Below are 72,089 nucleotides of genomic sequence, written 5' to 3' on the forward strand. Positions count from 1 at the left end.
GTAATAAAAAGTCTGTTCTTAGCAAAGGTAAAAAAGTAAAAAAAGGTTTAACAAAAAAACCTGCTATAGGTTTAAAGTGATTTAAATCTCATCTCATGGCTTCTTCCTTTGTCTCCATCACTCCTGAATGGAAGGGAGACAGGCTGCCTTCTTCTGTGGTCCAGCTCATATGACACCCCCCCCTTGTCTTTTCTCTGAGGATTGTTCAGGCCACAGAACACGAGAGCTGTGAATTTTGGTATCAAACCAAATATGATGTTAATGAAAAACTGTACCAGGTAAGTTGCCAAACTGAAATGGTGATAAAGCAGCTGTATTCTGCATTTAAAGTGTTACTATTGATTAATTTTATGTTTGGTAGTAAACTGTGATGCTCTTCATTTTTTTCATTTCTGACTCAAGACTTTTTGATCTTTCTTTAATTTATGGTCATAGACCAATAAAACACAGGTACAGAATTTAAAATATAGGAAAGTCAAACCTGAAACCATAAATAATGAGAAGAAGGTACCAACCAACCTCTGCAAGCCATAGCTATTGCTAGAAATGTGGCAATACATGGTATTAGGTCTTGGAGAAGGAAAATTGTAACCTCTTGTTCAGAGACCACGGGTGGTGCAGTGGGCACCCTAATAGCATATGGGTTACTGCCTCAACCCAACCCCTGTATCTGAGCAGAAACACATGCACATTGTAGGGGAGTCCCATATATTTGTGTATAGCCTCCATAAAGGGGAGCTGAGGCAAGAAAACTTGCATGGAACACCTAAGATGTTATGGAGGTAATTAGAAATCATTCACGAAGAACCTGCAGTTACACCATAAGAAGGTGGGTGATTATGGTGCTGTATTAAATCACCCTATAATTTTGTAGGGCTAAATCCCAAATCTTTTTTAAGTTTGGCTTTATCTGGGCCGAGTGACTGTTTCCCAGGAGTGAGAAGTCCCCAGATGCCAGGTTGGAGTCAGTTTGCCTCCTCTGGGATGAAGAACTGCTTTTTGATCAATGCATGAAAAGGCTTCAGGATTGCAGCCCTCAGACTTGGTGCTTCTGACGATTTGAGGTTCTGCTATAAAGAATCCTTTGCAGAAAAATTGACATTTATTTCAGTAATCTTTGCTTGGATGTATGCTGAACATACTGGGTGTCCATATGCAAATGTACTTGATGTACACATGTATACTGACTGTATACATTTATTTTGTTTCGAGAGTTTTATTCCTTTGTTCACAAAATCAGAGACTCTCGCAGGGGGAATGACAAAATTAACATGAACATTATTGTTTCTCCAGTATCAGTACATATTTGCCCTTCATACAATTTATCTGTTGCAATTTGATTTCCTCAGTCTTTTAGTAACCAGCATTGACTTTCCATCATTTGCTTGGAAATTGAGGATGTGGTCAGTATGTTCTGTCCTGTCTTCACTTGACTGATAAATGGTAGTAAAAGGCCGCTTTTTACAGCCGTGCTAAAGGTGCAACAGATTTCACAACCATTAATGTATCTTGTTCAGTATAAAGTGACTGCAAATGAAATAGAGAAATTTCCAGGTCAGCATATGGAATACTTAACATTTTAAAACAATACCTTACTTCCTATCAATTTACATGGACATAATTCCAGTGGATTTAAGTGAATTCTTCTTCCAAGGTGTATTTGAATCATATTTTAAAACAAAAATGTAGACTGACTTACTGGGAAAATTAAGTTATAGCTTGGCATTTAGTGCCAGAAATGCAAAGAAAGACAAGTGCTTTTCCAAAAAGCGTAACTTTGAATTCTTTAAATACCAGTACAGCGACTAAATGAGGGGTGGGGGGAGGCAGCCCTTTGTCACTGACTTCAACTTGAGCAACGTAAAAGATTCTGCAAAGTGAAGAGTGAAAAGCTGAATCTGTTCAAACGCCTGATCCGATGCCGAACAGCTTCCTCGTCCATCCAGGGTCCCGCCAGTCCCGCTGCAAAGCCTGATCCAAACCTGAGACGCCGCTGCTAAGGAGCGGCTGGGCTTCGGCCCAGCGCCCGCCTCTCTCCGGAACCTCTCCGGGTCCAAAGCCCCGGCCCGATCTCGCCGCGCGGCCCTCCCCTTTTCCTTTCCAGGACAGGCGACCTCTTCCCGGGAAAGGGCGGCGACGGCAGTCCTTGCTGATCCCAGCCACGCGCCAAGCGGCCGGAAAGGTGTCGGGGTGTGCTGGCCGGCTGGCCGCTCGCCCCCCGTCCCTCCCCTTGCTGGGGAGGCAGAAGGCGCCGCCGCCTGGAGGAGCTTCGCTTCCCGCGCAGGGCCTCCCTTCCAAACCAAGCGGAGTCCGGCACGGCGCAGAGGAGCGCCTAATGAAGGCGGGGAAATCCGGTTTTGCAATGTTTCCAACGGCCAACATGGCTATCGTTGTGATGATTTAAAAAAGCTCGGACCGATCTAGTCTTGCAATTGAGCGATACAAAGCGGCTAACCCGCTCATTTTTTTTCTTCCTAGCGTTTTTCCCGCAGGCGCAGGTCCGCTTTTTTTCCGGATCAGAATTGACTGAGTGGCTCGTCACCCGAGCCTGATGTCGGGGCTGAGAGGGACTGGCCCAAAATTATCACCAAATCACATTTCTCCCTTCAGACCCAGCCCAGGCGCGCATCCCCATCGGCGGCGCCTAGTTCCACAGTCAAGGTGGCTGGCCTGCCTGTCCGCCTATCTGTCCGGCGGGGGGCGAGGGCGAGGTGCAGGGAATGAAGCAGAGGATTACGGGGGAGAATCCGGGGTGGTCGTTTTCCAGTTCGGTGGTCTTAACCTGTTGGGGTAAGAGACCTCTGAGAATCCAGTGAGAGCTGAACTGGATCACCTTCCTAGAAAAACACAAAACATTTTGTATACAGTTTATTTATTGCATTGGAAATTCATGTCTTTCACGCTGAGCATACACACAATCTGCAAATAATGATTTTGCTTCTGTTTTTTTCATGCAAAAATGAATGGCCACTTCCTTTTTTTAAATAGTTTTATTAAAAGTTTTTTAAAAGATTAAAAAGTAATACAAACTAAAAAGAAAGAAAAAAGAAAAAGAAAGAAATCAAAGAGAAAGCTACAAGGACAAGAAAGGAAAAAAAGTAAAAGAAAAATAGAAAAGAAAGAAAAAAGATACAAAGTGGCTTGTGATCTTCTTTACAGCAGTAGTAAGTACAATTATAAATTTACCTCTTTCTCTAAAGTTACATCATGACTCACATCTATCCTGTCTAATCAAAACCGTAAATCATGTTCATTTTTTTCTGTTTTACGCAAAAAGTCCATAAGGGGTTTCCAATCAGCAATAAACATAGATATTGTCTTTCCTCTGATCAAAGTCAGTTTGGCCATCTCAACAAGTTCCATCAACTTCACCAACCATTCCTCCATTGTGAGTAATGCCGAATCTTTCCATCTTTGTGCATACAATAATCTTGCTGCAATTATCATATACAAAAATAAAGTTCCATGACTTTTTTCCCAGCTGTTTGTCCATCAATCCTAAAATAAAAACCTCTGGTCTCAATTGTATATTGATCCTCTGAATCCGTCTGTGTTTGAATCCAGAATTTTCTAGCTTTTTTACACATCCACCAAACATGATAAAATGTCCCTTCTTGTTCACATTTCCAACATAAATTCGAAGTGCCTTTATATGTTTTAGACAAATTGTGGTGCCTCTGATGCCAACGGTACATCATTTTATAAAAATTCTCTTTAAGATTTTACATAAGAAATTTACATAATGTAAATTTCAGTCCTTTCAACCACATATTTCCCCATTGTTCCATCTGTATATTACAACCAAAAATTTTAGCCTACTTTATCATACATTCTTTCACTTGTTCTTCTGTTTCAAATTTCAATAGAAGTTTATACATTTTAGTACATGTTCATCATTTGTACACTATTTTATTTCAGTCTTACAATGTTCAAAACCATAAACTTTTGTCAACTTTAAATCTAATAATTGTAAATAAGAAAACCATTGGCAACTATGTCCCTCTGCCATAAGTTTTCTCTTGATTTTATTTTATATTCCCCTTGACAAAATTCTAGTATCTCATGATAGGTTACCCATTTGCATTTGCCTATTATTTCTCTATAAAATGCTTCTTGTGCTGAGAGCCACAAAGGTGTTTTTGGGCACAGCCTAAATCTGTATCTATTCCATATTCTCAATATGGCATGTCTAACATAATGATTTTTAAAATCCACATTAACCTTGACTTTATTGTACCACAAGTATCCATGCCACCCAAATCTCAGATCATGTCCTTCTAACTCTAACAAGTCCTTTTCCTCCAACAAGGAAAGAAAGCCACGTGGACCCCATGGAGAGACCGTGCCCAGAGAATACTCCTCAAGGGCCCCAGATCAGGTTGGAGAGAAGGTTGACAGGATGATCATCAAATGGGTAGATTACACAAAATGAAGAGAAATGTCTAACAATTTAAAAGAGAAAGACAAGATCTAGTCAGAAAGTACAATAAATGATTTTTAAAATCCACATTAACCTTGACTTTATTGATGATCATCCTGTCAACCTGTTCATCAAGGTCATGAATACAAATGTTGAACGGCCCAGGGTGCTCCACTCAGTGCTTCTCTCCAAAGAAAAGGAAAGCTGTAAGAGCAGACGGAAGAGCTTTCTTCCTGGGAAAGAAGGCCAAGAAACCTGGCTTTTAAAAATTGCAAGCATTGCAATTAAAAATTGCAAGGTGATTTCCCAGAACTGGAACACACATACAGAATAAATTCAAAATATGCACGCAAAGAAGAACTCCAAGGACCGGTCATAACCACCATTCGTTCAGTGACTGTTTGAAGTTATGATGGCACTGAACGAATGGTGGTTATGACCGGTCCTTGGAGTTCTGGCCATCCCAGCACCAGTCACATGATCACGATCTAGGATCTTGGCAACTGGTTCGCACTTACAACTGGTTGCAGCACCTCATGATCACACAATTGGCATTTGCAAGCCTCCCTGCCAGCTTCCCCAAAAATCAATGGGGAAGCTGGCAGGGAAGGTCACATGTTGCAGGATAAGTCACCCCCTCATGCACCCTCCCCCACATCCCCACACACACCCTCACTCACTCAGTAGCAGCCAGTAGCAGCCACTTACTTGCCTGCCAGCCTGGGACTTGCAACTTCCTGCCAGCTTCCCTGCTGAGTTTGGTTGTGGGAAGCTGGCAGGAAATTGCCTTGACTAATGACTGTGGGATTCAGTTAATGACAGTAACCGGGACTGCAGGGATTGTGGTTGCTAAGTGATGTGGTAGCAATATATGACCACATCACTTAGTGATGGAAATTCCAGTCTCAATTGCCATCATAAGTCGAGGACTACCTATATACAGTATGCTTCTTCCCATGCCTGTGGTATCACTGTTGCCTCTTTAACTTCTTTCATTGGGTTTGTTAATGGTTCCAACAATTTCTCCTCAAGTTCTTTGAGATGTCAGCCCATCTGGATCTGGTGCCTTCCCAGGTTTGATTTGTTTCATTGCCCTTTTGTTTCTCAGACAGTTATAACTTTATTTAATATTTGTCTATTAAAATATTATTACATTCTTTAAGGACAGACTTTTCAAAGTATTTGTTCATAGCCACTTTATCAGTGTTAGGCATGGAATATAATTCCTTGAAAAAAGCTGCCAATTCTTCTATCATTTTTTATCTTATATGTAACAGTTTAATCCCTTCCTTTATTACTGATAATATCTATGTGGGTTTTTTTTTCTTTTTTCTAATCTGATACACTGAAAATTTCCCTGGTTTGTTTGCATGTTGAAAATTATTTTCTTTAGCAAAATTTATCTTTTCAATTCTTCAATCTTCAATAAATTGTAATTGTTTAACTTCTTGCAATTCTTTCATCGGTTGTCTTTTTGGATTAGTTCTAATTCTCTTATTTTGGCATCTATAAGTAGTCCTTGCTTAATGACTGCCCTGTTTATCAACCATTTGAAATTACCACAGCACTGAAAAAGTAACTTTACCACTGGTCCTCACGCTTACTTTTGACTGTTGCAGCATTTCCAGTCACGTGATCAAGATTTGGGCATTTTGCAACCAGTGGGTGTTTATGACAGTTACAGCATCCCACAGTCACATGATCACCATTTGTGTGCTTCACAGTCAGCTTCTGACAAGTAGAGGCAATGGAGAAGCCGGCAGTAAAATCACAAGTTGTGGTCACATGATGTCTCGCTTAACAACTGCAGGTAATTAACGACTGTGGAGGAAGTGAGGTTGTAAGTCCATCATGGTCACATAATATCTTGCTTAATGACTATGTTGCTTAACGATGGAGTTGTTGGTCCCAATTGTGGTCATTAAGTGAGAACTACCTGTAGTTATTCTTTCTGTTTGTTATATTCTCTTTTTTGTTTTGCCACTAGTTTGATAAAAAGGCCCTTTAAATTATTATTATGGTTGGCCGCAACAGTCAGCCAGATGTTTAGACTGGATTTGGCATTTTTATCCACCTATCGAGTCCTTCCCAAGGACCTGGGATAGGCAGATGTTTGATGGTGTTAAAGGTATCCTCTCAGGACATAAGCTGTTCCAAGTAAAGCTGCCTTTTGCAATTGAATGAGAGTGATTTTGCCAATGCCGATGGTCTTCAAGTGGTGCTCCAGATGTTTTGGGATTGCACCCAAGGTGCCTATTACTATGGGTACTACTTTGCTTTCTTTTGCCACACTCGTTCTACTTCTGTTTGCAGGTCTTTCTATTTGGTGATTTTCTCCAGTTCTTTTTCTTCTATTCTGCTGTCTCCAGGTATTGCAATGACCACTATACAGACCTTTTTGTCTTTCTTATCAACAATTGTTAAGTCTGAGGTGTTATGTGGCAGGTGCTTGTCTGTTTGAATTCTAAAGTCCCAGAGCACTTTAGCTTCTTCATTTTCGATTACTTTGTCTGTTTTGTGGTCCTACCAGTTCTTGATTGGAGGCAAATGGTATTTCTTGCAGCTATTCCAATGCACCATTGTTGCTACTTTGTCACGCCATTGTTTGTAGTCAGTCTGTTCAATCTTCTTGCAGCAGCTAACTAGGTGGTCCCCTGTTTCTTCAGCTTCTTTGCAGAGGTGGCATTTGCTGTCTGTTGCTGTGGTGGTTGTTGTTATTATTTTATCCCTTTTCAAAACATATTTGGTCAACTCAAGGTGTTGAACGTACCTAATTCTCCTGCCTTCTGTTTTCCCCATAAAAACCACCCTGTGAGGTGGGTTGGGCCGAGAGTGACTGGTGCAAAGTCACCCAGCCAACTTTCCTGCCCCAGGCAGGACTAGAACTCAGGATCTCCTGCTTTCTAGGCCAGCTCCTTCCCCACCACAAACTGGCTCTCAGTATATGTTTTGCTTGTTTCCCAAACAGTGTTCTATTTATTCTCAAAAAAAAATTAAATTCTCTTTGCATTTCTGTAGAACATTGTCTTGGAATAGCAACCTGTCATTCATCTTCCATCTGAAGAATTATTTTTCTCCAGAATATCATGTTACGAGAATTGGACTGTGGTCTGAGTTTTTCATTGGGAGAATTTGTACTTCTTTAATAGATGGTGTCAGCCTTGGAGACCCAACACATATCAATTCTGGAGCATGACTGATGTCTTGCAGAGTAGAAAGTATAATCTCTCTGTTGGATTTTGCAGTCTCTGTGCATTTCTCAATGCCATATTATATCATCCCTTTTTGCAGAAGCTTTCCACCTTTTCTCCCTTGAGATGATTTATCTAAATTCAGATCTAACACTCCATTCACGTCTCTAAAGACAGATATTTTGCCTTCTTCCAGTCTATTAACATTTGGGGAAAAAACCCTTTATTTTTATTTAGAGTGTAGATGGAGGCCAGGTTGTTATTTTATCTTATTTCCATAATCTCAAAATTAAAATTTTGCTTTGTCTTTAAATTGATCTTATTGATCTAATACTTCCCAAGCTAGTGACTTGAAATAAATTGGCATTTCATTTTTCCAGTGGCTATATACAGTATTCTTGTCCTTAATTGTCCTTTGCTTTAACAAATGAGCATGTCCTACTTTTATATTGTACAGTATGTTTCTTTTAGACAGACAGTATTCATTTTATTTTTTCAATTTGTTATGCATTTGTTACATTTTTTTGGAGAATTTAATCATTTGTCATTCAGCGAAATTAATGTTGCCTCCATTTTGAAATCAATTCAATGCATCCAGTTTTCCTTCTTTCTTGTCAATAGTGTCCTGTCCCATGATGAGACATTCCGGGACTGAAGGGTCCCAAACTGGTAGCTCTTTTTGCAGCGGGACCTTCTGAAGTAGTTTTCATTAGTACTTTCCTTCTGTCCAAAAACTAAAAAAAAAAAATCCAACACAAATGGAATCTTCCATCTGTAAACTGAGTTGCCTCTTTTTAAAGTAGCTGTCACCAATGCAATATTTTTCTTTTTCTTTTTCAGCATTCTCGGGGAGAAGTCTTGACATATTTGGATTTGCGTCCCTTCTATAGTCAGTGGTGTCTCTAGTTGCTGTTTCATAATGGCATTTCTCATATTTTGGCATAAAAATCTTACTAATATGTTCCAAGGTAATTTTCTTCTTTGCGTGCATATTTTGAATTTATTCTGTATATGTGTTCCAGTTCTGGGAAATCACCTTGAATGTTTATAAATGCTTGTAATTTTTAAAAGCCAAGTTTCTCGGCCTTCTTTCCCAGGAAGAAAGGCTCTTCCCTCTGTTCTTACAGCTTTCCTTTTCTCTGATTTTAGGATTCTGCAACCCTTCTTTTGCTATAAGAGTGATTGGAGAGTTGTTAATTTACAAAGCATTTACTGCCTCTAGAAGAAGGATCTTTTTCACTTGGACGCAATTTATTTTTTATTTTTATTTTATTATTAAATTTATATGCTGTCCATCTCTCCCAGAGGATGATTCTGGGCGGCTTACAATTAAAATCCAAGACTGTTGGATAAAATCCAAACAATAAACATATACATATCCACAATTAAAATAACAAGTAACAATTCTATATAATTTTAATAAAGATTGTATAGAATTATAAAGTGTAATTCTATACAACAATCATTGTCAAAACCAGGGTTTGATTCTAATACGAGGGGACTATGACAGTCTGAGGTTAACTTGATAGAAAGGCCTTAAGAATAAGGATTGCTAGTATGTTAACACCTGCTTGGGAGAGTCTGCTAGGTGAATTTGATAGTGAAGCTGAATTCAAGAGATCTAGCAGATCTTTTGTCACTCTGGAGGACCATTTAGTCTTTCATGATGGAAAAGCAACCCTTCTGTTTAGTCTGGCTCTTCTGGATTCCATGGCCCTCTAAACAATGTGTCTTTTTTTCATCCCTCTTCATTTCTCTCCTGGACAAGGCAAAGCCTGACAGTCAACCTGGTATGCACAATGCTGCTGAAGGCAGCCAGCCTTTGGCCCTGTGCCAGAGGACCTGCTGTAAAAGCTCCATATCCTTAAGCAAACTCTAACAGCTATTGTTACTCTAGCCCTAGCCCAAGGATTCATTGAGCTTGTCTCTTTCGGTGCTTACCTGTCTCTGCCTTTCCTTAGGAGTCCATTGAGCCTTGCCTTCTGATCTGAGGATGAGCCTTCTGTCCTTCATGTTGATGCTGAAAAGTGGGTGTGTTACATGGGCTTCAAAAAAAAGCAGAGATTCTTTCTGAGTGCTTTTGGGCAAAAGCCTCTAAGTCACTTTTGCATAAGTCCAGGTTCTTATTAATGGAAGCCCCTGCTCAAACACTAAGATGACTGAGCTGTAAGATGTTACTTAGCCATAAATTCAGTTGAACTACCCTGGGAATAGCCTCTCCTAGTGATCATCTCAGAATTATCTTAAATTTCTGTAAATATGATAGGTGAATTAGAGAGGGGGCTGAGGAAACAGAAGGGAGGGTAGGGGGAATAAATCATCTTGAGAAGAGCTGAAGAGTCTAGCAATTGTTGTTTTTCTAGTTCTATTTGAAGGTCTCCATTCAAGTATCTAGTATTTTGAAGCAGAAATGGGAGCTGGGTTGCTCACAATTTCATGGCAAATTGAAAATTCCTTAGGTAGGTTTTGGTTGGTTAGCGGACTTGGAAGGAGGCTGAAGTCTGGAATTGGCTCCATGGTGGTTCTTCCTTTTGCTCCAGCAGATTTATTTCCTTCCTTCCTTCCTTCCTTCCTTCCTTCCTTCCTTCCTTCCTTCCTTCCTTCCTTCCTTCCTTCCTTCCTTCCTTCCTTCCTTCCTCCATCCATCCATCCATCCCTCCATCCCCAGAGACCCTGCAGTCATTTGGGTGTTTGATAGACCTTGCTATCTCTATCTCTACCTTTCTTGAGCAGAGAGCTCAAAATAATCGATGTTGACTTGAAGAGATCATTATACATTTACTGACAATAATGGATGTAAGATAGATACCCTTGAATCAAACTTGAGACTTCCATACAGGCTTTTGTTTTTTTGCAATAGTAGAAAAGCGGTTTGTTACTGCATTCTTCTGTGATGTTTTTTGACTTCCCAGTCTAGTGTTTACTCCTGGGATTCCCTTGAGTTTACCATTCACATAGTAACCATTCTGAGCCACCTAAGATCAAAGGAATGGGCAGGAGGTGGAAATGAGGGCAGACATTCCTGCTTAAAATATGGATACTGAAAATGTTTTGAAGATTAGCTTTTTCTTGGGGTGGTTTGCCAAGAGAATTTTAACCTTTTTTGTAAGGTCAGAACAAGGTTCCTTCTCTTTTTCTTCTCCCCATCTGCCTCTTTTTCCCCCCATTTTGTTGGAAGTTCCTGTGTCCATCCCCCAAAAATCCATTGCAATACTCAGCTTTTTCAACTTGCCAACACCAGCTGAAACCAACCCTGAAGATTTCTTTTTCCCCAATAAATATGTGTGTACATCACCCATGTATAAGTACATAAGAAGTCACATTTAAAAAAGGACAAAGAGACCAAATACCCCAGAATATACTGAGCTAAAGGCCAATATAGAAACCAGCTCACCAGTTTCCTCTGCAGAGCCTTCTATAGAACAATGGCTGCTGCAATGACACAGGCATAAGACAGAATAAATTGTACTGTATGTTGGAGAATATATTCTTCAAAAGGAGTTTAAACATGTTATGGCCAATATATGAAACATAATAAAATAATGGATGATTACACCATCTAGCAACAATGTGGGAGCATCTTTTCTATTAACTAACTTTATTATTTACTAAACAACCCTGTGACCCGTTGGGTCATCCTTTGAGAGAAAGGTAGTACAGTCTGATGTGACCAGAATGAACATTAAATTTTAGGCTGACCATATTTTTTTTTTACCTCAGTGCTGGATGATCCCATGGTCATTCAAGAACAGTATATATCATAAATAGAAAACTAATTGTAGCAGCAAACAAACTTCAATAATAAGTCAATATTTCCTTACCTAGAGAAACCAAATGACCATGGGTGGGCAAAAAAGCAACAGGAGTTGGAGCAACTTGCGACTTCCTGCCAGCTTCCCCATTGACTTTGCTTGTGGGAAGCTGGCAGGGAGCATTGGAAATCATGATCATGTGACCACGGGGATGCTGCAACAGCCAAAACATTGTGAATAAAACTGGTCTGAACTTTGTGAAAATTTCAGTTCTACAGGAGTAGCAGGTCCTGGATTTTTTACACATTAAGTTAGCAGATTTTAGGTACCTGTGATGGAATGGACTTATGAAGGCCAGACTCAGGGAGATAAGTGTGTTCTTAATCCACAGCAGGAGCATGGGAAGTTCAAAAGGATGAGGCTGGCACCTCCCTAAGGAATTCACGGTGTTGTGGCTGGCTGGCTGGCTTGGGAGCTAGGGTTCAGTCTGGGGAGATTCTGTCTAGAGGTTGTAGCTAATAAACACAGCAGAACTGAATTTGCATTGTCTCTTGGAGTTCTTTGGGCTGAACCTGACAGTACCTTGATTCAAAAATTGTCACAGTATACTGCACCGTTTGGGCTAACTTCAGGGTACAAACAGATAAACACAATGAGAATTTTAGTAGTATATAGATTATTAATTAACTTTTAAATAAACAAGTAATGCAACTGCAAGCAAAGCTCAAAAGGAGAACTTGCTACTCTAGCAACCTTTAGCAGAGCTAGGATGCATCTTGGTAACAAACTGAAAACAGGGAAGGCCATGGGCCTGACTTTTCATAATTTGCAAAGCTCTAGAAAGGAAATCATGAAAGAAAATCATGAGTGATGGTGAAAAGGTTGGGGTGGGAACAAGACTGACAGTTTTATTGTCAGCTGTACTACAAGTGGACTGAATAATATCTACCCACTTACAAGGAAGATAGCAAGTCCCTACAGTATAATTCTATATACCTGAACGTTTAATATTCTTTCTTCAATGCAATAAATTTTAGTTTCAAATTCATTATGTAAAAAATATAGGCTTGAGGAATACAATCTTATAAGCCTTGTATTATGAGGATTTTTTATTAAACTCATGAAATTGTAGATCATGGCATAGTTATTTTGCAAGTTGCCAAATCAGAGACTGATCAGTCTTGTGATAAATGTATCCCCCAACTCTGTTTCAGTGTGTTAATAATGCACTTTATCACAATTCAGGTGCTATTTCCAAGATAAAGCAAGTTATCACTGAGCTGATAATCTCACTGGTTTTGCCACTGGTCCTTCAATTTTTATGTAAAAATGAGAGTAGAATCATAAAAGCATGAAACTTTTGCTTGCAGTTATACATACACACATACACCTATCAGACTACTATTCTGGCACTTTGCTCAGTCTATTCGTAAGGTTGGACATCTGGCAATTGATCAAAATCCTTGCTCAGAGTTGAGAGACAGAGGGCTCATGTCCCCCAACAGCAACCAAAAACAGTCCTAGTTAGTTCTCTCAGCCAATGTCTTTGTGTAGGTGCCGTTGTCTCATTTCCAGCCCATAGCTGAGGCAGCTTAAATTCTCTTGGACCAGCTCCATTTTGAAGTAGGATTTTCACTCTCCTCTTGCCACAATGCTTGCTATGGATACAATCTGTTGCTATATCAGTAGCGTGGTTGTTGACGCTGTCGGGGGTGGGATCCAGCCAGCTCCAGCCAGCGCAGTCTCCTCCAGCTGCTGAGATCCTCCATCGCCATTTTGGCTTGGACTGCAGGAGAGCCCAAACACCTGGATTCCACAGAGGCACCTGCTTGTGTAATGTCTAACCAGCCCTTCCCAAAGCACGTCTCAAATCTTAAACCTCCTTTATACACAGGTTTGGAAGAAAGTTCCACATAAAATCTATTTAAAATGGGAAAGAGAGCTGAGTTCTGCCCATCTCTACAAAAACTAATGGGTGGAAGCTTTAGAGTGAGGGATCCAAGCTTGAACTAATTTCCTGACTGTGAGAGCTCTGAAGCAGATTGCCTCCTGAAGTCGTGAGTCACTGGAGGTTTTCAAGACAAGACTGGACAGAGCTTGGTCCGGTGTGAGGATTCCTGCAGCGGAAGACCTCCAAGTTCCCCTGGGATTCTGTGTTGCTGGCTCTGTCACGAATGAGCACATAATAGGCTTTCTGCTGCACTGGTTTTGTAAGCATGTGGTTTACCTGGACACCAGTCTTTCTTTCAGAGTTGCTTCTGGGCCATCCACACTGGAGCCCAAGGACGGAAGTTGGTTATTGTCAATTGGTCCCTCCCACTTCACACCGGTCCCCTGTGCCTGGCTCTTTTGGGACCAGGGGTCAACACTGTCTGAGAAATTTGTCAGAGACTCTCCCAACCCACCACCTCCCACACTGGAGAGAGTGGCTGATGGTTTTCCTGCCAGCAGGTCATGCTTAATGGGAGCAGAAAGCCAGAGAATCCACCAGTTGTTTCTGTTAGCTTGTCCTGCACTGAAGCTGTAAGAAATGCATCAGCCACAGTTGTTGTTGCTTTGCTGTACTGTATCAAAGGCAGTAAACTGTAGGCCAGCATGCTTTTTTGCTGACACCAGGACTGGTAGAGAGCATTTTCACACTGCCGTTTGCCTATGCTTGGAAGGATCTCCAAGAGTGAAAGAAATCTAAAAACTTAAGATACAGTAATAAACCCAAATCTATTAACGAACTACTGGAGTTCCCTGATGCCCTTGATACCCCCACATCTGGGAGATTCCAAGGTGTTCTGTATTAGCACAGTTGGGTTCCTGGGTACCAAGGTGCTAGATTTAGGCTGAATGTCATACCTAGAAATCTATGCATAATCTTTGTCACTACGGAATATTTTCAACCCACACTGTTAACAGCTGACTTAGGAGTAGCCCTGAAGTGCAAATTGCCATTTAACCCTGCGAATCAGAAGCGGGATGGTGCTTCTAACCTCCCATCTCTCCTCGAAACGCCAGGCAGGGTCCATGCGGCTTCCCGCATCTACCTTGCTCCCAGCGGCTTCCAACCCATCCGGATTCAGCAGCCCGCAGAGCCATTACTGTCCTAGGCTTTTTAAGGCCGATTGAAACGGAAAGACGGAGGGGCAGATCCGGGCGACCGCCAGAGGGCAACGAGGGGCGGCCGGATTTTTGGCAGCCCGAATCCGAGGAGACTCGCCGCGCGGAAGCGCAGGAGTCCGGCCGACCGCGGCGCACGCGGGGAAGACCCGCCGCTCCCCTCGCCCGGCTCCTCCCTTTATGTGATTCCGGGCAGCCGCCGCGTTTAGCCAGGGAGGGCGAGCAGCCGAGGCCCGGAGCCCCCCGGCGGACCCTCCCCCGCTCCGTCGGCCCGGCAAGGCGGAGGCGGAGGCGGAGGCGGAGGCACGCCGGGCTCGCAGCGGCTTCTCCCTCCCGGCGGCACTTCCGGGCCGGGCCCTCCAGCCACGCCGCCCGCCCGCCGCGCGAGCAGAGTTGACTATATATGGTCAAAGCCGGGCGAGGAGGAGAGCCGGGCGAGCGGCGCTTCCTGGTTTGCGCAGCCGGGAGTTGACGTCGCTCCCCTCGCCGCCGCCGCTGCAGCAGCAGGAGCAGTAGGAGGAGGAGAGGGGTCTGGCCGAGCCCGCGAACGCTGCCCTGCCCTGCCTGCCTGCCTGCCTGCCTGCCTTGCCCCCGCCGCGGACCTGCGTGGGATCTTTCAAGCCGCCGCAACAGCGAGAGGCAGCGACGATGCCTTACCAGCTGAGTGAGTGGCGGCGCTGCGGCCGTGCGCGGGGAGCCTGGGCCAGGGGAGGCTGGGTGGCCGGCCGGCCGGGCGACCGGCCGGGCGGCCGCGGGGACTTGGCTCTGCGGCTCTTTCCAGGACCAGAAGAGGCGGCGGCGGCGGCGCGGCGCCGCGCCCCGGGTCGCCCCGTTGCTGTCCGTCCGAGGCGCCCTGCGCTTCCCCCCGATAGACCGAGGCGGCGGGCAGCTCTTGGGGAGGGGCCCCGGAAGGCTGGATGGGCGAGGAGAGGCCGGGGGGGGGCTGATTGCACCTCTGCCCCGGAAAAATGCAGCTCCTGCCCTTTCGGAGGCCGCCGCTCTGGCCGAGGGACCTTTCCCGGCCGCTTGCGCGTCGCCGCGCCGAGGCGGGACCCTTGATCTGGAAGGGGAAGAGAGCCGAGTGGGGGGCGGGCTGGAGCTGCCTGGCGCTTCCCGGCTGGGTCGGAGCAACAGGTTAAACTCAGCGCCCGCCCGCCCGCCTTCCTCTTCATCTTCCTCCAAAAACCGCCGCCAAGGCTAACGCTGTCTCCTTTTCTTTCGTAGAAAAAGTGTTCGCCAGTCTTCCGCAGGTCGAAAGGGGGGTCTCAAAAGTCATTGGCGGAGATCCGAAGGGCAATAATTTCTTATATACCAATGGAAAATCTGTCATCATCCGAAACATTGATGTAATGTATCCTAGTTTTTATCTTTGCTCATTTTAAAGGTTTAATCGTAAAAGCCACCTATCAATTACTTTGTAATTTCTGTATTATTGGGAGAAGAAATATCTGCGCCGATCTAGGAAGGCAGGAGGCGGCAGCAGTGGCAGATGAGTCAGGAGAGCTAAGAATATCCAGCAGCCAGGGTGCCTTTAGGAACTCATGCCGTGAAATCCGCAGGAGGAATGGTGGCAGGCAGATGTTTTAAATAACATGAAAACCCGAAAGACAAAGAGTGGTTCAACAGCTATAATTATTGTGGGGTGTAGTTAAGGTGGGGCTGTGTGCAGTTAAAAAAGGATCCAGAAGTGCTTTGGACTTTATGCAAGTGCAAGCCCAGCCCATTGGGATTCATTGAAGGCAGCACCTCTTTTTTTTAACACCTCCAAAGCTGAACTCACTTTAAGGGGGAGTATCTTTTTACTGTTCAAAGGGAGGCCAGAGAAGAGAGCAATAATGACTAGCAGAGAGAAGCTGTGTTTGCCCTTGCATAGTCCAAAGCAATTCTTCTGAATAATTTTAAAACTATGCACACTCTTAATTTATTAATGTAAAAATGGGACATTGGGCTTAAGGGACATTGAACAAAGGCCCAATTAAGCAATTGAATGTTATCAATCATGCTGTATTTCCCTTAATATTGTAACCAATGTGGCAGAACTCCTGTATTTGTTTTATGGTTTATGAGATGGCATGTCCAGATTCTATAACACTGTCATCCTACCAGAAGCCTGGGTGACAGAGAGCCTGTGTGGGAGCATCGTTCAAGGGCCAGATCCTCTGGCAGGCAGGCAGGAGCCCTGGCTAGGCTGCCTTGAACTCCGGGAGGGGAGGGGAGAGGATCAGCCCAGCCAATAAATAAGCGTAACCGTAAGAGACGTCCTTTGTGCCGTCCTGAGCTTAGCGTCAGGATGCTTCACACACAAGGTTCTCCCAGTATGAGAAAAAGAAGAAATAGTTGGTAAATAGAAGAAGGTTGCAGATGATATCATAAAATAGTTTCTGAATAAGGGTCTGGTAAGCATGAGAGTTGGGGATTGGACTGGCTGAAATTACATTTTTAAAAAAAGATTACAGTTCAATTGTCGTATTAACATCCATATACAGATTAGTCATTACACTTTAGCAGAAACTTAAGAGAAGCAGTTTTCTACAAATTTGTTTGCCATGGCAGCTTTCTGTATTATCCCAGTGGAGCCCATCTTCTCTCCTGATTTTAGTATTAATGAATGTGACAAATAAAGTGGAAACCAGAATTGTGCTTCTATTAGAAATGTTCTGAGACCTCTAGGGAACATTCACTGAATTCCTATACTATCACGTCTTGCAATTCGTGGTGGTTTGGACATTTGGGCCATCAGAGGAGGGGGCCAGAATTTGACCATACATGATGGCTACCATCCAAGGCCATTAAAATTATGGATATAATTTTATAAAGCTGTCAGAGATCCGTAGGTAGATGGGCAGCTATATAAATAGTGAATTAACTAAATATTGTGGCAGTCTCCATAATATATGGAAAGTTTTCCTATTAACTTGAGGAAGAGAGTTTGGTGTAGGCCTGTGCAAGGGAAGGATAGCTGGGAATATTCAGCAGCTAAAATGCTCCCTCCCTCTTCAGTTCTGCATGGTGGTTAGGGGATTAGAGGTAGAACCATTCCAGGGGTTGGAGCATTATGGCTTTGCTACAGTGCAAATATACCATGGATTTTTGTACCTTAGTGAAAGAGAGTGCAGTCACATTATTTATTAATTATGTTAAAGCCATCTAAGAAAGAAGGAATACTCAACTTTAACAGCTAGTACTTTCTTCCATGGATATAAATGCCCCCAACTTGACCCCCTCTGGATGTACAGATTACAAGTAGTCCTCAGTTAATGACACCAGTTGGGACTGGAATTGCTGTTACTAAATGACACAGTCATAAAGTGCAGCATCACATGACTGTGCTGCTTAGCAATGGCAATTCCGTTAAGCGAATCACTGCAGGTCGTTAAGCAAGGATGTCACATGGTTGCCCTTTGCAATCTTCTGCTGGCTTCCCCATTGATTTTGCTTGTTGAAAGCCAGCAAAGAAGGTTGCAAATGGTGACTGCAAGACGCTGCAACATCTTAATCACGGTCACAATCATGTGATCGCAGGGATGTTGCAATGGCCAGAACTCCAAGGACCAGTCATAAATGGGGACCTGATTTAAAATGTTAGGCTAAGATTAGTTTGTTAATTTATTGATTAATTACATGCCTTCAAGTCAGTGTCAACGCTTAACGGCCACATACATTTTTTTGAGATGATCTGTCCCCAACCTGGCCCTTCAAATCTTCCAACAGTGTGCCCAATTGCTTCTATAATTGTGCACACTTTGCTACTGGCCATCCTCTTTTTCTTCTTCCTTCCATTTTCCCCAGCATTATGATTTCAACAGCTAGGTCTTTGCATAATGTGTCCAAACTGGAGTCTGGTCATTTGTGCCTTGAAGGAAAACTTTGGATCCTATGATCCATTTGCTTGTTTTCTTGACTATCGATAGTATTTCACTTTTTTCCATCTCCAAAGGTCAAAAGTGTCAATATTCTTTCTATCCTACTTCTTTGTCCAACTTCTAAAGAGTGTCACGGGCAATATCATTGCTTGCATGATTCTGATCTATGTAGGTATAGACACATCACAGTATCTGAAAATCTTTTCTGTTGCCATCATTTTTTTTTTTAATCTGCGCTCAGTTGTTACCGACTCTGCAGTGACTGCTTGGACGAGTCCTTGCAGTTTTCAAGGCAATTGTTTCAGAAATGGTTTGCCAGAGCCTCCTTCCTAGGGCAGAGCCCAGCTGGCAAGCGCAGGAGGCAGGGTTTCCGTTGCTTCGCGCCCTTTTCGGGCATGCACAGTTTTTTCGCGGTTACCGGCAACTGCTCCCGACTCCTTTTTGCAAGGCGCCGCCAGCATTTTTCCTCCCACTGGAGTGAGAGTACCCATTTATCTACTCACGTGAGTTTTCGAACTGTTGGGTTTACAGGAACTGGGGAGGAAACAGGAGCTCACCCTGCTAATGCGAAGGCTGGACTCGAACCGCTGAAGCGTCGACCATTTCTGGCCGGCAACTTTCAGCGTCATTAAGCCGCTGCGCCACCGCGTCCCCGTTGCCATCATTGCTACTCTACAAATGCTAATCCACAGTGAATTTCTTCACTGCTGATTTCTTTACTGTTGATAGTTAATCCTAAAAGTCAGGATTCTTTTTCTGTTGCTTATGTTTCTGTAGATATGCCATTAATTCAGGTAGCCTGAAAATGTGATCTGACCATCATCTAAGTCAAGAGTATTGAGAAATATAATGTGCCTGAAATAATAACACAAAAACAATTCTGATCCTTCATGTCTTTATTGAGAACAACCATAAAAACCTCATAGTGCTAGTGGAAAAAGTATGTGAACCCTTGGGTTGACCTCAAAAAAGCTAATTGGAGTCAGGTGTTAGCATACCTGGAGTCTTGTTAAGAAAATGAGTTTGGAGGTGTGGACTAGAGCTACGTTGACTGATAAAAACCACTCAAACTTTTTGAGTTTGCTTCGCACAAGAAGAATATGTTTATGTGAGTCATGCCTCGCCAAAAAGAGCTTTCAGAGGATCTATGATCAAGAATTGTTGATTTACATAAAGCTGGAAAGGGCTACAAAGTGATTTCAAAGACTTTAGAAATTCACCAGTCTACAGTTAGGCAAACAATCTACAAATGGAGATACTTTGGGACTATGGCTACTCTACCAAGAAGTGGGGGCCCAGTCAAAATGACCCCAAGAGCACAATATAGACTCATCATTGAGGTAAAGAAACAACCCCGAGTGACAGCCAAAGATTTGAAGGCATCATTGGAACTGGATAACATCTGTGTTCATGAGTCTACAATAGGTAAAACATTGAACAAGCAGGGTGTCTATGGCAGGACACCACGAAGGAAGCCGCTGCTTACTACAAGGAACATTGCTGCACGCCTGAAATTTGCGAAAGAGCACATTGAAACTCCACAGCAGTATTGGCAAAATGTTTTGTGGACTGATGAAACAAAGATTGAACTATTTGGAAAGAACATGCAGCACTACATCTGGCATAAAAAGGGCACTGCATATCATCATGAAAACATCATCCCAACCGTAAAGTATGGTGGAGGAAACATCATGATTTGGGGCTGTTTTGCTGCATCAGGGCCTGGCCAGCTTGCAGTCATTGAGGGGAAGATGAATTCCCAAGTGTATCAAAAAATTATTCAGGATAATGTGAGCATGTCTGTACGTCAGCTGAAACTCTGTAGAAGTTGGGTGATGCAACAGGACAATGACCCAAAACACCAGAGCAAGTCCACAACAGAATGGCTTCAGAAAAACAAAATCTGCCTTTTGGAGTGGCCAAGTCAGAGCCCAGACCTCAACCCAATAGAGATGCTATGAAGAGACTTGAAGAGAGCCATACACATGAGATGTCCAAAGAATATGACAGAACTAAAGCAGTTCTACCAGGAAGAATGGGCTAAAATCCCTCCTGAACGATGTGCAGGTCTGATCCACAGCTACAGGAAGCGCCTGGTTGAGGTTATTGCTGCCAAAGCGGGGGGTCAACCAGTTATTGATTCCAAGGGTTCACTTACTTTTTCCACTAGCATTTTGAATGTGGAATGAGTGTGTTCAATAAAGACATGAAGGATCAGAATTGTTTTTGTGTTATTATTTTAGGCACATTATATTTGTCAATACTCTTGACTTAGATGACGGTCAGATCACATTTTATGACAAATTAATGCAGAACACTATGAAATTCCAAAAGATTTACATACTTTTTCTTGCAACTGTATATTTTCTATCCACATGGTTTTCTTGGTAGAAATGCAGGAATGGTTTGCCATGGCCTTCTCCCACTTAGTATGAACTGATGCCTTTGCCACTGTTGCTAAAGTGACCCTCTGTCTCCAGCATCTGCCTATATTGCTGCTGCCCATTATAGGTGCCTGCTGGCTTCAGCTGACCCTCATGGTAACCCCACTGTGATTCTGTACTCTTCTCTGCATTCATCCCTCCAGGAACACCCCACCACCGTAAGAAGGTAGCAGCAGCCTTGCACGTTATTAAATTGTACAGTGTGTAAAGTCAGATAGGTCTGTATATGCTAATACAGTGTACTGGTGGCCTTTTAATTGCATTCTGAAACACAGTGTAATCTGAAAATTTGCTAAAAGCCTAAATTTCAATGAGAAAAAAGTACTTCTATTTTGGTTTTTAATGTTCTATGCAAATAGACAATTTATGCTTAGAAATGGTTTTATTGGAATAGTGGAAATACTTTAAGGCATCACAATTAAGTAGACTACATCTGTTTTATGTTATTTATTTATCTTATTTATTTAATGGATTATAGGGCTGCCAAGTCAAAACAATGTGACTCTGGTTGGTGTACAACAAAAAACAAACAATAATGTGAAATATAAAATGGTGACCAAACTTGATAATTAAATAACCAAAATGGGACTCCATTCAACTGGACCCAAATGCCTGGGGAAACTTTGTTCTGTTACTTAGATCTTAAGGGGGAAAAAACCCTCCAAAGCATTGAAAATTGTTACCAAATGCATTTTAGCATGCTTGAAGGAATGTAAATGTGCTTTTTAAGAAGCTGCCTGAAAAGTATATTACAACTTATAGATTTGTTCTTCCACAAACATTCTTACCTTTAAAATGGAAAATACTCTGCAAAGTAATTTTTAAAAATAGTTTATGGAAACCTCTCTGGAAAAAAACACAACCTTTGCTGCCTGCATTGCACATAGGCATTTGGCTTCTCTCAGCCTAGTTCTCTGGGGTCCATGTTCAGTATTTCCCTGCCTTTCCATGTGAACAGAGTTGTGCATTGGTGCTGCAAATGGCCATGCTAAGATATGTGCACATAAGGCAGTTGACAAGCAGAATGGAGATGTTTGGGCCTCAGCAGACTATCTATCCCAGCTTGTACTTAGTTAGGCAGCATTTAACCATAGTTTGTTTAACCAACAACTGTGGTCTGGTTCAAAATAACATTAAGCTATAATAAGGTGAGTTCCAGTTGCAGGGGTGGGAGCAGTCTCAAGAGTGATCTGTTGGGGACACCAAGCAATTTTGGACCAAGTCCAAAGCAATTTTCTCTTTTTTGGCCCCTTTTCTATCTTCTGGGCATGGGTTGGAGAGGGTTAAAGCGTGGATTGGTCAGGGGGCATTTGTGATGTAGTTAAAGATCACAGCACTGATTTGCTGGACTGGGCTTCAGAAATGTGATTTTGCTTAGCAGGAATCCCCCCCCCCCAATAAATGGATAATTGTTTCCTTGGGATCTGCTTCTGAGATTATTTAGTTATTTGTTCATTCAGTTTCAGAGAGTCAGGGTGGCTTACAAGGATAATAATTCACACAAAAGTAGAGCCATTTCCCCACCCCCCTCCCACATAAGTCCTTAAACTCCCACATATCCCTCAAAAAACGTTATCCAATCAAAAAGTAAAAAAAATATCTTGGCCACTTTGCAGAAAGCAAGTAGGAAGGTAGGAGCCTAGCGCTCCTCGGGGGCAAGTTATTTTCTAGGATGGGGCTGCCCCTGAGAAAGCCAGCCACTTGCCCCACCCCCTTCACCTCCCTGGGGCAGGAACCTTATGCTCCCCCCCCCCCCCGCCCAGGATGCCCTCCCCAGACAGGCGTCATCTAGTTAGCCAAGACTAACTGAAGCTACCAGGAGCCAGAAATTGACGTTATCCCATAGTGGCAAACAATCTTTCATCAGACCAGCTGGCAAAAAAAGATAACTGACAGTGGATGGGAAAATTCCCTTCTTTGAAAAGTTACATTTTGAAATTCAATTTCTCTTACAGAACCCAGCAATTGCTGATATCTATACTGAACATGCCCATCAAGTTGTGGTGGCTAAGTATGCTCCCAGCGGCTTCTACATTGCATCTGGAGGTACAGTGTAATAGCAATATGCAGATCTTCATAATCCTACGCAGGGTCATGCTCACTTATGCCCACCAAGAAGTATGTTTCTCTGCTTCCTTATGGTTTTCTATCACCTTCAGCGTTGTACACTTGCTTGTTATTGACACAATATTGTATCCTTGGGCTAAGAGACTGCAGGGTGAATCTCTTGAATGATTCTTGCATTGGATCTTAGATGGGCCTGTACTCTAAGCTGCATCTTTATTTTATTTATTTATTTATATTTCAAATTTGGTCATCGCCCATCTCACCAGGAGGTGACTCTGAGCGGTTTACGATAAAAACAACAAATATTAATTAAAATACAGTAAAAATACAATAAAAAACCAAATGCATACATAAATAATATCTTCTAAGGCGCTGCTGGTAGAAAAGGTATGAACATACAGGAACATCTTCAAGGTGCTAGCAACCCCTTTTCTCACCCCATGCAAGTTGATCTTAACTGCTTTCCAGAAGGCCAAGAGAGTAGGGGCCTGCCTCACCTCTGGAGGAAGGGTATTCCATAGGGCAGGGGCCATGGCAGAGAAAGCTCTCCTTTTGTGCCCCACCAGTCGGTATTCTTTTGTCAACGGGGTCCTCAGCATACCCTCTCTGCTTGACTGGGTGGGATGGGTTGATATAATGGGGGTGAGATGGTCCCTTAGGTAACCCGGTCCCATGCCATGTAGGGTTTTAAAGGTGATAACCAACACCTTGAATTGGACCTGGAAGCAAACTGGCACCCCATGTAGCTCCCGCAGCAAAGGTGTAACATGTGCCATCTTTGGGGCACCCAAAATTGCTCACGTGGCTGCATTTTGAACCAGCTGTAGCTTCCTGATACTCTTCAAGGGTAGCCCCATGTAGAGTGCATTGCAATATACAATGGCTAGGGAATTTTCCCTTCCACTCCCTTCCTCTCTGTGTGCTATCGGCTAATCTTGGAGAGGAGATGGAGAAGAATTTATGTACAGTGGTGGTTAAAAGTTTGTGAACCCTTTTGAATTTTCAGTATTTCTGCCCCCCGGGCATCAATAACTGCAACTAAACATTTCCAATAATAGTTGATCAGTCCCGCACATTGGCTGGGAGGAATTTTAGCCCATTCCTCCTTAAAGAACAGCTTCAACTCAGGAATATTGGTGGGCTTCCTCACAAGAACTGCCCACTTCAGGTCCTTCCACAACCTTTCTATAGGATTACGGTCAGGATTTTGACTCGGCCATTGCAAAACATTAACTTTAACATTAAGGGGGATGCAGTGGCATAGGGGCTTAATGATGCTGGAGTTTGCTGGCCAGAAATGGTCAGCACTCCAGCAGTTCCAGCCCAGTTCCGCATGATGGGGTGAGCTCCTGTCACTCGTTCCTAGCTCCTGCCCACCTAGCAGTTTGAAAGCATACCATCTGCGAGCAGATAAATGGTACTCCCATTTCGGTGGGAGGAAATACCGGCGGCGCTTTGTGCAGGGAAGCTGGAACCGGTGCTGGATCTGATCGGCAGAAAAATGCCAGATGCTGGACACGACTGACGCAATGGGTAGAAAAAGATCATTGATGGAAGAAAGCCCAGATGAGCTGACTCCCTTGCAACCACTGCTGGCCACAATAGAGTTGGATTGTAATTGTGATTGTAACTGTAATTGTTAGATGCTGTACTATGTGGCCACCCAGAGACCCTCATTAGGGGAGATGGGTGGAGATAAATCCAATATAATAATAATAACAACAACTTCTGCTTTCATCATTCTTTGGTCCTACAACTTGCATGTTTTAGGTTGTTGTCTTGCTGCATGACCCACTTTCTTTTGAGCTTCAGTTCACGGACAGAATTCGGAATTCATAGTTCCATCAATGATGGCAAGCCATCTGGGTCCAGAGGCAGCAGAGCACGCCCAAACCATGGTACTGCCACTACCATGTTTCACAGATGGGACAAGGTTCTTATGCTGGAATGCAATGTTTGTCTTTGGCCACACATAAAGCCAAAAAGTTCTGTTTTGGTCTCAACCGTCCACAGAACATTTTTCCAATAGCCTTCTGGCTTATCCATGTTGGTCTTTGGCAAACTATAGATGGGCAGCAGTGTTCTTTTTGGAGAGTAGTGGCTTTCACCTTCCAACCCTGCCATGCACACCATTGCTGTGTAGTGTTCTCCTGATGGTGGTCTCATGAACATTGACATTCACCAATGCAAGAGAGGTCTTTAGTTCCTTAAGATATTATCCTGGGGTTCTTGGAGTCTCCCGGAGTATTACACACCTTGCTCTTGGCATGATTGTTGTTGGTTGACCACTCCTGTGGAGGGTAACAATGGTGTTGAATTACCTCTATTTGTACATGATCTGCCTAACAGTGGACTGGTGGAGCCCAATCTCTTTGGAAATAGTTTTCCAGCCTGGTGAACATCAACAACAGTTTTTTGGAGGTCCTCAGAAATCTCCTTTGTTCAAGCCATGACACGCTTCCACATATGTGTGTTGTGAAGATCAGACTTTGATAGTAAATACCGAGAATTCTGTTCTTTAAATAAGGCAGGACCTCCCATACTCACAATCCCATTGATTGACTCTAATTTTCCCTTCTGGTGAACTGAACATCCTAGAGTTTCACATACTTTTGCCACACACAAATATGTAGCTTTGGATCATTTTCCTCAATAAGTACAACCTGTTTGTTCATTTGTAGAATTGGGTTCTCTTTTAGGACTTGTGTGGAGAACATATTCACATTTTAGGTCATATTTATGCAGAAATATTGAAAATTCAAAAGGATTCACAGACTTTTAAGCACCACTGTACTTGCAGATGCTATTGTGATACATAATGGCTTTCTACTTGTTTCCAAAGTGTACCTGCGGTATTTTTAGCCCCAGAATGAAGTTGCTTTGTAAAAGCTCTAGTGATTTTCTGTCTTTTGCCATAAAAAAAATAAGTAAAACCTGGCATCTTTCTTATTGCCTATTTATTAAGCCAGCAGTGCAGTCTTATTTATGCTGCCTTAGTAATGCCTATGATGTCTGATATAACCACAGTTTTGCACATTTTGCATTAAAAATGAATTTGGTGAGCTTTATAAATTATGTAAATTAAGCAGATGTTCAAGCCTTGCTTTCTGGAGTTAGAAATGTTGTTCATTCTCTCTGGTTTGTTACTGAATGTGAATTGCTTTATGCTTTTTTTTGTAGGAAACAATATACAAATATTTTAATTTCATCCATGAAGTAAATGCTTAAATAGGAATTTATCCATCTAAGCCCTAAAAATAAAAGCACATGAACAAATATGATTATTCTCAGTGAGGTGCTTTCTTGATTCAGCCCAGACAAGTGGGGAGAATGTAAATGATACTGTTGTTGAGGGAGTGATTGCCTCTTTGTAGATTTTAAAATGTTGCCTGCACAGTGAAGTGGATAAAAGAGGTTAGTCTCACAAACAACCTGCAGCCTCCTTTGAGGAGCACAAATTATGTAAATCAGGCAATGCAGGGAAAAGATGAAAGAGTACAGCATAATATGCTGCTCTCTTGAAATTTTTGTGAGATGGGCAGCTATATAAATATGATTGATAAATAAATTGAGTGAGTGAGTATAGGTCTTCAGAAAATTAAGTGGATTTTATTTACCTAACATCTATATGAAGTCACAGGTCATCTAGCAGGATAGGGCTAGTGCATCTATCCTCACGTTCCTTGATCTCTCAGCGGCTTTCAACACTGTTGATTGGTCTCCTCCTGGACTGGTTGCAAGGTTTGGAGTGGTTCTCTTCCTTTCTTTGTGGCTGGTTTCAATTGGTGTTAACAGTGGGGAAGAGATCGAGTCCATGGCCTTCACCTGTAGGGTGCTACAGGACTCGATGCTCTCATTCCTTTTGTTTAACATCTGCATGAAACTGCAGAGTGAGGTCATCTATCGGCCTGGGGTCAGTTATCTTCAGTATGCTGATTATACCCAGTTGTACAACATGGTCCTGGGCTGATCAGGTGATGCTGTCGAGGTCCTGTCCCAGTGTCTGCAGGGTACACAGGCCTGAATGGAAGGACAGATTCAGGCTCAATCCTGACAAGACTGAGTGACTGTAGCTCTTTGGCCCCTTCTGGATCCAAGGGTGTTTGTAGTTGTTATCTTTGCCTTGTTTATATCTTGTGTGAATATTGCAATGCATTCTGTGTGGTCTTGGCCTTCAAAAAGTGTTCAGAACTTGCCCTTCCTTGGTGCAACACCGGTAATCAGTGCAAGGTATGAGCCTATCACGACTGTACTAAAAGATCTGGGCTAACTGTCAGTTGCTCTCCAGGGACAAGACAAGGTGCTAATTTTTAATGTTAGTTAATTGATATAAATTTAACATTTATTTAAGATATGAAAGATATTTAAAGCTTGAAACTACTTAGGTCCTTACTTTTTGAGGGACCCCACCTCCTGTTAAGAATTGGCCTAGCTGTTTAGAATCCAGAAGCAGAAGAGAGATTTCTCCTGCAGTTGTTATGTGCATTCTGGCAGCTTGGATTTGATTCCCACTTGCCATATATGTCTTCAGAAGAAGAGCATCTCTTTGGCGAGGCTTTTAATGGACAGTGGTTTTAGTATTCATGATTTCATGATTTTATTTATTTTCCATAGACAGTATGTGTTGTAAAGCCATCTTGAATCCTCTTTTTGAACAGAAAGACTTCACAGAAACCAAGTAAATGCAGAAATAATACATTTGTTTCAATAGCAGTCATATGAGTACTTTAGAGCTGGTATATCTGAAATTTTGAAAGTTATGTTCTGATAGTTATGCATTCTCTTAATCTTGCTTAACAAATGATTTTTCTGGGCTTTGACAGATATCTCAGGAAAGCTTAGAATTTGGGACACCACACAGAAGGAACATCTATTGAAGTATGAATATCAGCCATTTGCAGGAAAGATAAAAGACATTGCATGGACTGAGGATAGCAAGAGACTTGCTGTTGTTGGAGAAGGAAGGGAAAAGTGAGTAAGCCAAGTTTGACCCAGTCCCTTATATTGTTTATTCTTAGCTCTTTCCTTGGGTTTTAAATTTCCAGATTCACAGCTGAAACCTACTCATTTAACAGGTGAATTTTTCTTGAGAATGTATCCCCTTGGTCTCCATAAGCAAACCACCCCCTTTTTAATGGCAATAATGCAGTGAGATGGGCGGTGACAAATTTGAAATATAAATAAAATAATTGCAAGGGTTTGCATAAACAGTGGTTGGTGCAAGAATTCTAGTTTTTATTTTTAAGTTTCCACATCACAAGCTGAAGCTGAGTTTAAAGAATTCTACTAGTTGAGGTGGGGGAAATTGAAGAAATCTCCATGTTTAACAGAGTTTTGTGGGCAATACATATCTATTCCTTTGTTGTTGTACAGTTGTACGTTTATTTTACAAAAAGAAAGTCAAAATGAAGAAGCCATGTGTGAAAAACTAAGTATACCCTTACTGCTTCCAAAGGTATGAAGAGGCTAAGTAGCAGCCAGGTGCTGCTAATCAAATGCCCTTGATCAACTGATCATCACCAAGTGTGACTACCTCTATAAAAGCCAAAGTTTTAGGAGTTTGCTGGTCTCAAGCATTGAGGTATGTGTTAACACAGTGCCAAAAAGTAAAGACATCAGCAGTGATCTTAGAGAAGCAATGGTTGCTGCCCATCAATCTGGGAAGGGTTATAAGGCCATTTCCAAACAATTGAAAGTCCATCATTCTACAGTGAGGAAGGTTATTCACAAGTGGAAAACATTCAAGACAGTTGTCAATCTTCCCAGGACTGGATGTCCCAGCAAATTCACCCCAAGGTCAGACCGTGCAACGCTCAGAGAAATTGCAAAAAATCCAAGAGTAGCATCTCAGACTCTACAGGCCTCAGTTAGCATGTGAAATGTTAAAGTTCATAACAGTACAATTAGAAAAAGACTGAACAGGTATGGTTTGTTTGGAAGGGTTGCCAGGAGAAAGCCTCTTCTCTCTAAGAAGAACTTGGTAGCACGGCTTAGGTTTGCAGAGTTGCTTCTGAACAAATCACAAGACTTCTGGAACACTATCCTTTGGACAGAGGAGACCAAAGTGGAGATGTTTGGCCATAATGCACAGTGCCACGTTTGGCAAAAACCAAACACAGCATATCAGCACAAACATCTCATACCAACTGTCAAGCACAGTGGTGGAGGGGTGATGATTTGGGCTTGTTTTGCAGCCACAGGACCTGGGCACCTTGCAGTCATTGAGTCGACGGTGAACTCCTCTGTATACCAAAGTATTCTAGAGTCAAATTTGAGGCCATCTGTCCGACAGCTAAAGCTTGGCCGACATTGGGTCATGCAACAGGACAATGATCCCAAGCACACCAGGAAATCTACAACAGAATGGCTGAAAAAGAAAAGAATCAAGGTGTTGCAATGGCCCAGTCAAAGTCTAGACCTCAACCCGACTGAAATGTTGTGGCAGGACCTCAAGAGAGCTGTGGATAAACAAATGGCCACAAACCTTAATGAACTGAAGCAATGTTGTAAAGAAGAGTGGGCCAAAATTCCTCCACAGCGATGTGAGAGACTGATAAAAGTCATACAGAAAACAATTACTTCAAGTTATTGCTGTTAAAGGTGGTTCTACAAGCTATTGAATCATAAGGTGCACTTAGTTTTTTACACATGGCTTCTCCATTTCGGCTCTCTTTTTGTAAAATAAATGATGACATGGTGTAATATGTCATGTGTTGTTGTTCATCTGAGGTTGAATTTACCTATTTCTGAGAACTGCTAAGGACCAGATGATTTTTATTATGTCCTGATACGTAAAACCATAGAACTCAAAGAGGGTGTACTTTCTTTTTCACATGACTGTATGTACATTTATCTCTTCACTGTAACTCAGCATGAACCATTCTTTATGTTATTATGATTATAAAGCTCTTACATGTCAAAAGGTGGAGAAAATCTAGGAAAAAAAAGCTGACTGCAGTTTTGCCATAGTGAGGTTTTGATGCCTTTATGTCCAGAAATATTGGCACTGTATTTTCTGTCTGTATGTCTTTTGTGACTTTGAATGCTGTCAACATTTTTTTCCTTATATGGAGCCTCAGACTATAAAATATTATGTGTATTTTCCTTTCCAGCTTCCTTACATAAGTACACTTCTGTAAATCTCTTCAGGAGTTAAGTACTCATAAATAAAGCAATCATTTAAGATGCTACTATGTCAATAAGAAACTCATGTCTTGCTTTGCTGATATTGATTATGCAAACAAGATCTATTTAAACCATATTATTTGCCTATAACTAAAAATTTTTGCACACTAATTTTTGTGTGTGTCTTGAAGTGAGAGAATTAATCATATTCTTTAAAAGTTGTTGCAGAAAGTTAATTGGTATTGCAGCTTGGTTTTTGTTCACCTTCGAGAGCCATTTTATTTTATTTTTAAATTGCACATGATAAAAATAATAAGCGGGAAGAAAAAAATTAAAAGGAACAAATAGAAGTTTAATTTTTTTTCTTAACCTTTGATTTCATTATTTTTTTTACATGATACCATAAGGAGTAAAATTGAAATTGCATGAGAGTAATTAGTTACTTTAATATGTATTAAAAAGAAGTATGCCTTTGCTTTGCATAAATAGATTTGGAGCAGTCTTCCTGTGGGATACTGGTTCTTCAGTAGGTGAGCTCACAGGTCACAACAAAATAATAAATACGGTGGACATTAAACAGACGAGGCCGTACCGCTTAGCAACTGGCAGCGATGACAACTGTGCTGCTTTCTTTGAAGGACCACCATTCAAGTTCCAGTTTACCATTAGTGTGAGTTTGCCTTCTTTCCTACAGAGTCCAGCTTTGTTGTTAGAATCCTGTCTCACCTTCCTGTGCTAGTTGAAAGCACTTTCCATGTCTCTTGAGAAAAAGGCAACTTTGCTTATGGGGGAAGAGGTTCTGCATCTACAGTGTGTGAGTGAGGTATTGCTTCTGGAATGGGGATCTGGAAAGCTCCCTTGTACGAGCAGAGGATGAAAAGCATTTGTAATAAATATATTAGTTGAAGTTCCTGGGAAGCCTGCATAGATAGGGATCCACATGTGTTGCTTTTTCCACATGTGGAAATCCACACTGGTGTTGAGAGCAGAGAATGCCATGTGATCCTGTAATATTGGCCACACGAGCACCTTGACATAGAAGTAAGATATCCATTCTTGTAGTGATCTTTTCTGAATATCCATCCAGAAGGTTCAGGGAGGTACAACTCTCAGTGATGAAGTAATTTTGCCCATATAAAATGCATACCTTTTCTCTCCCTCTCTTTGTTCAGTGAAGCTAAATTACCTTAAAATAAATGTAAACTGCACAGATACTCCTTTGCTTGTACATAAGTTGAATTCCTCTTTGAATTCCTTATGTTGTATTAATGTGGTTATAAGCACGTGGAGTCTATGTGTAGAGGGGTATTCAGATTGCGACTTCATGTCCACTCAGTCATTTCATCAAAGTCTCTTGAATGAATGACCAGACAGAATTTATCTAGATTGGGTGGTACTAGATTAAGCTGCCTGATTCCCACACTTTGTATAAGGACAAGTCACATCTGCACAGGCTTTTGTACATGTGCAGTAGCTTTAGATATGATAAGCAGCATCTGCATATTTTTGAACATTAGAACCTTTTCAACAACCTAAGAGCATTCCTATTTAACTCTTTTCCATGCTTAGGGAATAACGCAGATTAACGTGCAAGCTTCAGATCTTGCCATCTTTAATGGGGGGTGTTTGCTGCTGGTGTTATTGTTGAAAATGGATACCAGGCTTTGTATGGGAACCAGCTGGCAGTGAGCCAGCCTTCTGTTTCAACCTGCCAAGTGCTAAGGAAGATTTAATGCTGACTGCTTGTATCTCCACCAAGAATGTGTGTTATACACAGAGATAATATTATGGGTTTTTCTTAAACCCTAATTTCCCCAGACAACATAATGAATGTTTCTGTCTTCTGAATATGACCTCTTAGCCTCCTTCTTGTGAACATGACGCTTTAGAGTTTTTAGCACTTTGATGGACAAGGCTGAGATAGCAATCTTGTGCATCTGGAGAACTTGGTTTAGGAGCCAAAATTCTGCTGTATAATCTCCATGCTATATATTTCTTCTGCTATAGGACCACAGCCGCTTTGTTAACTGTGTAAGGTTTTCTCCTGACGGAACAAGCCTTGCTACAGCCAGTGCAGATGGCCAGGTAAAAAAAGAACTTTTTTTTTAACCAATAAAATGCAAGACATACAGTACTTTGAATGAAAAAGGTGCCAGGTTTAATCTCTAATAAATTATTGGACCTATTTTCAAGAGCACATGTCTCACTTTAGTATGTGTTCTAATTCACATGCACTAATGGAACATTTAGTGTTTGTGGGTAATATATTGTGGTGGATTTATCTGATGCCTCATACACACAGTAGTTTCCTTTTAGAGAAATGTATTGAACACACACAAAAGAATCAGAGTTTTAAAAACGTTTCACAGATCTAATGGGAATAGAACTATTCCAGTGAATATATTTGCCTGCATTTACAGATAGGACAATTATTCTCTCCAAAGTAGTTTTGTTGATAGTCATACTGTTAGGGTGTGGATTGGCATAAATGGTCCAATAGTAAAGAAAGTGAGAAGAAAAATGGCTAGAATGGGGAAAATGGCACTAGGAAAGATGGAGTGATTGTTGTATAGATGGTGGAGAGATTGAGGGAGAAGAAATAGACAGAAGTCTCCAACCATCCTTCTGAGTGCACAGTCTTGGAAATCCCACTTCTCAGCCAAAGTTTATCTCTAGTAGTGGCACCACCATTTGGAGGAGGTCCTCCTCAGAGAGGTCTACTTGGTAGCAGCAATGCTCTGGCCAGCTGAGACTGGTTGTTAGTTGATGTCCATGTCTGCTTCTGAGGGATGCTCTGTGGCCCTGTGAGATACTCATATGATAGCTAGTCACAGCTATTGATGGTGCAGTGACTTGAAGCAGACTTTTTTAAAGTGGTGATCAGAGCCATCTAGAGTCTTGGCAGATGCCTTGCGTAGGGATCCCAGCGCTGACCTGACTGATGCCAGCTGCTTCTCTCCAAGAATAAATATGGCAGTGACCACATCATGCTTCTTACCTCTTGTGTTACAAAGGTATAGATTCTTTGCTCATTAATTTATATTAAAAGCATTTTCTAGTGTCAAAAGTACATGGTTGGAAAATACTGGTTGCCATTTAAAATGTTTCCAAATCTTCTTGAAATATTAGTGGTTTACTTTAATGCAATCCATAATTTAACTCTTTTAAGATAGTTGTCTCTTTTTAAACTTCTGAATAGATTATTATTTATGATGGCAAAACTGGAGAAAAAGTTGGTGCTCTTGGTGGAAATAAAGCACATGATGGAGGCATTTATGCAGTAAGTATATTCTAGTTGTGCTATATGGATTTATATCTGTACCTCAAGTCAGTTTAAATGATTTATTATAGCTGCACAAATAGCACCTTATTTTGTAGTAGCCACAACAGCATCATAATGCTTGGGCAGCTATGCCAGAACAAAACACATCCCATGTCAGGCACAGAGAAATGTTACAGCAGTGCATTCGAAACGTCTGGATTTTAGTGAAAAGCTGAACAAAATCCAGCCCAGGACAGCCATTTCATAAAACTTGTTTATTATTAAAGGAGTAATTATTACTAAAAGAGTGACAGAGTAGCACTGAAGCTGGCTGCAGCGGGGAAAGCTAACAGTTCAGAACAAATTCCTTGGGATCAGGCTATCTGAGGGACCGCCTCTCCCCGATTTCATCTGCCCCTCCTACCAGATATGGCAGAGAGGGCATGTTGTGGGTTCCATCACATTATTAAACCAGTTTATATAGTCACCCATCTCACCACAGGCGATTCTGGGCAGCGTACAACACAGCTAAAAACAATAAATACATTAAAAATATATAAAGCAAAATAAAACAGAGAGAATAAAAGGATGTTAAAAATAAGGGAGCCACCTCACTAATTCCCCCATCCCCTGGGGTCCCCAGGCCTGCTGGCATAACCAAGTCTTAAGCTCAACAATGACAAGGCCAACATCTGGTGGGTCCCGGGCAGCAGGCCTTTTCTGCTGTGGCGCCTGCGCTGTGGAATCTTCTCCCACCTGAGGTGAGATTGGCCTTGTCATTGTTGAGCTTCTGGAGGTCCCTTAAGACTTGGTTATGCCAGCAGACCTGGGGACCCAGGGGATGGGGGAATTAGTGAGGTGGCTCCCTTATTTTTAACATCCTTTTATTCTCTCTGTTTTATTTTGCTTTATATATTTTTAATGTATTTATTAATTGTTTTTAGCTGTGTTGTACACTGCCCAGAATCGCCTGTGGTGAGATGGGCAGTTATATAAATTGGTTTAATAAATAAATAAATAAAAATACCATTATTAATGATCTGTGCGACAGGGTTGAGAGGATGATAATTAAATTTGCAGATGACCCCAAACAGGAGGAGTGGCTAACACTTTAGAAGTGAAAGAGAGGATTCAAAGAGATCTGGATAGTCTTGAATAGTGGACTCAAAGAGGGAACAACTATTACTTTTGTAAAAAACTGGAAACTCTTTATGGACTTTCTGCTGAAAATGGATAAAAATGAATTGGTTTATTAATTGTTTTTAAGGATGTATTGATTAAAAAGGTTTGTTTATGGGAAGAAGGGAACCATGATACGTAATTTGGGAGTGTGGGGATGGGAATTACAATGTTTGTAACTGCTCCAAAGATGATCGGAAGTAGCTTCTTTAGATATCTTTCTCTTTTTTCTCTTTCTGTTTGTTATCTTACACTTTTTCTTTTATTCTTTTATGTTTCTTTTTTCTACTTTTCCTTTTATGTTTCTGTAGTTTTTTAATCTCATGTAAAATTTTCTTTCAATAAAAATTATATTAAAAAAATAGACCCAAAGAAACAGGAATAAATTTAAATAGTAAATATCTAATTTATGTTAAAGTTACATTAAATGAAATTGCAAGAGATATAGAGTCTTGCAGATATCTAAAGGACTACCCTATTAAGGAGGGAGTGGAGTTGTTCTCTGTCACCCTGGAGGGTGAGACCAAAACCAATGGGTTGAAACTACACGGAGGAAGATTCTGGTTATATATTAAGAAATATGTAAGTAATTCTTATAGTAGGAACTCTCAATTTGTGGAACAAACTACTTCATGAAGAAAGGTTTTCCTTTCATTGGGTGTTTTCAGATAGAGGGTGGACAATTATCTGTCTGAAATGTTTAGCAAATCCTGCACAGCGCAGCAAGGTGGACTAGTTGACCTAGGTCACTTCCAACTCTGTGATTCTTTATCAGATGTTATAATATTATATATTATTAATGCTAAAGACAGTGAGCAAGAAAAAAGGCTATCAGTCCTGCCATTTGATAGCAAAACAAAGATGTCTGGAAACCTGAAGAAATACTGAAGATTCTTCACTTGAGCAATATTTCATAGGTTAAAATCATTCTGCATTGTTGAATTTCCTCATGTCATCTGGGAAATACATAAAATAAAACTTAATTCCCCCATCTGCTTACTCAAGCAAATTGGGCTTTCTAGGATTTCCTTTCTCACACAAATCTAAGGAACCTCCCAATAATAAATAATAATAATAATAATAATAATAATAATAATAATAATAATAATAATAATGGCTTATTGGTTGCAGTAAAAGGAAAAGTGGGAATGGGAAGAGTTCTTGGTATCTAGCTGGTGATTGATTGATTGATTGAATGACTGATTTACTAGTTTCTATGCTGTTCGATCCAACAGGTTCAAAGCAGCAGAAAACAACAACATCGAAATAAAAGCCATAATAAACAATAGCAAAGCAAAACACAGGACCCTAAGGAACAGCCACAGTGTCCAAATCCATAGCAAGAGGATCCCTCTCATCACTAATCTATTCCAAGTCTTTCCGTTAAAGCTAGGTTTTTTAACAAAACCAATAAGGTGGAAGCCAATTTAATTTGGGGAGAATGCTGTTCCAGAAAATGGCGGCAGTGCCTGAGAAGGCTTATTCCATGATCCCTAAATATGATGGGACCCAAAAGAACCCACCCTTCCCACTGGGAAAAGGCAGTTCCATAGATATCTAGGTCCTGAGCCAACTAGGTCTTTAAAGGTAACAACCAGCACCTTGAATCGCACCCATAAGGAAATGGGTAACCAGTGTAGCTCTTATATTAGAGATGTTAAATGGGAGAACCTAGATGTTCCAATCACTAGAGAAGTACTTCATTCTAGACCAGTAGAAGCTTTTAGGTGACCTTCAAGGGCAGCCCCATGTAGCCAGCATTGGAGTAGTCCAAATGAGAGAAGGGTCTCTCTATATAGGAAAGGTTATAACTGAAGGTATGCAAGGGATCTCATAGCCGCAACTGCCTCCTGCTCTTTAAGTAGGGGATGTGAGTCCAAGAAGACCCCAAGTTATGAACCAGTTCTGCATGGTTGTGATGGAATGGAATGATGAAGGCCAGAGTCAGGGAGAAAAACGTTTTCTTTCATCTCCTGAGGTGCGAGGGAAAGATAAGAGGATGAGACTGGCACCTCCCTGAGGAATTCACAATGTTGTGGCTGGCATTACTTGGGAGCTGGGGTTTGAGTCTGGGAAGATTCTTGCTAGAGGTTGTAGCTAATAAACATTGCTGGGACTGAATTTACATGGTCTCTTGGAGTTCCTTGGGCTAGGCCTGACATCAATCTTCCCAGACTCAAACCCCAGCTCCCAAGTAATGCCAGCCACAACATTGTGAATTCCTCAGGGAGGTGCCAGTCTCATCCTCTTATCTTTCCCTCGCACCTCAGGAGATGAAAGAAAACGTTTTTCTCCCTGACTCTGGCCTTCATCATTCCATTTCATCACAATGGGGCAATGCAAACCTGCCCAGAGTCAGATGGGATATTTCTGGTATCAGATGGCTTTCAGACCCCTAGTCTGAACCTGTTAATCCCACCCAGACCCTAACATTCTCTAAGCTAAGACCTCCAGCATATCTCCTGTTCAGTACAGGAACGAGACAACATAATCTAACACAAATGACTATCACCCAGCAGCTTCATATAAAGATTAAATAGGAGAGAAAAAAATGACCCCTACTCTCTCATTGCCACTGCCTGGAATCTCCCATTCAGGAAGGAAGGGACCATTGCAAAACAGTGTCTCCCCCTCTCAACCCTTGTAACATTCACGCAGTTACCGCGGGCCTCTCACGAGTGAGGGGAAAGAAGACACCAAACTGATTCTCCTTCGAGGGGGATGAGAGTGCCCAGACCGGAGTCTGGAAACCTCTTTTATTGAGTACATCAGAGGGCAGGGTTAAGCATATATACGTCACACTACCTAATACAAGCTCACAACTATATATGGTAATACATGAAGCGCAAGGGATCATGTGCTCCGATTGAGCACGTGACAAGCTGCGGGGGCTTGCCTCCTGAAATTTGAGGCTTTACCCCATGTTGTTGCTGGTATTTTCCCATGCTAGCTTCCTTGTTAGCGTACGACTGATTTTACTAGTCTGTACTAACAGAAATGCCTAGCATGTGATGGGGTGTTACAATGCAACATCTCCTCTGTTTTTATTATTTTAAAGGGCAGCTTCCTCCTCATCACTGATAAAGGTGAGTTGAGGTTTGCAAAAAGGCTGTTCAGGTGCCACTGGTTCCGTGGTTGGGAGAGGCAGGTATTTATGAGTGCAGACCATGTTGACCTGTGCTTCTATGGTACCCAGTCTGTCCTGAAAAAACCTCATAAGCCTATTAAGGACACAAGGACCAACTGTACATGCTATAATCAACAATAATAACGGTCCAGCGAGAGCGCTAACCAAGGTTGTGAGCCACGGGGAGAGATTAAACCATCCCTCAAACCATCCTTGTCGGTCTTTGCGCTCTCGCCTGCGAGCATTCAGGCCCTCTCTCAGTTTGGTCATGGATTCTCGAACAATTCCAGAATGGTCAGCATAGAAGCAGCACTCTTCCTTCAAGGCCACACACACACACTTACCCACGTCCTTCCCAACCAGGCTGCCAGGCACTAGCTAGAGGGACGGAAGCCGCCAAGTCTCACATATTCCTCCCCTTGGCATCGAGTTAAACAGGAGATGCCACAAAATGGGGCTCGCTCATCACCCACTCAGAGCATTACAGGTTTTTTTTTTTTTTTTAGATATTCTTGCCAATAGGTTTGCTGTCCAATTGACATGGAAATACAATATTTCCGGAAAACAATTTTAACACATTGAAAAATTGAGGAAATTAATATAAAGACAAATAATACAAACAGCAAGGTCTGAACAATTTTCCTTCCCCAGGATCCAAAGTCTGGTAACCAAGATGTGAGCCATGACCAGCTCCATCCCTCTGGATCTTGGGAAATGTGAGAGGCTAGAATTTTAAGCTTGGCTAGTTTTGTCTCAATGTAGTTCTCGTTGTTGGTTAGGTTGTATGGCACTTTTATTTCCCAAGTTTCAATAAAATGCCAATAAGAAAACTTGAGATGAGACTTCTGATGAATAGCAGATGTAGTTTGATCAACACACAGCTGGGTGACCCCAGTCAACACATTAACAAGAGATGTTGATGGAATCACACCTCACAAAACAAACATCAGAGGCTTTATAATCAGATAGTACATCCCCTCATACCCATACAAGGGATTTTTGGGACGGTCTGAGCAAGTGAAAGGTGGTTCTTAGGAAGATAAACTTAACTGTAACTTTTATCTTCTGGTTACCAAGGGAATGGCATTCAAGATTTTTCTTATCTTTTTCTGGAATGCAGGGCCTCACAACTGTTGCAAAAAGCTTGGTACAACAAACAGCTTGTACTCGGCTAATTGCTTATTCGAAAACAGTCGGGCATTCAGCAAAGAGATAAGGGGGTGGGGGGAAGAAACCAGTGCTCTTTACAAAGCAAAAGCAAGTTAACCCTTTAGAAATAAAATAGAGTGCACTGTTACAGGTATGGTTATACATTATGTGAAGCATATATACTGTATATATATAAAATATATAAAATTGTGTATATATAGAATATAAAATTGTGTATCAAAATAATGCCCTACAAGGTTAAAACAACAAAAACATTGAAAGGATTTGCAGCCCTGTCCTGCTCTTAATAGTAGATAGTCAATAGCTACAGGTTTTGGAGGACTGATATCAGTCACTTCTTCATTGGTTACACCTGAAAGATTCAGAGTCATTCTCCTCTGGTTTGTCCATGGTTCAGGTTCTGGAGAAGATCCAAAGTGAAAAAACATTCCTCCCACAAGTCATTAGTGAAATTCTTTAAAGCAGTAACATCTCTTAATGTCTCTAGGCTGGAGGGTATTCCAAAGAAACAGGTAGATGTGACTCCTCCCATTGTCAAAAGTCACCCTACGCAAAAGCTGAGCGGTTCATAGCTGTTTGTGCCAGTTCTACAAAAAAAAATTGTTGTTAGAACTGTGCTGCAGAGCTTCTAGGCATTGTCCCAGCAGGAGAATTTGGATGTAGATCTTCATGCTTGGATCCTGTGGGTAAAATCAAAAGGGTGGGGGGACAAAAACAAACAAACAAACAAAAAGCAAAGGAAAACAAAGAAAGGGGGGGGACAAAAGAGGGAGTAGAAAAGAAAAATAACCTAGCCTATTTACACAGGTTACACAGGCTTAACTTGGGAGCGGTGCCACCATCTGTTTGTGTCCAGGTACACTAGATGGGGTGAAATTACATCAAGGACTATATGTGGTCCCTTCCATCGTGGTCCCAGGGCTCCTCCTGGTTTTCCTTTTTTAACTTGATCCCCTGGTTTAATGTAATTTTGGATTCTTTGGAAACAGCATCAGTTTGTTCTAAGGCTTTAGCTATATCTGTTCTTAGTTCTGCTAGGTTTTTAAGCCATTTGGGATTTCAATTCACATATCCTCCCCTTCCAGCTTCAGTTCCTGCTGGAGCAGCAAAAAAACTGCTCTTTCTCCTTAACTTTCCCTACATCTTCCTCTTCTGATCCATGCTTTCCTCCCTGACTTCTCTATAACTGCTTCACCCGCTCCTTCAAGCTTCTAGTAGGAGCCCCATCCCATCTCTCCATGTTTTCTTTCAGCTTTCGCCACACTTGCACACGCTCCTCTCCATTCCCTACTCTCTGCCCCTGCCTCCACAAATTCCTATTCCTGCTGTCTCTCCCACTTCTTTCCCACCTATCTCTTATTATTTGCACCTCCCCCACAGTCTTTACTTTACTTTCCTCTCCAACATTTCCAACAGCTTTCCTTGCTTCTCGCAGATCTGTTTCCAAAGTGGCCAAGTCTAATGGGTATGTTACAGACGCTGCTCCCAGGTTCAGCCTATGGTCACTCACTCACACACTCACAGCCTGTTGAGGCACGCGGATCTTGTCAGCCCCCCTTGCTTTCTACCTGGGTTTCCAGATAGGTGCGGCTGGAGCAGACAGACACACAGCCCTGGTCAACAGCGGGGAAATAATTGGGGAAACACACAAATCACTTCCAACCGAGCACTGGGGCACGAGAGGTTCTTTATAATACACGGAGACCCAGTGAATTTAAAGTAACAGCAAAACTTTACTGGTTGCAAGATACATTTGCTCTTCCTCATACCTACACTGAGCCTTAAAATGCCCAGGCTTACTACAATTGAAACAATTTCCGGTGGGGCGCGAAGAAGAAGCAGGAAGTGGCTGATTTGGGTGCATCGCAGCAGCGAGAGCCTCCATTTTTGTGGCTCGTGATGCCAACGATACGGCAAGCACGCAAAAAGTCAGCAAGAGTAGCTCCGGGGCGAGCAAAAATGGGCTACAAGACCTTTTGACAATCAGCATTTGCATTTTCATAAGCTAGTTTTAGTAACAATTCATTACGAGCGTCCTCATTGTCAATCTGACGCTCAATGGCTAATTGGAGACGGCTAAGAAATTCAGAATAATTTTCAGTAGATCCCTGCATGATTTTTAAAAAGGATTGTGTGGGGGTGGCTGAGGAATCATCAACTTTCCGCAATGCAGATATAGCTGCTTGTGAAACCAAGGGAAATGAAGCCCTTGGAGAGTTGATTTGAGCGGCAGCAGTTGTAAAAATTCCTTGTCCCAGCAAGTGATCAATGGTTACATTTGCAGGGAGACCACCCTGCACAATAAGGGCAATTTGTTTTTGATATTCTGACCACCACACAACATACTGAGCAGGAGTTAAAATCATATTACACAGCATTTGCCAATCAGAAATCATCATGTCAGAAGAATTTGCAAGTGTTAGAAACAAGCCGATAGAATAGCGAGATTGTAAGCCATAAGTAGTTAAAGCAGTTTTAATATCCTTTACAACTTTATAAGACAAAAGAGCAAACACTTGGGTAGGAGGGTTATTGGGGTTGTTGGGATCGGGAATATATGAGACAGGGAAGGCAGCACAAGATTGCATATCCTCCAAATCTAATTCCCCTCTAGCACGAGCCTCTATCATGGCGCGTACCAGGGGTCCGGCAGTTGGAGTTACCGGAGGAGGGAAAAGTCCCTCATCCCTTTCCTTTGTTGTTAGAGGGAGAGGGGGGGCCGATGGCAAATGGCCCTAAGTTCCTCATCCCTTTCCTTTTGTTGTTAGAGGGAGAGGGGGGGCCGATGGTGAATGGCCCTCGTAAAGAGAAGGCGCCGTGATTTCAGCAGCAGCCATCCTCGGCTCCTCATCGTAAACTTCCAGAGCTTCTAAAAGAATACGGCAGGAGACAATTTGCTGTGGAGCTTTTGGTGGCTCATCTAAATACTTCAAAATCTTTCTCCACAATGTAACTTTTGTTGACCCAGTCTCAGGATAGACCGGACATTTGAGCCAGACATATTTTAGCAGTTCAGCTAGCCTTTTTTGCTTAATTGGAGGCAATGGGGTGCCTCGATTAGAAAGAATAATGTTAGAAGCCTTGAGAAGGTTTCCAAGTTCGCGGAGGTGTGCAACCTGAGACTTGGACAACCCGCCTCCCATACTTACGAGGGAGCCGACAGGCGGCTGGGACGCGTTGAGCCCTTTCTCGGGCGTAAGTACCGGAGGTCTCAGGCGGAGGGAGAAGGAGCCTTGAGAAGGTTTCCAAGTTCGTGGAGGTATGCAACCTGGGGCTTGGACAACCCGCCTCCGATACTTACGAGGGAGCCGACAGGCGGCTGGGACGCGTTGAGCCCTTTCTCGGGCGTAAGTATCGGAGGTCTCAGGCGGAGGGCGACGGACGATTACACAGTTATTGGGGATCACGTCGGGGTCACCAGTTGTAACATTCACAGAGTTACCGCGGGCCTCTCACGAGTGAGGGGAAAGAAGACACCAAACTGATTCTCCTTCGAGGGGGATGAGAGCGCCCAGACCGGAGTCTGGAAACCTCTTTTATTGAGTACATCAGAGGGCAGGGTTAAGCATATATACGTCACACTACCTAATACAAGCTCATAACTATATATGGTAATACATGAAGCGCAAGGGATCATGTGCTCCGATTGAGCACGTGACAAGCTGCGGGGGCTTGCCTCCTGAAATTTGAGGCTTTACCCCATGTTGTTGCTGGTATTTTCCCATGCTAGCTTCCTTGTTAGCGTGCGACTGATTTTACTAGTCTGTACTAACAGAAATGCCTAGCATGTGATGGGGTGTTATAATGCAACAAACCCTCAAAGGCAGTCCAGGAAGATACCAACAGCTATTGAGAGATCCAGCAAGGCCAAGGTAGACATTTTCACTGTCTGAGTCTCATCATACTGTCGGTTATCCACAAGAGTGATCAGGGTGGTCTCAGTAAATTAGGTCTGAAAGGTAACTGGAAGGGGATTGTCCATCTCTTCCTGATAAAGATAGGTTGTGGGTTTAACTTCTGCCATCAAGTAGGAAAGGATCTCAGGTGCCTTTGAAACAACCAAGCATCTGGCCCATACTTAGCCTTTGTTCCAGGCTTTCAGTGGGGCGAAAAAGTATTTAGTCAGCCACCAATTGTGCAAGTTCTCCCACTTAAAAAGATGAGAGAGGCCTGTAATTTTCATCATAGGTATACCTCAACTATGAGAGACAAAATGGGGAAAAAAATCCAGAAAATCACATTGTCTGATTTTTAAAGAATTTATTTGCAAATCATGGTGGAAAATAAGTATTTGGTCAATATCAAAAGTTCATCTCAATACTTTGTTATATATCCTTTGTTGGCAATGACAGAGGTCAAACGTTTTCTGTAAGTCTTCACAAGGTTTTCACGCACTGTTGCTGGTATTTTGGCCCATTCCTCCATGCAGATCTCCTCTAGAGCAGTGATGTTTTGGGGCTGTCGCTGGGCAACATGGACTTTCAACTCCCTCCAAAGGTTTTCCATGGGGTTGAGATCTGGAGACTGGCTAGGCCACTCCAGGACCTTGAAATGCTTCTTACGAAGCCACTCCTTCGTTGCCCGGGCGGTGTGTTTGGGATCATTGTCATGCTGAAAGACCCAGCCTCATTTCATCTTCAGTGCCCTTGCTGATGGAAGGAGGTGTTCACTCAAAATCTCACGATACATGGCCCCATTCATTCTTTCCTTTACACGGATCAGTCGTCCTGGTCCCTTTGCAGAAAAACAGCCCCAAAGCATGATGTTTCCACCCCCATGCTTCACAGTAGGTATGGTGTTCTTTGGATGCAACTCAGCATTCTCTCTCCTCCAAACACGATGAGTTGAGTTTAGACCAAAAGGTTCTACTTTGGTTTCATCTGACCATATGACATTCTCCCAATCCTCTTCTGGATCATCCAAATGCTCTCTAGCAAACTTCAGACGGGCCCGGACATGTACTGGCTTAAGCAGGGGGACATGTCTGGCACTGCAGGATTTGAGTCCCTGGCAGCATAGTGTGTTACTGATGGTAGCCTTTGTTACTTTGGTCCCAGCTCTCTGCAGGTCATTCACTAGGTCCCCCCGTGTGGTTCTGGGATTTTTGCTCACCATTCTTGTGATCATTTTGACCCCACAGGGTGAGATCTTGCATGGAGCCCCAGATCGAGGGAGATTATCAGTGGTCTTGTATGTCTTCCATTTTCTAATTATTGCTCCCACAGTTGATTTCTTCACACCAAGCTGCTTGCCTATTGCAGATTCAGTCTTCTCAGCCTGGTGCAGGTCTACAATTTTGTTTCTGGTGTCCTTCGAGAGCTCTTTGGTCTTGGCCATAGTGGAGTTTGGAGTGTGACTGTTTGAGGTTGTGGACAGGTGTCTTTTATACTGATAACAAGGTCAAACAGGTGCCATTACTACAGGTAACGAGTGGAGGACAGAGGAGCCTCTTAAAGAAGTAGTTACAGGTCTGTGAGAGCCAGACATCTTGCTTGTTTGTAGGTGACCAAATACTTATTTTCCACCATGATTTGCAAATAAATTCTTTAAAAATCAGACAATGTGATTTTCTGGATTTTTCCCCCCATTTTGTCTCTCATAGTTGAGGTATACCTATGATGAAAATTACAGGCCTCTCTCATCTTTTTAAGTGGGAGAACTTGCACAATTGGTGGCTGACTAAATACTTTTTTGCCCTACTGTATGTATAAAAGTTTAAGTTGACTCAAGTTTGGTGTAAACTTTACCCTCAGGATAGGAATTATATATTAATTTCTTAAATAGATTCTTCTGTTTATCCTGTTGATAAGTTATTTATTTGATAAAGTAATCCATCAAAGCTTTCATTTGCTAAATTATCTCTTCTTTTCTTTTAACAGATTAGTTGGAGTCCAGATGGCCATCACCTACTTTCTGCTTCTGGGGACAAAACAGCTAAGATCTGGGATGTTGGTGCCCAGAGTGTTGTAACTACCTTTAAAATGGGATCAGATGTTCTGGACCAGCAATTGGGCTGTTTGTGGCAAAAAAGTCATTTATTGACTCTGTCCCTTTCTGGCTATATCAACTATCTGGATGAGAACAATCCAGATAAGCCCCTTCGCATCATAAAGGTTTGTGGAATAATTAAGGCAGTGATTTCTAGTTTTCAACCTCTGTTTAGTAATGTGGCTACAAAGAATAATTCAACCAAAGGCTGTTTTGAATCACAGTGATGATACTGTTTTTCTGGCTATTATTAAGTTAGTTTAAGCACAGTGGTTTTAATAAAAGTAAACCAGCTCTTACATTCTAGGTTAATATGGTTGATATCATTATGGTAAATCCAAACATTAAAAAAAAATCTTTCATGTATTGGGCCAAGTTGATCTGAACATAGAACACACCCAAATACAGACCCTTTCAGTCCAGAGAATATGATCAGTTCTATGTGTCAAGGGCTTCTGACCGGTACTTGTTAAACAACAGTATTTTTCTTATTCTCCTTGGCCTGGTCTCAAAAAACTAATGGGTTGGAGTGGAGGCCACAGAAAATCACAGGGATTTAGCCTGGAAAGTAAAAGGAAATCCAGTAGAGGGCAGAAAAAGTTCTGTCTGCAAAGTCCAGGGTACTCCTTGCCTGGGATTTTTACTTCTTTTGTCACATGATCCTGTCACCCAGAGCTCATGCTCATCCTTCATTGGTTTTTCCTAGAATTCCAGCCTAGAATAGCTACTTAATACCAACTTTTCTTGTTCCAAATCCATTTTCAGAACCCCTGTCCTCACACAGCTTTTAGTACCTCTTCCCTCGCTTGCCTGGGCTGCCCCATCTGGCCCGTGAGTCCTTGAGAAGAGTCTGCCTCCCTCCAGAGTCCTCCATCTGGACTGGCTCCTTCCACGAAGGGAAAGGTGGCTGGCAAGGAAAGCGCCAAAGTAGAATGCCTGACAGCCGGGCGGAGAACAGGCAGTGGAGAGGAGGCCCTGCTGCCCTTTCCAGTTGGAGGGACAGTGAAGGCAGTTGTGCTCCAGCATGCCTGAGTCTTCCTCAGTGAGAGAGGAAGGAGTAGTTTAAGCCACTTTGCCTTTTTGTCCTGTCTTGTCTTCGCAGGACAGGCCACATTGCCCTTCATCCCAAGGAGACAGGTCATCCCTCCTTTGAGCGCCATCCATGACCTCAACTAGTCTTCCCCTGCTCTATACCAATTAAGCTAAAATCCAGCTGAATATTCTGCCTTCCTTCATTTGAGCTGCAAGTTCCTCTGAGGAAAATGCATGATCTTCAGCTGCTCCATAATTCACTCCATAACCTTGATGGATCTTAGGATTTTTAAAATCAGCCTTACTCCTGTAACCAGCACAGTGTTCTGATCTGAAATTTCTGAAAAAAGGTTTTTCATAAGAAGTGTAGGGGTTGAGGGGAGCTTATGAACTTTTAAATGTTTTGGACAGGTTACAATGGCAAAAAGAAAGTCTTCAGTGTATAGTAAGATACAGTTACCTTATTTTTTTCAGTATATTAAAATGTAAGAAAGGCTGGGGCCAGATTCTTCTTTTGCAGACAGCTCTTTGCCTGGCTCCATAAACCTCCCTTCGGTGACCACTAAAGTAGCTGAAGCTGAGAAAGAGCCAGGTCAAGTTTTGTTGGGAAACTGGGAGCTATTCCTGCTCATTGGATCTAAGCCTCTGTTTTTTAATGCAAAGAAGTTTAAGTAACCTGCTTTGTTTTTTAGAAAGATAAAGGTGGCTTTTTGCAGTAATTATATCTGCTTTCTTGTAGGGTCACAGTAAATCAGTACAGTGTCTTACGGTGCATAAAAATGGGGGGAAATCCTATATATATTCTGGAAGCCATGATGGACATATTAATATCCTTTAAGAGTTCAACAGTTATTTGTGCTAACCTGAAGTGGCCAAACAGCTATTTTTGCATCGCTGTTTCTGTCATCTTTGCTGCCCCTGAAACTTTATTAGCAAACAGGATATAATAGAACATCATGCCTATTTGAACTGCTGAATGAGAGTCTAATGGTTGTCCAACCTCTTTTTGGAGACTGCTACATTTGGTATAATTTGAAGTTATTCTATTTGAGTTGGATAAAATTGTTAGCATAGAAACTCCTCCATGCAAACACAGCATTTCTAGCTTCTCAAACTTCAAGTGACTTTCTCTCCCATTATCCAAAGATATTTTCAGCAAGACCCGAGCACATCTGCATAGCAACCAAAGTATTTTCTGTGCATTTCTTTATAAGTAATTTGAATTTATGAAAGGCTTGCAGTCTTTCTTACAAAAGCTTCTGACATGACAAGTTGTTGATTATCAGTGTCGGTTTCTTGAAAACCTTGGGAGAATAATCAAACATCATTTAATTTGGGCCTTTATTGTTTACTATCGGAATGTATGTAGCAGGACTTTTGACATAGCTTCATTGTTATATGGATTAGGTTTTGGATTTTCCTTTTCTACTCATCCTGAAGAGGATTTCCTTAATATTTTTTGTACATTATTGGGATTCTGAGACAGGGGAAAATGATGAATTTGGTGGGAAAGGACACACAAACCTGGTTTCCCGAATGGCTGTGGATGACTTAGAGCAGTTGGTCAGCTGTAGTATGGATGATACTGTGCGCTACACCAGTCTTAACAAAAAGGAGTACAGGTATTTGTGCTTTAAAGTTTCATTGCAATTATTTACTGTCATTATACCATTAAAGTGACTCTATTTAACTTTTTAGGCAATTTAGCATGTTATATCAAGATCTGTATCCAATAAGCAGTTCTCACAAGTGGCAATAGTATTTTTGTGCCATACAATTAATGTTTCAGTAGCATCCTTGTTACCATGTTAGGTGGGTAACTGTAACACATGAACAATTGTGTTTATCCAAATTTAAGCACAGTTTAGAAGTTGAAATGAAATAATTAATATTGAAAAAGAAAATTCTAAGGGTAAAACAGTGGAGAGAAATTCTCTGCATTTTCCTTGTTATGCTAAATACATTGATTCTGAAGCAAGTTTTCATATTCCAGAACTGGTGAAGAATAACACAACTTGGTTATATCTTGTCTAGTTTGATCATGTAAATCCTGAGGGAAGTGGCCAGGGTTCTCTACAGCCTTGGTTATGCCAAGTTTAATCTGGATCCCTGCCCTTCCTGGTTGATGAAAGACATGTGACGGGGGCCTGACTAAGGAAGGTGGTAAATGTATCCTTGAATAAGGGGGTGCTACTATTCTCCTTAAATGAGAGAGTGATTTGTTGACTTCTTAAAAAGCCATCACTGGACCCAGATATGCTAGACAGTTATCAACCAGACTTCAATCTTTCCTTTTTGGGAAAAGGTTGAGAAAGTGGTTGGGCTGCAACAGAAGAGGGCCATGGAGAAAACGGATTATTTGAACTCATTTCAATTGGGTTGCATGTCAAGGCACAACATGGAGATGATAATGACTTCTGGAGAGACTGGGATTGGGGAGTGTGACACTTCTGGTGTTGCTTGATCTCAGAGGCTTTTGATATTACTGGTCATGGTATCCTTCTAGACCTGCAGTGTTTTTCCTCTTTCCTAAATAGGTGGTTTCAGTTGATTGTGATAGAGAGATCAGGTTCTAGATTCCTCAGTTGTGGGGTGTCACAGGACTTGATGATCTTCTCCCTCATGTTCAACACACGCATGAAACCAGAAGCAGGTGGCAGTTTGACTCATAGTCACTCATGCCTCTTGATTGAGGGGGACGCAGTGGCGCAGCAGCTTAATGACGCTGAAAGTTGCCAGCCAGAAATGGCTGACACTTCAGTGGTTCGAGTCCAGCCTTCGTGTTAAACAGGGTGAACTCCTGTTTCCTCCCCAGTTCCTGTCAACCCAACAGGTCGAAAACTCACGTGAGTAGACAAATGGGTACTCTCACTCCGGTGGGAGGAAAAAATGCTGGCGGCGCCTTGGAAAAAAGGAGTCGGGAGCAGTTGCCGGTAAAACGCGAAACCGCGCTCACCCGAAAAGGGCGCGAAGCAACGGAAACCCTGCCTCCTGCACGCGCCAGCTGGGCTCTGCTCTAGGAAGGAGGCTCTGGCAAACCACTTCCGAAACACTTACCTTGAAAACTGCAAGGACTCGTCCAAGCAGTCACTGCAGAGTCGGTAATGACTGAGCGCAGATTAAAAAAAAAAAGTGCAATCTACATGGGGCTGTTCTTGAAGAGTATTTGGAAACTACAAGTAGTCATGGTGGTTCTTCATTGTGCCTGTGTAGCGCTTCTGGAGTTGAACTGATTACCATTTCGCTTCCAAGTGCTAGTTGTCACTTCTAAAACCATGAATAGTTCAGGATCTGGATATCTGTGGGACCCCTTTTTCCCAATAGCATCTGCTTGGGTGAGAAGGTCCATCCCCTAGCTCGAGAGGCCACAGAAACATGGACTCTCTATTGCTACCCCCCTCCTTTGGAAAAGCATCCCCCAGACATTTGAATGGTCTCCTTTCTTTTGACATTTAGGAAGTCTGTAAAGAATTGGTGTTTAGAACAAACCCTCAGAGGTTGAATAAGATGTTTTTCCATCTACTAATGGAAATAATTCTAATTACAGGGAATGGATCACAACTCTTTTTATGGTCTTCTATTGTGATTTAATGGTTCTGATTGGTGGATTGTCTTTAGTTTTGTTTTAATCCAATTTACAGAGCAAGTATTGTGTACTGCTCAGGGTCAGTAGTGACTGGAATGGGCTATGAGCCTGTAAAATATATACAGAAGCTACTATAACCTCTGCAAACCTGTGCCAAAGTTGTTCTGGCTGCTTTTGTAAGCAGCTTTGAGTCCTTCATGGTATGCATCTGCTTTTTTATTTTGATACACAACCTTTATTTTTTCAGTTGGGGAAACTCACTTTTTTTTTTCTTTTTAGTAGCCAAGATGTTATAAAAATGGATGTTCAACCAAAATGTGTGGCAGTTGGACCTGGAGGATATGCAGTGGTCATATGCATTGGAGAAGTGAGTATCAGAAAAATGGATCACAGTGCACTTTTTTATTTAGTTATTTTAATCCTGGTTAGCTTGGGGAGGTGGTCTTGTGCCTTTAGTATATTTTATAAATCCAACTGCTCTGGGCAGTTGATATTTCATTGTATTGTGTAAACTCAAAAAGTAGGTTAATTCAGTAAACCAGGTCATGGGATGTTGTTAGAATGCAGCAGTAGTAACTTAGGGGGGTTCCTCCCCACAAATTAATAACAGAGTGGGGAAAGAAATAATCATTGCAAAACGAAGGGTAGTAGCACTTGTTTTGGACTCACAGAGTAGAAAACTCCTGTTGCAGAAATCACAAATTGGAGCATTGCACTCTAGGCAAAAGCTCATGCATACTTTTCTTCAATTATAGATTGTTCTTATGAAGGATAAGAAGAAGTGTTTTGCAATTGATAACCCTGGTTTTGAACCGGAAGCAGTGGCAGTTCACCCTGGAGGTGGCATGGCAGCAGTTGGAGGAACAGTAAGAATATTAATTTCTCATGAAGTCATTGTTTTCTAATTCTCAAGCATTTTACATACATACAGCAGTGCAATAAAATATTTTTTGTAAGTAATGGAATTTCACATTATCTTGACACCTTAGTTCTTAATTTTGAATTTGGGGCTCCCATGAATATACCTGCTTTTTCCATACAGTTATAACTGATCTTTACAAGCTGTGTTCCATCATTTTGTGGCCAAAGTGTCATATTTCTGCCTCTCTTTTTTAAAGGTATCATTCAGATTTAAAAGCTGGTACACTTTTCTTTGGTAAACATCTAAGCTTGCCCTTGCTGTGTTTTTATCTCCAGGATGGGAAAGTGTATTTGTATGCAATCCACGGAGCTTCTTTAAAAAGTGAAGAGGAGGTCCTGAAAGCCAAAGGTCCAGTGACTGACCTGGCGTATTCTCCTGATGGAGCCTTCCTGGCCGTGACAGATGCAAGCAAGGTGGTCACTGTGTTCAGTGTCGCTGATGGTTATGGGGTAAGAACCACGTCTGTCATCTCCAACTGAGTTTTTACTTTCACGTCTCAAATAGAAAGCATAACGATAGTTCTGCCACATAAATCTTGACTTCTAATCAGCTTGCAGTGGCATCTGGCAGGCTTATGGCCTGTTCCTCACAAGCAGGTTAGTTAGTAGAATAAAAGCTGCTGGCCTATAGTTTTGGTAATTAAGATGCACTTTGGAAGAACTCTATTGCTTCATCAAAGTATTGATAGGTTAAAATGACAAAATCAAAGCTTATTTTTGGAACCTATCATCCCTTTTTAAAAAAATGTGTGGATATCCATTTAAGTTATCAAATGTAATATTGCATTGTTACTCAGACACACATCAGATTTCATTTCCCTTATAGTTTGGTGTAATTAGAACATTACAGTCCATAAATGGTTGGATAATAATTAGAATAATAATTAAATAATTAATTTAATTTGGGGATTAAAATTAATGTATTTTTCTTCCGTGCATTTATTTTTCTTTCTGAATAGGAACATAATGTATTCTATGGCCACCATGCAAAAATTGTTTGTGTTGCCTGGTCCCCTGATAATGAGCACTTTGCTACTGGTGGCATGGACATGTTGGTGAATGTGTGGACCCTGAGTGACCCAGAAACCCGAGTCAAAATACCAGGTGATTCAGGCTTTTCTTCCTTTGAAGGGAGTAATGCTGATCTAGACTGAAAAGAAGATGTGGCAGTTTACATTATATTTGATAGACAAAATTAAAGTTTTCAGGAGAAATTCAAGGTTTGAAAATAACATCTACTGCAGAGGCAATTGGAAATGCTAAATCAGTTGTTCGTGTAAGACTTAATTGAAGGAGAGTGCCCAGTCCATGATTTCTTCTCTTCCCTATTTCTTCTCCCAGTAGAATTGTAGAATCTGAGAGTCGAAGGGACCATTGAGACCATCCCTCAGTGCAGAAATCCTTATTAGGGGATCCATGATAGATGCCATGTAATCTCTGCTTCAAAGTGCCCACCATCTTTATGAGTCATTGGTCCTGCTATTAAACAGCAGTTATTGTTAAGAATTTTTTTTCCTAACATTCATTTGGAATCTGCCTTCCAGCAAATTAAATCCCTTCTCTTTCCATGAGACTTGGTGTTTAAGAAAAGCCTGCAGGCTGTTGAATATTAGAAGAGAAGAACTGTAAGAACCTTTGGAAGGAAATTAAGCACCAAACTGAACATTTTATAGCAGTGATGTGCAAGATGAGCAAACAGTATTAGCCAAGGAAGCAAGTGCATGGGTAGACAGATCAAAAGACATATTTGTGGTAAGCTTTTTTCAGAATGCATCTCAACAATTGGACAAGATTGTAACTACTCACATTTCTTTTTCATCTTCCCTTTGCCAGATGCACACAGGTTACATCACATTAGTGGCTTGGCATGGCTGGATGAAAACACCTTGGTAACAACCTCACATGATGCTTCTGTCAAAGAGTGGTCTATTTCCTACAAATAAAATACCTTCAGTCAGGAGAACCTCATCAGGAGAGACTACTGGAGTGAAATAAAGCATTTCTTTTTCTGAAAATTTAGCAAATGTATAATGGGATCCTATAGCCTATTCTACTATCTTTGCGGGCGGTGTTTATATCTGTAATTACATTACTGTTGAAAAGCTTTAGTCAGTAACAGTTTGCACATGAAAAGCACTTAAATTATATTTGGAGTTTAAAAAAATCTTTTGTGTGCTGAACATTCCAGAGTTTGCAGCCTAGCAGGTTGGTATAGAAGAACTCTAAACTGATTCGGTTCCTTATTTTTAATATGTAAGACACACATTCACATGGTCTTGTACAGCATGAGAGAACTCTCATTTTTTTCTACTTGCAGAACATTTCTGTACTAAGTCATAAGAATGCTTGTTGTGATCCACAAAAATGAGTTGTGATGTGCAGCTACTGTATATGGGCTTGTCTGTAATCCATCAAACTGTGGCCTCAGATTTCCTTCAAGAGAAAACAGTGGGGTACATCCATAATAATAAAGTTTTTGGAATTTCCTGTGCAGACTTGTAGTTACTTTTAAGATAAAGATGTGCAGTATTGATGTATTTTGCCATTCTTTTAAACCTTAAAGCTTATAGATTAATGTCAAGGGATTTTTTCCAGATTGACCTTTGTTACCTTTTTGCACAGATGAGAATATTTGATCATGATTTGTTTGGAAAAGGAATGCTTCTATATCAGCTTTAAATATACATTTTTCAGGAATAGAAAGATGTTGATGTAAGAAAACTTGCATTAATCATAAAAATAATTTTTTCACTATAAGTATTAAAATTAAATAAATCATTATTGTGCTTTGAATTTGTCATTACAAAGATCAACCTAAGCCCAGTGAAAACAAATAATTGTTTAGGAAATCCATGTTCTCAACACAGAACTTTAATATTATTTTAGAACATAGAAAGCTGGAGCTGGAAGGGCCAAGGAGTCCAATCTGCTGCTCAAAGGGCTACCTGGCCTCCCTTGAAGACCTCCAGCAAAGGGGAGCTTGGTTCCATGGTAGCCATGGTGCTATCGAATTGTCCTGTGTGCCCTTGGTATTTATGTAGCAGTGGTAAGATGAGTCTTGGTAGTGCAAGCACTGGAGAAGCATATGCTTGGTTGTTTCTGCATATCCAAAGCACAAGGGCATTGCTGCTCCAAGTAGGAAGTTTTCCATTATCAACCCTCAAAGATGGCTGAGGGGGCAAGATGACACTCTCCCAGAGTAAAAGCCCTTCCAGTTTATTGAGGTATGCCATGGGGAAAATCGAATATCTGTTGGATTCACTGGCAAGGAAGTTTGGGGCCCTGGCTAGATCTGACTGGTGCTCTCTATTTGATCAGGGCTTTGGCCTGATGATGTACCTTCAGGTAACAATTAGCTTTTCTGTGCACAAACTGGATTTCAAAGAACTGAGATTCTAAGAATGAAAAAGACAATATCAAGAAAGATAAACAGTCCTAGAGGTCTGTAGTAGCCAGAAACTTTTGATAACACGTATCTGATTATGGTCTTCATTAATTTGATTTTTCATGTACACGAGTGCTTAATGTGCCATATAACAATATAACAGGAAGCATTTTTACCTGCCTCTTCAATGGATGGATGGCTTCCATGGAGATATCCATCTGAAGACAGTTTTTCCTCTCAGTCAAAACCACAATTTATAGCTGCCGCTGCTATCTTAAATAAAATTCTTCTGGAAGTATTGATGCCAGGAGGGGTGGAGACTAGTTATATTCCATCAGAAAATTTTTAAGTGCCCAATGATTTAAAATTTAAGATGTAACTTACAACAGAACAAAATTTGGAATGTTTCAAATGTTCCACCATGGGGAACTAAAAAAAATCTTTGTTCCCTTGTTTGTAGTACTTCAGCCACAAAAATAGGTGCAAGTTGTATCATTATCACTGACAGTGTGTGAATTTGAAGTTTGGTGGACTGGATGCTGGGGATCAGGAGATAAAGGAGCTAGCTCTGAATGGTGGAAGGTCAAGGAAGGCCAGCAGTGGGAAATTGGCCTTGAGGGAAATGAACTGCTCTACCAACCTTGTCTCAGGAAACTAGTTCAAATGGCTCTAATGAAATGGGCATACTGGCTGCCCAATTCAGCAGCAGGCATGTCCAAGAACCACCAAAGGTCTATTTTGCCATTTTTACATTTGCAGATGTCTTATCACTCACCTGCTTGCAACAAGGGTTGAGATGGTTGCCAAAGAGAATTTGCACGCGCGCACACACACACACACACAAATAATGGAAGCCAGAGTCCTGATTCCAATTGATTCACACTCTGTGGCATGTGTTCACTAACTCTAAATCTCCTTTGCAACCAGATCTCTCCACATGGCAGATGTGCTGTCAATACTCACCATCACTCTTGGGTCACGTGAACTTGCCAGCCCATCAATGGTTGCAGTACCCAAACATTCAAGTAGTACACAACTCCAGTCTTCAGTTTGCTGAAGGCTTTGCCTTTCTCAGACTTCCCAGTTGTCTTGAACGTCACTCATAGCTTTATATTTAAAAAAAAAAGTATCACCTCAGTCTACCATTGTCAGTGCTAAGACTATTGGTAGACAGGCTCAAGAACCGAGACTGACTTTTAGATACAGATAGTCTCCAATTTAAGAACAACTTCCATTCCCAAGGTCTGTCCTTAAGTCGAATGTGAATGTAAGCTGGAACAGTATTATTGGATAATACTGTATAAGTAGTATTGTGTAATGAACTTGAATCACTGTGTATTTAACTCAAATTTTGCTACAATAGGCTTGGTTCTTAACTGGGTCATCTGTAACCCAGGTGTTCTTAACCCGGGGACTCCTAACAGTAAGCTGCTACTCCTGCTGTGTCCATGGCATTTTGTAAAATCTCTTGCTCAAGTACTTTTCAGATAGGATTATGGAGGTCTACTACATTATGTTTTTCTATGGACTCAGGTGTCAGGTAGCCTAAGCTTGATTTGTTTCTTATTGAGTTTTCTATCTTTCATACAGCTGTGGAAGTAAATTTCAGATAGCACTGGCAGCTTTTTTAGGAATGACTCTGGTGACCCAGACAGAATGTGATTCCTGCTGCAGATGTTCACACATTGTGCCTCCCTAGCTACCTCATGGGCTCCACTATTCATGACCATTAAGCCACAGAATCACTGAAACCCAGAGTTGGAAGGGCCCACAGACATCATCTAGTCCACCCCCTGCTCAGTGCAAGATCCACTAGAGCATCTCTGGAAGGTGGCCATCCATTCAAAGATCCCAGCAAAGGAGAATTCACCACTTCATGCGGCAGCTTGACAATTCATACAGTCAGGAAGTTGTCTAGCTTAAACCTCCTCCCTTGTGATTTTTAACCCACTTATTTTATATTTGAAGACTCCTGTTTTATCTCCTCTCAATCATCTTTTCTCTATGCCACACATATCCAAATTCTTTAACAGTTCCTGATAGACCTTGGTTTACAGACCCTCCCTTCACCCTCTTAATAGCCTTCCACTTAACTTTTTCCGGTTTGTCACTCCTTGAACTGTGGTGCTCAGTACTCTGAATGGAGCCTGACAGAGGAAGGAAGAGTGGAATAATCACTTCCTGTGGTCTGAACTCTGTGCTATTGCTAATGCACTCCAAGATAGCATTTGCCTTTTTAGCAAGGGCATCACATAGCTGGCCCATGTGGGTTACAAGGAGATCCCTTCCACATTACTGCCAAGCTAGATTTTCCCCATGTAGACTTGTGCCTTACATTTTGCCCACCCAGATGGAGAACTTTGCATCTCTCCCTGTTAAATTTATTCCTGCTCTTTACAGTTCAGCCTGCCCAGATCCTGTCAGCAATTCTTGGGCCACCTCATCTCCTTGGCCATATGCTGTAAAGAAGGATTCATCTATGCCTACAACCTGTAGCAGATTTTCCTCCTCACCTACACCTACCAGTACATAATGAAGGAGAGGTAAGCAGCATGGACACTGTCCCAGCTAAACCAGTTGTCTGATTTTGTTCTGGCGTGGAACAGAAACCATTTCACTGATTCTTAGTCACAAGCTCCATTTTTAAAACTCAAGCTCTGCTTTCTTATTTGTATGTCCTTCCTTCCTTCCTTCCTTCCTTCCTTCCTTCCTTCCTTCCTTCCTTCCTTCCTTCCTTCCTTCCTTCCTTCCTTCCTTCCCTCCCCCAGATGGGTCCATTTTTTTCTAAAACAACAACAAACTCTAGTTGACATTCTTCACTGTTAAAATGAAGAAACTTATCTTCTTAGCAGACTGCCAGTTAACTAATTAAGTCTCTAGAAAGAGAAGGAGCAAATGGTCTGGGAAGGTGAATAACACTGATTTTCTGCTTTACTTTACCCAAGTGGACTTAATGCAATCTTGGCCAAGTGGAAAGGAACCTGGCAAAGCACTCAGCAACCAACTCCACAATCTCCATCAAGGATGAGCTACAGCCAAGACTGACTGGAGTGGGATGCAGTCCCACGAGGGAAAATTAGTTTCATTCCAAACCTCTGTGCATAACTTATATGGAAGACTGAGCTACTTCCATATTGGCCAAACTACAGTAATAATTGAAATTAATTAAAATAAAATGGTGTGTTGAGAAAAGAAAAAATGTTTGCCTGTAAACATTATCAGGAAATATAGGCAACATTTATTTATAGCAATCCCAGAAATTGGCCATTTCCAGGGAAAGCAATCAGATATAGAATTGGCTTTGAACAGGATCTTCCATCTTAGGCCATGGCCTGATATTCCTCATCCGGCTGAAAAGTACTTGTGGCGGAAAGGAAAGGAAAGGAAAGGAAAGGAAAGGAAAGGAAAGGAAAGGAAAGGAAAGGAAAGGAAAGGAAAGGAAAGGAAAGGAAAGGAAAGTTTATTTATTGAATTAAACGCTGCATTTGATTCCTTTTGATGTAAAACTATTTAGAACAAACTGAACAATTCATATTAGACAACAATTTTAAAGACATTGTATTCTGCCTGTGTAAATCTAGCAATGTTTAATCCTTGAAACATGTGTATTTTAACATTTATGAAGGCGCTAGAAAAAGGATTTTGCAGTCTCTGAGCCTCTGCTCCCAAGTGAAGAAAGAGGCCCCATAGCCTTCCACCTGTAAGGAATGCCCCGTTTGTCAAGAGAAACTCCTGTGACACATGTGGTTCACAAAAGAGGTTTACTCAAGTAAAGCAACAATTACAGACAAAGCCAGGACTGGCTTGGCACATCTTCCTACACAATTTATAGTCGTCCCAATCCCCCGCTAGCCCCGTTGCTAGGTTACATAGTACATGTTGCGGATTACAGATTGCCCACTGTAATCCCCCCTTTTACTCGAATGTCAGGTTCAGCCCAGTTCTGTTGTTCTTGATTGTTGTTAGCCGCTGGCGTGGTCATTGCCTGCGTTGGGTCTTTGTGCAAAGCCGGGGAACTGATTGCTCTTCCTCGATCCGCGGCTCTCCCCTTTGTCCATAGCGCCTGCGGCCATCCGGCGTTAATGCAACTCATCCGCTTGCAGTTTAGTGAAGCGGCGCCAGGTGGCCCATTCATTAGTTTGCGGTTTTGCACTTCCTCTTTCTGTGCTAGCGCTCGAGCGGTGAAACTGACTAAAGCGTGGCTGGGCAAGTTCCTAGCTGTGCTGCGCTGGCTGAACCTGACACCACCAACAGGGACTCCACAGCAAGGCCCCCTCAACATTCACATCCTGCCCTAATGAATTTCTGTAAAGGATGAAAAATGTGGCTCGGCAAGGAAGCATTTGGAGGATATTCAGTGTTGGCATCTAACCATCTTGCTCAGTGCCATGATAATGCATATTGTTTTTAACCTTTTGTTTCTTTTATGAGCTACTGGGAGTACAGTAGCCCTGAAATGTTAGTAAATGAATGAACCAATTTTACTTTGATAATCAGTTCTGGTTATCCATGTGGGTGAGTCTTAAGTAAAATTGTCAGGTTTTTAACATTCTTATTAATACAAAAGCAGTTTCATTTGAATTCTATTGGTTTACTTTGTATAGTCAGTCAGTCAGGTGGCATCAAAGATCTTGGCAACTAGATGGACAATCCACAGCTCTTCCAAAGACATTCCAGCAGGAATGTAAGCAGGGATTTCCAGACCCCAAGACCAATGTTTAGCCCCCACCCCAACATTATTCAAAGAAAGAGTAGTGGCTACAACTGTGGAGCAGACTTGATCTGGTGCCCAGGCTTCCAAGAGAGGAAGGGCAGTAACGGCGGCTCTGAGGTGCCCTCTCAAGGGCAAAGCTGCAGAAACAGTTGGAATCAGGTCAGGGCTGCATGAGAGCCACTAGGTGGCAGCAGAGCGTTAGGGTTTGGGCTGCTGTTACCTGATCAGTACAGGTAAGTCTCTATTTGTGCCCTTAATGTATCCCACAAAATGGACGCATTATTCAAATTTGCACTGTTCAAAGTAATATTTCTATGGAAGATAGGGTAATTGGTTCCAGCTTGACAGAAATAGGCAATGAAAAATTTTAAACATGAATTTTTATATGTATATTAATGAAATATTACAGTAAAGGGTAAAAAGAATATACTTATAATTTAAATTTATTGTTAACAAAGTGACACAGTAGTTCTAGAAAGCAATATAAAAAAAATCTACTGTAGATTCAGGCATTCCAACATCTCATCCTATTTTAGCGTTGCTATGACCATGTTCATGTCATTCAATTACAGTGGTACCTCGGGTTACGAACGCCTCTGTTAACGAACTTTTCGGGTTACAACCAGCTCTGGCCGCAAAAATTTACCTCGGTTTGCGAACTCCGCCTTAGGGTACGAACAGGATACACGGCCATTTTCCCTCCTGTGACATGGTCCACGGCAATTTTTCCGCCCCTGACACATGGTCTGCGGCCATTTTCCGCCCCGACACGTGGTCCATGGCGATTTTTCCGCCCCTGACACGTGGTCCGCGGCCATTTTTCTGCCCCTGACACGTGGTCCGCGGCCATTTTTCCGCCCCTGACACGTGGTCCGCGGCCATTTTCTGCCCCGACACGTGGTCGTAGGGAGGGGGACTCTCCCTCCAAGCAATAGCCACCTCCCTGTCCTCCACGCCAGAACGGATTAACGGTAATTACATTGAACCTTATGGGGAAATTTCCTTCAGGTTGCAACCAATTCGGGGTGCGACCAGAGTCACGGAACGAATTAAGTTCGTAAACCGAGGTTCCACTGTACATCAAATTTTCGCTCTAATGTACAAGTACTTGTGAAGGCTACCTGCAGAAGAAGCCTCTTCTTTTTTAAACTTGTACTGTTTTCCTCTGACAGAACCTTCCTTTTCTCCATTTTGCACACATGATTAGCAGTGTCTAAAATCACAACTATGCATGCACTAGCCTTAACTGCATACGCACTAGCCTCGCAGTAACTAAATTTTGGGTTGCATTAAAGGTGACCTGATATCAATTTACAATTTGCACTAAATTGAATATCGAATTATTCAAACTCGCACTATTCGTGACCTCCCTGTACCTACTGAGGCTGGATGCCATAGCCTGCATCTGCCTATCCCTCATACTGTTCCATTAGGTAAATGCCTTGGCTTCTTTGTGGGCATGTACCAGCCCTGCATCACCCCATGAGGAAGCTTTTGTTTCTAAGACTGAAAACCTGGAACACGAGTTGCTGCTTCTCAGTTATTTTCTAGAGGGAGCAGTTGGTCTTCATTTCATCCAGGATCATCCTTCTTGCAATCTATAGTACTTTTAGTAACTATCTGAAATCATTTTTATATCCTTACTTCGAAGGTTTCTATATTCTTTCACTCTTTCCCAGAGTCTTGCTTACACAGACATATGTAACCATTGGAAAACCTATTGTTTTAATTATTCTCATCTTAGCTGTCATAGAAATATCCTTAATCTCCATGATCTTTTCTAAGTTTGTTACTACTTTTCTCTCTAGGATTAATCTCCATTTTCCATCTCCAGCCTAATGTCCATCTTGATCTATTCTTCAGCCCAAGAAAACCAGTCTACAATCTTCATTTCTTTGCTGTCAACTGTGAATTTGCTAAGCATGGAAGTTGACATTACTTTTATCCCTTGATATTTAACATTAACCCAGACTTTTCACTTTCCATTTTACTTTCACAATGAGCTCATCTCAATTTTCATTTTCAGTTAACAAAGTGGTGCCATCTGTGTTGGATGTTGAAGTGTTCTGTGTAAGCACGTGTTCCTTAGAATTGGGACTGTAACCGGAGCAAGGATTAGTGAAGCGGACCTCACCAGGGGCCTCCTGGTAGTCAAAGTAACTGAGGACAACACACAGGAAATACACTGTGTAAAAATAGAAAAATCCCCCCCACCAAGAGGGAGGTTTGGAAGTCATATAAAACCCCATACGTGGTGGCACGACATAATGAAACACCTGTAGCAATCTTCTCTGAGAGCTTAACGGAAGATGGATTGTAGATATCATCTTGACAGAGCTTGAAGCAGACTTTATAATTATAACAGAAAGGAGACTGAATTAGGAGAAATGCTTTATAGAGGTGGGCATGACCTAGCACCTAGCTGGCTCCAACCCACCAAGTGGAGAGGCAAGCAGCAGGTGCCCCATGCATGAGGCCTGGAGAAGGAAGGCAGAAGGAAACGACTCAGAGGAGCTATTGTATAGAAAAGAGGGCCCCAGAGCCCTTAATGAAGAGAGGAACAGAACAAAGGTGGCTTGATAGCTGTGCAATGCGAGTGCTCTTGTAGTTTGGCAAACACACAAATGCAGAGAAAGCGGGGTGTGAGATAGCAATTGACTGTATTTCCTTTCTGTTTGTAACTGGGACAGGGTTTTTTAAAATAACTTCAGAAGTTGTGGCAGCTCTGGAGGCAAAGTTTGTTTTCTGCATTGTCCCATACTCCTTGCTTGGCTCCCAAGGATTTCTGTGTGTCTTTGTTGTTTCCAGGTCAGAGGAAAAGAAGATGATCACAGGTTGGCCTCAAATGGCCTTGGAAGGATTGGTGAGTAGAAACAGTGCAGTACCTGCCTTGAAATGGGGGGACAATTTTGAAGGGACAAACTGCAGGCAGGAAATGAAATATAAGATTATTTTCCTGGCCAGTCTTCTCTCATTTCGGCTTCCTTACTGCCTTTTTATTTTTCAAAGGTATTAAAACAAATGATGGAGCTTCTTGCCCTTAGTTTAATAATTAATGGCCATCATACCGGCGCTAGGTGGCACATTTGTTCATCTTTTCCTGGAGAGGAAGACCAAACCAACCGACACACGGAACCCCTTGCACATAACGTGTGGGTTAGAAGCGTAAGGCCTTTTGGAAAAAATAGAGGGAGGGGAACTACAACTTATTGCTGTTTTTCAGTCCATAACAAAGTAAAGCAATGACATCAGAGTAAGGAGACATAAGAATGGGAGTGCAAGGTGAATAGGCCTTTTGAGCATATGCGGTAATAGGCCGTTTTTTCCAACTTTCTTCCTTGGATCACTCTTAAGGCAAGGAGAGATTCTTGAAACCATGATGTTTTTCTGATTCTACTACCTCGGGAGAACATGAATCATGTTTGCTCAGTTTCATGCTCATTGCTTCAGTGATGCTATCTAACCATCTCATCCTCTGCCGTCCTCTTCTCCTTTTGCCTTCAATCTTTCCCAGCATCAGGGTCTTTTCCAAAGAGTCCTCTCTTTGCATTAGGTGACCAAAGTATCTGAGCTTGAGCTTCATTATCAATCCTTCCAATGAGCAATCAGGGTTGATTTCCTTTAATATTGACTGGTTTGACCTCCTAGCAGTCCAGGGGACTCTTAAGAGTCTTCTCCAGCACCACAGTTCAAAGGCATCAATTCTTTGGCGCTCAGCCTTCTTTATGGTCCAGCTTTCACAGCCATACATTACTACTGGAAAAACCATAGCTTTGACTATGCGGATCTTTGTCGGCAAGGTGATGTCTCTGCTTTTTAATATGCTATCTAGTGCCAAGTAGGAACATGTCCACAAAATAACACTAATACTAATACTAATAATCCCCCAGTGAGGCACTACCTTGACACAGTTGTGGGCTTGAGTGCTTCATGGACAAGAGCTATGCCAGAGGTTCAACCATACTGGACAGGTCTGATCAGAGGAGCCAGATGAAGAGTGTCTCTCCCATAAACAATAGAAACTTATACCAGATCGGTCGCTGCCCAAGTCAACAAGGACTGTGCTAAATGTTGGAGTTCCTGAACATCTGGTGGCAAGTTGGCTACAGGACTCAGGACTGTTGGCTGAGCAACCAGGGCCAGCAGCTGCACGACTACCCATTGCAAATACTGTATATGAAGACTGAAACCAAAGATGAGAAGAGGCTATCTGAAAAGAATGCAACAGTTCTGAAAAGAACAACATCCAGAATCAGAAATAACAGAACAGAGGCTAGCAGATCAATGCTGATATATAAAATGATGTAAGGTTCTCGGCTACCCAGAAAACTTGAAATCAATCAGCAGCACAAAATAAAAGACTTCAAGCAGGGACTTCTCTAAGCAGTGTTTTATTTGGCCAAGCAAAAGTCTGGGTGCCCACACCATGCACCAAGAGAGAGCTGGGTGGCATACCCTTGGAGACAAAACCACAGCCTTTTATAGTATTTTTAAAAAGGCAGAACTTATTACCATTATAATGAAATTGAGTTTTACAGCCAGTCAAAGAAACTTAAACAGAATACATTATTCCCCGCCCTTTGTTTGCTTACATTAACTCTATTCCTCACCCTTGTTTGCTTACATTAATTTAAAGGAGTTCCCCCTAACTCTTATACCTTGTCAGTTCCTGCAGACCCTTGTGCTGGGTCCTCCCTCCTTATCAGGCCTCAGACTTAGTCTCTTCGGGAGGAGTTTTCCCTATTATCTGAGTTAGCTCGTCTGTGGTTAGTTGCTTCCTCTTGCAATTTCGCTAAGTGCTGTTAGTATTGAAGCTTGGCTATAGAGAACTCCACGCATGCTCTAAAGCTATGAAGTTAACATTGCCAATTTAGATATTTCCAATTTAGTTTTTGATCCCTTCAATGAAATAAAGTATTCACAGATGTAGAATTGGAAGAACTGCAAAGGTCTACCCAGGGCAAAGAAACCGAAGCCTTGCCGGAAGTAGCTCAGACTGTAGAGGCAAACCAGGGGAGTCAGCAGTAGAGGAAGCCAGCAGAGCTATTGAATCATTTTCATTCCCAAACCAGGCACCCTCTCCTCTGCCTTCTTCTCAGAAAAAACAAAACCTTCTAACTAAAATACAAGAGGAATTGAAACAAATAATATCTGAGCATCTAGAACAGCAGAAAAACAACAGAATAAAGTTGCCTGCATTGAAGCTTTTACAAAGAAACAGCTAGCACAAGTATTAAAAGATGCCAGTAGTGTAATATCAAATATAAGCACCAGCTCACTGCAAGAAACAAACCAGCAAGTTATAATTGAATACCTTGGATGTGAAATCAACAAACAAGAAAAAAAGCTAAACAGTGCACCACCAAAATGGAAGATCAGATTAGAAAATAAGATCAACATGCTAAGATCAGATGCAAACAAGCTAGATCAGATGAAAGACAAGAAGCTGAAGAACAAAAAGACCAAAGAATACTTGATCAAGAAATATCACCTAGAAACAAGGAAGATCAAAGAAGCACTGGAAATAATAAAGCAGCAAATAACAGTCATAGCCAAGAAGATCAGCAAATATGAAGCTCAAATTGCACAATATAGGCAGAATCTCCAATTTTGAATTGGAGTTGAATCAGAAATGTTTCTACCAATCCATCAATGGAGAGACTGCAATGAACCAATCAACACCTGACAAAGAAGAAACAGTGCAGTTCTAGTTGCAGCTATGGGGCAACCCAAAGAAATACAACAAGAATGCAGCTTGGATAAAGGAGGTGGATAAGAATAAAAAAGAAGCTGAAATGAAAGCGCTTGTAATAACAGCAGAAATGGTGGAGAAAAGGACAACGAAAAGCAAGAATTGGTCAGCACCAGGTGAAGATGAACTGCATGGTTTTTGGATGAAACATCTGACTGGTCTGCACCCACTCATTGCCAAGCAGTTTAACAATATACTGCAAGGAGGTGAAATTGAAGATTGGTAACATCTGGCAAAACCTACCATAATGAAGAATTCAACAAAAGGGGCAGCACCAGGCAAATACAGGCCAATTATCTGCTTACTAACAACTTTCAAATTGCTGGCCAGTACACAAAAAAACTAGCAGGCAAAGCAGAGAACAACAAGGCCTGGCAATGGCTAAGAGCAGGAAAGATGAAGAAAGAGACAGAGGGGCTAATTCTGGCTGCACAAGACCAAGCCTTAAGAACAAATGCATACAAGACAGAATCGTGAAGACAGCAACAGACAGCAAATGGCGCCTCTGCAAAGAAGCTGAATTAGCTGCTGCAAGAAGATCGCACACACTGACTACAAACAACGGCATGACTAAGTAGCAACAATGGTGCACTGGAATAGCTGCAAGAAATACCGTTTGCCTGCAAGCAAGAACTGTTGGGACCACAAAACAAAGTAATCGAAAATGAAGAAGCTAAAGTGCTCTGGGACTTTAGAATTCAAACAGACAAGCACCTACCACATAACACCCCAGACTTAACAATTGTTGATAAGAAAGACAAAAAGGTCTATATAGTGGTCATTACAATACCTGGAGACAGCAGAATAGAACAGAAACAAAATCACCAAATAGAAAGACCTGCAAATAGAAGTAGAACGAGTGTGGCAAAAGAAAGCAAAGGTAGTACCCATAGTAATAGGCGCCTTGGGTGCAATCCCAAAACATCTGGAGCACCACTTGAAGACCATCGGCATTGACAGAGTCACCACCAGTCAATTGCAAAAGGCAGCTTTACTTGGAACAGCTCACATCCTGCGATGATACTGAAAGGTTCACGGCTACCCAGAAAACTTGAAATCAATCAACAGCACAAAACAAAAGACTTCAGGCAGGGACTTCTCTAAGCAGCATTTTATTTGGCCAAGCAAAAGTCTGGGTGCCCACACCATGCACCAAGAGAGAGCAGGGTGGCACACCTTGGGGACAAAGACACAGCCTTTTATAGTATTCTTACAAGGGCAGAACTAATTAACATTATAATGAAGATGAGGTTTTTTCTTATGCCCTTATATGGTTTGGTTCTCTTTTCTGGTCAGTCACCTACTAAACATTCCTGACATTCCTTTCCCCCTGACCTCTCCTCAGCAGGTATCAGTTTACACAAAGCCCCCTTCTCAACCTTCTGGCTATCATTTTACAGGAGGCCCCTTTTCTCAACATTTTACACATACACCTTTTTCTTAATAATCATGTAATCCTTCATTCAATAGTTATTCAGTTTACACATAACCCTTCATTTCCTCCCTTTTAATTTGCCTAGGATGCTTCCTAGGGGTCAAAAGGGTCTCTGGGGAGCCTGGTTGGACGGAAAACATTTCTGGGGCCCTGTGGCCTCATGGCCAGGTACATGCTCCCCTTCTTCTGTATCACTCCTTCTACAGTACTCTGTACTATACTCCTAATTAGGGGAATCAGGCACGGGAGGCATATAAGGCCCAAGAATATAAGTGCACCCACCATTAGGGCTTGCTTCCAGTTATTAAATATTCCTCAGAGCACTCCTTTGGAATCCAAGACTCCTGTCCAAGTCTGCACGGGTACATGTACCAGTTTTCTCAGATCTGCTGTCAGGAGTCAGTGATTCGTTGTCTTATTTCAGAAGCTTTCTCTTTTAGTTCCCTGACTACCTGCCGAACCACTCCAGATTTGTTGACATAGAAGCAGCACTCTTCCCCAAGGGAGAGGCATAGACCTCCTTTCTCAGCTGTGAGAAGATCCAATCTTCTCCTGTTCTGGAGAACTAAGGCTGCTACTGAATCTAGTTGGTTCTGCAGTTCCCCCAGACTCTGTGCTATTTGGTCCAGACCACTCTGGAAATCTCGTGACAATGTCTGAATTTTCAATACCAATACCAGTGACTATTCCTGCTGCCTAAGTGGTTAGCCCCTGTTAGGCTTTAGTTATTGTCCCATCAGGGGCGGTTGCTGGTTGTGATAAATGTAGTTTATCCAGTCCACATTCTTATTTATGGTTACCCACCAAAACAAGAATGATTCAAATCCTGCAGCTATTTGATTCCTAGCCTTGAACTCATCAGGAACTCCCCTGGGTACCCCTATAGCGTCACTATAAATTCTGTCATCAAAAGATGTTGCTAGGGCATCTCTTCTTTAAGTTCCTTTCTAGCAACTGTTTTCTTTTCAAATGCCAGGGTAAATGGAATAGCCAATTATACAATTGCACAGGTGCCTGTCCAGAATGGAGGAAGTGTGGATCTTAAATTTCTTCTCCACAACACCACCATAAATCAGCCCTGGGAATTTTCAGGTTAGAGTAATTCCCATATTCACCAATTATTTTACTTACATTCAGCACATCAGTCCATGTTTCTAATTCTCCTACAGCTGTGGTGAATCCTACACCCTGCCTGGTAAGGCATGCCGTATGGTTCCCATACGCTGCAGAGAATGAGGGTGGCATTTTCCTCTTAAATTCTTTTTCCCATCCCAAGGGAAAGGGGACCACTTGGGCTACCGGTTTACCAGAGACACATGCATAGCAATTGCTCTTGTTTAAGCTTTTTACTGTATATTTCTACCCAGACATTTGCATCTCCATACCCTGTCTCTATTTCAATAGTTTGTTGCAGATCAGTTACCTCAATTATTTTTACTCCTACTGGATCACTGGAAACAACAACCTTGCACTAGTGTTGTGCTGTGTAACCTTGAGGGCATCCATACTTCCATCCCCCCTTAGATTTAGTAGACCTTTCAGGGTCTAACATGATAGATATTATCACAGGGTTACCCTCATATTTCTCACACCAGGGACTGGCAGGTTTTCTATAAAGCTTTGCAGGTAGTCCCCCCTTCCCGGGGCATATGTGGAATTGGTTTCCCATGGACAACCTAATTTATCTTCCTCAACACATAGAATCTTATCTAAGGTTCTAAGCCCTCTGTGAGTAATAAGACCCCCTTCAAGACCAGTACACTCTAGTACTTTGCAAGCATCAAATTGAATTACCTGGGGGTTACTGGTTTCCTATATCCGCACTGTAAACTTTATCCCTTCATTCCCCTTCTTACCCTGAGTTTCAACATCAGGCTCAGAGGAAGTATCAAATAATTCCACATTTTCCCAATTCTCATTTTTCTCCCCAATGATGGTACTGAAATCTATATTATCACACTCCCCTTGGTACACTCAACATGTACCACACAACAATCCACACAATGAGCACAACAATTAGTTATACACTTACAATCACAAAATACACATTCTTACACATTGGTCGTTTCCACACGATCTGTTTCCTCTTTCCCTTCTTCCCCACAGAAGAACTGATGTTTCACACAGCAAACCACAATCAACCTGAAAATGACTAATAGTACAAAAACCCCATCCCCAGGACACCATACTCCAGCATGACTTTATTTTCTCTGGAACTTAAGGTCCATTGGGTCCTCTTAAGGTTTGGGTTGTCCACTCAGGTTTTGGCTCTTCCACTGGGGCCTTGACTCTGGTGTAGTAGGTCCACCTTTTTTCTTTTGTCCTTACAAATGTCTCAGTGGTTAGGAGCACTTGGAACAGGCCTTCCCACTGTGGTTGGAGTTTTTCTTCTTTCCAACTTTTTATCAGGACCCAGTCTCCTGGTTGGATATTGTGGACTGCAAATTCTAAGGGTGGTGTTTGTGCTAGAAATCCTTTATTTCTGAGAAAAGATAAAGAAGAGGACAACCCCAGTATATATTCCAACACAGCCATATTTCCTAAACATTAGATCATCCATTGCTTGTGCCCCCCACCCTTTGGCTTCCTTGATGTAACATTGCCATTAATTCTCTCATAATTTGTTTATTTACCATTTCTCTTCCGTCTAGGAGAACCCATTTCCCCATTAACAATTGCATATACACAATCATGTTCAAGATCTTGGTTCTCTGTTTCTCCTCTCCACAGGAAGGTGGCTGGATTGAGGCAGGAATTAGTCACCAAAATCACCTCATATTTTAGGATCCTTGAATCTGTAAGCCACCTGCCTGCCCTTTGAGTTAGAATTGTTCTGACTTGGTGGGGGTGCTTACCACCAATGCTCCTCCAAAAGTTAACTTTCTGCTTTAGACAAATAAGCCCCCGGTTGGCACTTACCTCCCCATTTTTGAGCTAAGACTCTTAAAGCTGTTCCTCTGTTCACCATGGCAAACAGATGGAAGGGCTTGCTTAGGGATGGTAAAGCCAACACGAGGGTAGTAATCAAACTTTGTTTTAAATTATGCACCAATTCTTCCTCATGAGGTACCACCTTTACATTTTTCATGGGTTCTTGGTGGGACCTTAGTTAGGAAGCTCCTGACTTCCCTATTCACCATCCCCAAATGTCATCAATGGAATGACTCTCTCTCCCCTCTGTAATTTAGGGCAATGCTGCATAAAATGCCCTGGCTCCCCACAACGGAAACATTTTGCTGGGGGGTTCGAATGGCCCCTGTTCGATTTCCCCATCTCATGTCTCCTCCCTTACTTCTCATTCCCATCTCTGCCCCTGTTCTCCCAACCTCTGTGATACTAGGCTGCAGCTGCCATAGCATAAAAATGAATAACCCTTCAATACCTTTAACACCATTAAACGACAACATCTGCCTATCCCAGGTCCTTGGGAAGAAGGTAGGATAGGTGGGTAAAAATACCAATCCAGTCTAAACATCTGGCTGACTGTGCAACCAACAATAAGGCACTGTGATTGTCTTCCAAGAAAATGAAGGTGACAGTTTAGGTTGCTCCAGTTTTTAAGGGTCAGAAAACAGAGACTGAGAATTCAGTCATGATGCATTGCTTAACCACCAGGTCACATGAGGATACTGCTAATCTAGTGCTCCTAATCAAGTTGCCTAAAAGAGCCTGGTGTGTCATGGTCAACCCTGCTTGGTCAGTCCTGGAACACTCTTTGAAGGGGAGGCACAGGGTCCCCAACTAAAAGGTCCCTTTGGTGACCGCCATTCAAACTGAACAACCTGGGAAGAATGGCTAAGCAGTAAGGCTAAGAAATAATGGAGACAAGAAATGAGAAGTAACAAGGTAACAGGCAAATATTAGCAAATATGCATTTTGGCAAGTTCTGTAATTTTGTGCCTTGCATTCATTTCCCATAATGTGTGGTGTGTTTAGGGGGAGTAAGGCTGCCACTGTACAGAGATTTTGAAAGGTTGTGAAATATACATTGCAGCTCCCTGTGGGGTATCTAAAATATTGTGATCTCTCAGTGAGAGTCACTCTCTATCCGAAGCAGAGGACAAACTGTATTTTCTCTGCAACAGGGATCCCAAGAGAAGCACTTCACTGGTTCCCTGGAAAAGTGAATGGCAGCCATTCGAAATCAGGAGCAGGGGGAGGGGGTCTATTTCATTTGACATCAGCTCCTGAGAATCAAGCTTGCTCTTTTTTTCTATGGTCATTCATATCTCTTCATCTGCAGTGCCTGAGCTCCGGGTTTTGTCACTGTAAGAATCTGTGTACTCCTTCCTGCAGAAACACTTCCAAGCATGGCATTTGATTAGTGAGGTGTTGCAGAATTTCATCTTGTCCTCTGTGCTTTTTAACCTCATAGAATCACAGATTTGGAAGAGATCTCAAAGGCCATTAAATCCAAGCCCTGCTCAGTGCAGGATCTGCTAATGCATTTCAGACAGATGACTATGCAGCCTGTGTTTGAAGACCTCCAGTGAAGGGGAACAGACCACTTAATGGCTGATGGCTTTTGCTGACAGGAAATTCCTCCTAATATCTAACTGAATCTACTTCCCTGTATTTTCACCCCACTGGTTCTGGTCCTGCCCTCTGGAGCAGCAGAGAACAAGCCTGTTCCCTCCCTTATATGGCTGCCCTTTAGGGTATCCAAAGATTGCTATCACATCTCCCACCAGTTTGGTCTTCTGCAGGTGAAAGACACCCAGTTCCTTGAACCATAACTTGGTTTCCTGTCCCTTCCCCATCTACAGAGGTCATTCAAAAGTTCAGAATCAGGTACTGACATTCAACTTCATCTGAATCCAGAGAGACAGTGCAACTAGTATCTGAAGATAGTATATAAAGATTTATTTTTAAATAAATAATTCTTATTAATTTTATAGCTAAATAGTGCAATTCTTTAAGACATATACATAAACATTATTTATAAATAACAGCATTTTTCTGGTCTGGGTAGGCTTGTGGGATTAAATCCATCAACCAGTTAATTAAGTTAACTCAGGTGAATTTTAGCATTAATTGCTTCCTTGATTTCTAGTGAGCTGTTGGAAACAGGATGCAACATGCTACATGAAGTAGTTTTAGAGCTAGTAAACTGTTGAATATCTTATTTATAACTATTTTATATAAAAAATGGATTTATGTCAAGTTCTCTATGACTATCTTCTTTTACTCTGATTTGCACTCTTCCATTTCTATGCTACCTGTGGAGTCCTTGGGCTCTCTGAGCTTGGTTGTTTTCTTGCAAACGTTTCGTTACCCAGCTAGGTAACATCTTCAGTACTAGCACTGAAGATGTTACCTAGCCAGGTAACAAAATGTTTGCAAGAAAACAATAAGCTCAGAGAACTGCAAGGACTCCACAGTTCAACCCTGAGCTACACATATTCGCTTCTATTTATACTACCTGTCTTTGGTGCTTCTTACCCTGATACATTTCAGATTAAGATCAAATTTACAGTTCATTACAACCTGAGATGCTCTGTGTGGATTCTTACCAATACTGCTTGCTTCGGGAAGGCACGACTGGGGGACAGATATAGGACGTTTCTTAAAACTGCTTTATGCTTCAAGAGAAATGAATTGGTTTGAGTCAGGAGGCTCAGCAATAGGACTTGCGAGAAGGATCTGGGTACACTGGTAGACCACAGGTGAAGCGTGAACCAGCAGTGTGCGGCAGCTGCCACAACAGCCAATGCAATCCTGGGCTGCATCAATAGCAGTACAGCATCAAGATCAAGGGGTGTGATAGTGCCGCTCTGTGTTGCACTGGTCAGGCCACACCTGGAACACTGTGTCCAGTTCTAGTCACCACAATGCAAAAAGGGCACTGAAGAACTGGAAAACGTGCAAAGAAGAGTGAAAGAGATGGTGATGGCCTTGGAGGCTAATATGAAGAATAGTAAAAAAAACTGGGTCTCTTTAGCCTAAAGAAGAGAAGGCTAAGGGGAGACGTGATAGCAGTCTTTCAATACTTGAAGGTCTGTCACAAGGAACAGGGTGTAGATTTATTCTCAAAAGTGCCCAAGGGGAAGACAAGAACTAATTTCAAGAGGACATCCAAACTAAAAAATAAGTAGGAATTTCCTGGCCATGAAAGCTCTTACGCAGAAGAACAGCCTGCCTCCTAGAGCCATGGGGGCTCCATCAATGGAGTTTTCATGCAAAGGTGGGACAGGTCATTGGTCTGGGATGGTCTGAGGATTCTTGCCCTAGGCAAAGGGTTAGACTAAAAGATCTCCAAGGTCCTTTTCTATCCTATGATTCTATGAATGTGTCATGGTTGGTGGAAATGACCTTGGGAGACAGGAGGAAGCCTAGACAATGGTGAGATAAGAGGCAGTTGAGCCCACAGTGGGAATGGGGACATGACAAATGCCTCATAAGGGACCCTCCCTAGTTTCTTTGGGCTGTAAAGAGGACCAGGGGTGTGTGTGAGATGTATGTTCAGACTTGCAAGATTCTGTTAATGTAACCTTACAATAAAGATAGAGCTAGTACTTCCCAGTATGTTTCTTGCTTGGACTGCTTCACAAGACTTATAGTAGACAAT

At 42.0% G+C, this 72,089-nt stretch overlaps 1 protein-coding gene across 2 annotated transcripts; it reads left to right on the top strand.

Moving 5' to 3' along the window:
• Positions 1–14,855: 14,855 nt before the first annotated feature.
• Positions 14,856–53,014, top strand: WDR1 (WD repeat domain 1). 2 transcript variants are annotated; one of them, XM_088130323.1, is made up of 15 exons: positions 14,856–15,135; positions 15,696–15,817; positions 22,734–22,824; positions 27,669–27,816; positions 30,460–30,640; positions 31,978–32,055; positions 33,170–33,250; positions 44,588–44,821; positions 46,468–46,555; positions 47,194–47,350; positions 49,597–49,681; positions 50,070–50,180; positions 50,512–50,685; positions 51,195–51,339; positions 52,069–53,014. In XM_088130323.1, the coding sequence occupies exons 1-15, from the start codon at positions 15,120–15,122 to the stop codon at positions 52,176–52,178; spliced, it is 1,821 nt and encodes a 606-aa protein (XP_087986449.1). In that variant the 5' UTR covers positions 14,856–15,119; the 3' UTR covers positions 52,179–53,014. The 2 variants fall into 2 exon arrangements, with proteins under 2 accessions (XP_087986449.1, XP_087986442.1); XM_088130316.1 differs by having other exon boundaries at positions 14,864–15,135; positions 49,594–49,681.
• Positions 53,015–72,089: the final 19,075 nt, after the last annotated feature.

Source organism: Python bivittatus, unplaced genomic scaffold (genome assembly GCF_059951505.1).
Source record: "Python bivittatus isolate LINGU-HERP-01145 unplaced genomic scaffold, Pbiv_v1 ctg000070_np1212, whole genome shotgun sequence".
NCBI classification, from domain to species: Eukaryota; Metazoa; Chordata; class Lepidosauria; order Squamata; family Pythonidae; genus Python; species Python bivittatus.

Bases quoted from the DNA above. Each gene is read 5' to 3' on its own strand.
- WDR1 (XM_088130316.1), top strand. The intron at 22,825-27,668 runs GTACAGTGTAAT...GGGCTTTGACAG, and splicing joins CTTCTACATTGCATCTGGAG to ATATCTCAGGAAAGCTTAGA. The intron at 50,686-51,194 runs GTAAGAACCACG...CTTTCTGAATAG, and splicing joins GTGTCGCTGATGGTTATGGG to GAACATAATGTATTCTATGG.